General features: G+C 45.6%; 5 protein-coding genes and 1 pseudogene across 8 annotated transcripts; 3 read left to right on the forward strand and 3 right to left on the reverse strand.

The window, feature by feature from the left end:
- Positions 1–2,685: 2,685 nt before the first annotated feature.
- LOC136526397 (serine/threonine-protein phosphatase BSL2 homolog) lies at positions 2,686–3,379 on the reverse strand. Its single transcript, XM_066519071.1, has 2 exons — positions 2,974–3,379; positions 2,686–2,708 (listed from the first exon to the last, which is right to left on the reverse strand). The coding sequence occupies exons 1-2, from the start codon at positions 3,377–3,379 to the stop codon at positions 2,686–2,688; spliced, it is 429 nt and encodes a 142-aa protein (XP_066375168.1).
- A 765-nt stretch (positions 3,380–4,144) lies between these two features.
- On the forward strand, positions 4,145–4,747 carry LOC136529964 (BTB/POZ and MATH domain-containing protein 1-like; annotated as a pseudogene).
- A 770-nt stretch (positions 4,748–5,517) lies between these two features.
- Positions 5,518–8,249, reverse strand: LOC136529096 (uncharacterized). 3 transcript variants are annotated; one of them, XR_010777203.1, is made up of 3 exons: positions 7,209–8,067; positions 6,359–7,121; positions 5,518–6,246 (listed from the first exon to the last, which is right to left on the reverse strand). XR_010777203.1 is itself a non-coding variant. In XM_066522158.1 (3 exons), the coding sequence occupies exons 1-3, from the start codon at positions 7,861–7,863 to the stop codon at positions 6,840–6,842; spliced, it is 855 nt and encodes a 284-aa protein (XP_066378255.1). In that variant the 5' UTR covers positions 7,864–8,249; the 3' UTR covers positions 5,518–6,839. The 3 variants fall into 3 exon arrangements, 2 of the variants coding, with proteins under 2 accessions (XP_066378255.1, XP_066378254.1); XM_066522158.1 differs by having other exon boundaries at positions 5,518–7,121; positions 7,209–7,601; positions 7,684–8,249; XM_066522157.1 differs by having other exon boundaries at positions 5,518–7,121.
- A 7,648-nt stretch (positions 8,250–15,897) lies between these two features.
- On the reverse strand, positions 15,898–16,401 carry LOC136526398 (uncharacterized). Its single transcript, XM_066519072.1, has one exon. The coding sequence runs from the start codon at positions 16,399–16,401 to the stop codon at positions 15,898–15,900; it is 504 nt and encodes a 167-aa protein (XP_066375169.1).
- Positions 16,402–19,377: 2,976 nt separating this feature from the next.
- Positions 19,378–20,457, forward strand: LOC136526399 (BTB/POZ and MATH domain-containing protein 2-like). The gene has a single exon (XM_066519073.1). It carries the CDS (start codon positions 19,378–19,380, stop codon positions 20,455–20,457), a length of 1,080 nt encoding a protein of 359 aa, XP_066375170.1.
- A 6,434-nt stretch (positions 20,458–26,891) lies between these two features.
- On the forward strand, positions 26,892–30,071 carry LOC136527607 (uncharacterized). 2 transcript variants are annotated; one of them, XM_066520393.1, is made up of 4 exons: positions 26,892–28,679; positions 28,762–28,885; positions 28,968–29,761; positions 29,933–30,071. In XM_066520393.1, exons 1-3 carry the CDS (start codon positions 26,959–26,961, stop codon positions 29,754–29,756), a joined length of 2,634 nt encoding a protein of 877 aa, XP_066376490.1. In that variant the 5' UTR covers positions 26,892–26,958; the 3' UTR covers positions 29,757–29,761; positions 29,933–30,071. The 2 variants fall into 2 exon arrangements, with proteins under 2 accessions (XP_066376490.1, XP_066376492.1); XM_066520395.1 differs by lacking the exon at positions 28,968–29,761 and having other exon boundaries at positions 29,933–30,040.
- Positions 30,072–71,490: the final 41,419 nt, after the last annotated feature.

A 71,490-nucleotide genomic window follows, 5' to 3' on the forward strand; every position in this document is an offset into this window, starting at 1 on the left:
AAGACTTGGCATTTACAACTTAGCAAGTTACCACTCACCACTCAACATCCACGGTGCAAATAAACATATGATCGAAAATTCCTTTATAGTGAAAATTGACTTAAATTTCTTCAAGGACCCCCCAAAAAAAAATCATGCCTTGCTGCAGACAAAAATTGTTTCACAAACTGGTAATCTTCAAAATTTGATATCCAACATAATCTAAGTAGGCCACAGATTTGTATATCCCAATAAAAATTTCTAGAACACACTGAACTGTTGGCAATCCATTCTTTTGTGTGCGTCTTATAGGCCACTTCTTACATAGTGAATAGCACCAGTTGAAGGCAAAAATTCATGGCTACTCAACAAGCATGTGCCCTCGTAAAATCAATAAAATCAGTGTGTGCTTACTGCTGAATTGAGTCAGTGTGGGGGCGCTTGCCGACATCGTCGCTGTACACTGCCGCCACAGCGCCACTGCCTCCAGATCCAGCCACACCCCTTCTCCACCGCTGCCAGCTAATTAGTAATATATTAGATAGACGCGAAACCTCCAGAAATCCTTTATAAGTCACAAGTATATATTTTTAGTTTCAAAGTCACAAAGAAGAGCATCACACAAGATACTCCATCTTTTAAAAGAAAGAAAGAAAGAATCCGATCCACCTTCCAAGTTTTACATATATATAACACAACAGTTTGGCAAACAACAAGAAAATCCAAGTCTTACAACTGAGGACACTGACTGGTACATCCCAGTACTTCAGAGCTTGCCTATCTCATGCCATTCGAATCATTGAACTTTTACACACAGCTAACCTAATCTTTTCATATACAACTTTGCATAAATCTATACTGACAAATTACTCAAATGGAAAATATCACAATTGTTATTTTATCTGTCCCTTATAGAACGTTTTCCAAGTCTGAAACATGGGACCAATCAGACTGCCGAGATAGTAAAAACCATCTATGTTCTATGGGCAGCCAGCTTTTTGCACCATATTTGTACTATGATCCAAACATAAAATAAACAAAACAGAAATGTCACAAGTGAGTTCCGGATAAATTCTTCATGTCTGGCTCTCCTAAAAGCATAACCATACAAGCAATACAATTACAAAATGAGATAGTCATTTGACTTGATTCGTACTTGTCCAGTCTGCCAAACTAAACTCGTTCACTAAACACGCACGTCTTGCCCATTTGTCCCATAGATTGCCTAAAATTAATAGGTTAGTTCATCTCTGGGACACTTTGTCTCACAGATTGATAGATTCTGAATTATTGGATCGAATCATCAGAGACAAATAACACATGAACTGATGGATTTCTGATGGAAAAAACAAATCTCACCAAGGGACGATAGTACCTTCGTGCAATGCATGGTGGCATAAACTGAACCAGAGCCAAGATTCTCCTTTGGAACATTGACAAACATAACAGATTCCATATGTCCTAATAACTGAATGGTAGTTAACTTCATCTATCCCAAGTATCGATATCGTATAATCCATCTAACAAGTTTAGCTCCATTAATAAATCCCAAGAACTCCAAAAGATTCCATAAAATTTAATTGTATATAAAGAATCCACAAAGAAGTATTAACTAAATTTGGGCTTAATAATTAAAATCAAGACGACCCCACATGAAAAAGGGTGAAACCCACTCGGTACTGAATTCCTCTAATCATCTGACCTCAAGCAAAGGTTTGCAGCCAAATATATTTTTTGTTATTGCAGTAAGAAATAATTAAATTAAATTTGACTATGGATAGGGACATTTTCTTGTCATAAAACCATAGCATTCTCTAGCACGCCTACCTACATAGTTGCAATATAAATTCTGGCAGGAACTTTCGATCAAAGCAGGTAGAACTCTTCGAACTCTTGTTCTTCATCCTGATCAAACCCATAGTCGACCTCCTGATCATACCAATCGTCTTATGTGAGTGCATCGTCCTTGCACTGACATCCCTGGGCTTGCAGTGGGTACCCGAGGAACCAGCCGCCATCTGCTCGATGGAGGGAGGCGTTCCCCATGATGGTGGCGGCGCGGACTCTAGCCCGCACGCCATGTCGAGGCCGTAGTGCTCCCACAGCATGCGCCCATCGTGGGCGAAGCCCGATCCGACGAAGGTGACCCTGGGGTCAACGAGGAACCGGCGCAGCGCCTCTGGGATGGCGTCGGCGCAGGCGAGGTGGAACACGAGGCAGCAGTGCCTGACGGAGAGCTTGCAGTAGCTCATGTTGGTCGCCGGTCGTCTAGGTCTACGAAGCGGAGGCGGCGGCATGGGCGGGTGAGCGACGGAGCAGCGTAGGCATGGGAGTCTCGTGTTTGGTTCCTGAGTTGTTTCGGAGATTTGGTTCTGGAAATAGGAGGTACCGTGCTTCGAAATGGGGATCGTTGGCCTCAATGGTGCGGCCGTGCGGGCGGGGAGAGGCAGGCTGATAGGGTGCGTTGAAGCCTCTGGATGATCCAAACAATCCTGACCAATAGATCGTGTTGAAGCCTAATAGGAAGATACGTGAGCCATTGATTTTAATGCTGTTGTATTTTTTGGGACATATTTTGGAGTGTACGAAGGGAAAGTCATGACTATGGGGGATTGAAATTCCTTGTGAAGGCTTTAATTCATGCGCAGCTAGTCGAATTATAATCTAAAATGACATGACGGCTTATACTTCCCTAGTGAGTAAAAATCATACCATCATCAGTTTTCTAACTGCCACATTAGAAATTAGCATTCAGAATTATTGCACCCACATTATAACAAGGATTTTCTGTAGATAACCTTATATTAATCCCATAAATTCATCTGAATGCCAAACTGCTCCAAGTTATATCCAAAATTCAGCCCAGCCCAGCCCAGACCCTCATGAATGACAAGCATACCCAGAACCGCCTTAGGGAGAGACAAGGCCTACCAACATTCCAAAATCCCAAAATCAGAAAACACAAGCCATATATAAGATAGATAGAAAGCATACGGATCCCCGCGCTCCCGGCCGAAGAGGGCGGTGTGGCAGAGCTCCCTTCGAGCGCGGCGGCCCCACCAAACAGGATCAGCCGCAGTCCGATATACCCGGGCGTGCCCTCCTCCCCGACAGCCGGCACCGCCGTGAGCGTGTGCCCGCATCGGCACCCTGGCCCGTCCTCCTTCTTCTCGATCACCGTGTTCACCACCGTGTACCCGGGCGCTGGTCTCGGCCCCGCAGCGCCGGCCACCGCCAGATTCGGGGCCGCTGCGGGCATCCCTGGTGTCCTAGGCGTCGAGGGCGCGGACGACAACGAGGTCTCGCTCCCGGACCCCGAGCCTCCGGCGCTGCCCCCGTGGGCGACCGCGGCCGCCGCGTCGGAGTCGGACTCCGTCGTCATGCGCGAGTCCACGTCCATGTCTTAGTAGCTGCCGGCCTCTCTGGCGCTCCCTAGGGTTCGGAGGCCCCAAGATCACACGCGTCGGCGGCGAAGGCAGGGACCCCGTCCTACGACGCGGCCGGCATGGCCGGAACCCTAGATTCCCCGCACCGGGCAGCGCGATTCGCCCGCGGCACCGATCACGAGGGAGGAGCGAGCGCAAGGCAGGAAGCATCCCCCGCCTCGGGAATTGCGGTGGAGAGGACGAGGGTGCGCTCCACTCCGGGTGCCGCGGGAAGCGCGTTGCGTGGCGAGGGAAGCGGGGGGGGGGGATTCGGGGGACTCGCGGGGTGCGAGCTGCAAATCTAGGAGGGGTGGGGAGGGCGGGCCTCCGCGTTGGCCTGACTTGGTTGGAGTGGAGGAGGCGGGGGCCGCGATGGGAGGAAGGGGATGGAGCAGCGTAGGCATGGGAGTCTCGTGTTTGGTTTCTGAGTTGTTTCGGAGATTTGGTTCTGAAAATAGGAGGTACCGTGCTTCGAAACGGGGATCGTTGGCCTTAGTGGTGCGGCCGTGCGGGCGGGGAGAGGCAGGCTGATAGGGTGCGTTGAAGCCTCTGGATGATCCAAACAATCATGACCAATAGATCGTGTTGAAGTCTAATAGGAAGATACATCAGCCATTGATTTTAATGTTGTTGTATTTCTGGGGACATATTTTGAAGTGTACGAAGGGAAAGTCATGACTATGGGAGATTGAAATTATGGGTGGACCTAGTATAATTTCAATTGGTCCCTTATAGTATAGATGCCCCTGCCAGTGCCATCCTCCAACTTGAACCAGCACCTGGGTGAACTCCTGAAGAACCAGAAGGGATCCGACATCACCTTCATACTCGTCATCGGGCGATCGGTTCCCCGCGCACAAGAACATCCTGGCGGCAAGGTCTCCGGTGTTCATGACCGAGTTCTTCGGCCACATGAGCGAGAGGAGCTCCGAGTGTGTCCGGATCAAGGACATGGAGGCCGCCGTCTTCAGTGCCATGCTTCACTTCATCTACACCGACACGGCTCCGGAGCTTGACGACGACGAGTAGCAAGAGACGGCGGCAGCGGTGACCATGGCCCAGCATCTTCTTGTGGCCGCTGACAGGTACGGGCTTGACAGGCTCAAACTGATCTGCGAGGCCAGGCTCTGTGGTGGCATCGATGTCGGCACGGCGGCGACGACGCTGGCTCTCGCCGAGCAGCACGACTGCTGCTGCTCAAGGCCAGGTGCGTCGAGTTCATCACTGGATCCACTGAAAACCTCGATGCTGTCGTGGCAACGGAGGGGTACAGGCATCTGGCGACCAGCTGCCCCTTGGTGTTGGCTGAACTTTTGAAGGCTGCGCGTGGAAGGAAGAATTGATTGGTTCCTCAAACCGTCCAAAGATTTGGTGCACCATATCTATCTAGCTAGTAGAAGTAGAATTGCTTCTTTTTATATTATGATGATTTCACTGAATGAATTGTACCCGTTTATTAAGTTTTATTTATCATGGTTGCATTTCCTCTTTAATTTGAAGTTTTCTATGAAATTCCACCGGCCATGAAAATTCATTCCTTGGCTAGCGACGTGATCGGCGACCGGCATGGTGGCGCCGTTCGCCTGCCCCGTGGTGGACTGCACGTCTGTACGGGACGGGGAATCACGACCCTTCTCTGGAGGTGTCCGTGATCGGCTCTTCTGGCAGCGCCTAGGACAAGTGAAGGATTTCGGTGATGTCAAATGCCAAGACTGAAACTGGCATCTTCTGGCAGCGTCTAGATCAAAGATATAACTCCTTTTTCTTCTCGTATGAGTACAAAATACAGTATGCGATCACCGTCCTGTCCTGTGTTGTGCTCGACAAACCAAAAGAAGCGCTAGTGGGAAACTGTCAACCGGCCATTGTGGCGGAGCTTACAGGTGTCAGCAACCTATTTCTAGATGGCATAGGATCAGGTCTCTTCAGTTAGAGTCCATCGGTTGCATGTGTGCCTCCTATTAGCGGCTGCATGTGCGCTACTCATTCTTCTGCTGATCCCGGCTTCTAGACAACTTAGAATTGTTTGGCCAACAGTGATTCTGCATCAAGTATATGTACCGCACACTGTCAAATGAATGGGTATCTATCGCTTTCTAATCCACACCTTCTTCCGCTGCTCCTACTCTTGGTCATGGCGAGCCCTACTGACTTCACCTCTTCATTGGCGGCCACCAACCTGTTCGCCATGCCCAACGACCGCGCACCACCTCCCGCCTCTACCCTCATGCTGCTCAACATCCACACACTCTACCCTCGTGCTGCTCAACATCCACAGCCATGTTCCTGCATCCTCTCCAGGGGCGACGGCAACTTCAGGCAGTGGATCGAGATCCTTCTTCGAGCTCACCTTCAAGAAGTTTGGGCCTGGTCAGCCATGTCGACGGCTCGGTTGACGCCGCTGCCATGTTCAACGACCCGGAATGGCTCCAGGTCAACTCTTGCATCGTCTCCTCACAACTGCAGACGCCCTCTTTGCCGAGTGCTGGGGGCACTCGGCAAAGCCAGCCAAGCACTCGGCAAAGGCTTTGCCGAGTGCCGCACTCGGCAAAGGTCTCTCGGTAAAGATTTTATCGGCAAAAATTTCTTTGCCGAGTGCCAAAAATCGACACTCGGTAAAGTCTTTGCCGAGTGCCAAGCCCGCACTCGGCAAAAAAATAACTGCCATCAACATTTGACGCCGGCTTTGCCGAGTGCCTAGGGACTGGCACTCGGCAAAAATTTGAATTTTTGCCGAGAGGCAGGGCTCAGCACTCGGCAAAGAAACCATTTTTTTTAAAAAAAAATCTTTTTAAAAATAGTCTTTGCCGAGTGGTACCATCTGGCACTCGGCAAAATTGACCTCTTTGCCGAGTGCCAGGCTGTGGCACTCGGCAAAACTGGGGAAGTGGCTATTTTTGCAGCATTTTTTTTCAGCTTTGCCGAGTGCCACACCCCTGGCACTCGGCAAAGACTTCTTTGCCCAATGTTGGCACTCGGCAAAACTGGGAAATTTGTAATTTTTTTTGTTTGTTGCTTTCCTTCGAAAGCAAACACGCAAAACTCATATATAATACATGAGACAGCACACAGGCATTTAGCATCACACAAAACGCATACATAATCCATCACATACATCCATAATACATCACAAGCACATCCAACATCCATCACAAGCACATCCTCCTGCATAATCCATCACACGCACATCCAATGTGCAAATCCATGACAACATCTAAGAAGTCTTCATCCAACACAAGTCCTAAATCAAGAAAAGTCAATGAAACATGAAGGGACACTACCTACTGCCACTGATCCCAATGGGAGCCTAAAGGGGCACCTCCGTGCGGTGGTGGACCTGTCCAGCCGGGGTGTGTGTGCTGAGACGAAGGAGTCGGGTTCGAACCCGACGACTGTTGCACAAAGGAGAATTGAATTTATTAGTATCTACACAAGCTAAAGGACTTGATCAACCATATATATACTCACCGGAGTGCTTAGAGCCAGAGGAGTAGGAGGCACAACTGGAGCGAGCAGCGACTGGGGCACCACCACACCCGGGAGAGTGGTGCCGAGGCTCGACATGAATGAGAACATGTCCTGCATCCTCTGCGCCTCGGCCGCCCTCTGGGCCCTCAGGACCTCCCACTCGGCCCTCTCGGCCTCCCTCTGGGCCCTCTCCCTCTCCCTCTCGACCCTCTCGGCCTCCCTCTCGGCCTCCATCCTCTCCACAGTGGCCTGCAATATTCAATCACCAACGTTTAAACAATGCAAATGCAAGGTACATGTGTAAAAGTAATGAACGGCGAATGAAATAGAACTAACCTGGAGTGCCGCCATCTGCTGCAGTGTGCTCGCCTGCCGAGGTCGAATGGGGACGGAGGAGCTCGTGCTCTGTGCTCGGATCTGGGCGAGGTTGGGCACAGAGGTCGAGTCGACCATGTTGGAGGCCATCCAGTACCGGCCATGCTGCTTCCCTCCTCCGAGCCTCATCATGAGGTCGGCATCAAGGGGCTGGGTGGCGGGGTCGAAGTCCTCCCCATGCCGCTCGCGGGCCGACAAGGCATAGTCGGTGAGCTTGCTGTGGACACTCGTGTTGCTGTACGCCTCGGGCCCGTCCTCCGGGTTGTAGACGGTGTCCGGGGCTGTCGCCTTGCCCTTGTGTGCCATGGCGTACGCCATGAACTCGTTGCATTCCTGGCCATCATGCGACTGGGACTGCAAGGAAAACACAAAGACGATTAGAAGTAATGAGAATTGAGTGTTAGAACAAATAAATAAATAAGTGCGTAGCGTGTACCCAGGCCTGGGCGTACGAACTGAGGGGCCGGTTGCCTTGGTGGTGCGCCGGCCCACCCATCTGCAGGCGGCACTCCCGACGGAGGGCATGCCTCTCCCTCCACTCAACGGAGACCCACTTGTCCACGATGGCCGCCCAACAGTCTCTGTGGGTGGCGCACCAAGAAGGACACATCTGCATGCCATCAAGTATTGTATTAGAAATGTTAGAATATAAAATAAAGGCTACCTATTCTTCATGGAATGAGTCAGTAACAATGTTTTATAACTTATTGTGAGGTACTGCTCCCTGGTGAGTGTCATGGTCCTGGCCTCGCTCTTCCCCGGGTACCGACCAAGGACGTCGCACGAGTGGTTGATGTGGCACTGCAGCCTCGCCTCGTAGTACAGGTCCGTGACTCGGCCCCTGCATGCCCTGTCCTACACCTTCATCACCCAGGTGGGGTCATGCCCCTCCTCCAACGTGAAGAAGTCCTGCATACAGACATCATGTGTCCTTTCATTATTTCAAGAACGTCTAATGATTTCATAGTATTGAGCAATGTAGTGTGATGTAGACTCACCCAGAACTCACGCCTGATCCGCTCCTGTACGGTGCCATACACGGCGTCCACGGCGGAGTTGAAGTGGTCCCACGTCCAGGGAGGCAACTCAACCTGGGCGTGGGTGACCAAACCAGGGTAGTGCAGGCGGATCAGGCCGTCGAGGATCCCATTGCACTGCCGATGATCGCCCCCGGACACAAGTTCCCAGTTCCTACAGGAGTCAGTAAGAAGAATTGTTAGTCCGCAGTTCGGTTTTCAGCATATGAACAAGAAGAGATGCAAAATGAACGGATACTTACTTGTCGCCCTTGGGACGAATCACCGGCCTCCTCTGAAACGGGATCGGCCGCGTCAGGAGCTGCGAGGACCCGCGCAAGTACGGTGCCGATGAGGTGCTCGAAGTGGAACCCCCCGCCACCCCCCCAGAGGAAGTGTCACCCCCCGCCACCCCCCTAGAAGAAGTGTCACCCCCTCCTGTCTGGGGGGCCAGCTGCTGGTCCTCGTCGTCAGTGGTTGTCGTCCGGTCCTCCTCGGGCGGGGGAACGGCAGACGACTGCACCGCCCTCCTCGGACGGCCGCGGGGGCGGCGGGCCGGACGGCTCCTCGCCGACGCCTCCACCTCCTGAGTCGTCCTCGTGTAGAGCGAGTTGCAGGTCCGGGTCCGCCTTCCGCCCGGCATTTTGTCGAGTGCCTGCAAATACAAAGAGTAAACCAGTTAGCACAATATAGACAAATATAGAGATGCAAAATGAACGAAACATAACTAGAAAATAATAATAATATAGTATTACATGAATTAGAAATAATCTTCAGGATCGGCAACGGCCGGATCACAAGTGTTGTCATCACTAGCAATATTGTCTAACATTTCCGCCTCATCTCCATCGTTGTCATCAATGGCAACGCCAAACCGTAATCGCTCAAGCAGTGCTAAGCCTGTGGCATTTTGCACCTCTTCTCCATCGTCCTCATCTCCATCGTCCTCATCAATGTCATTGTCTACTTCCATGTCCATCAGCGAAAACATGTCTATGTGAAACATGCCATCTAGCCCCTCGGGTTGATAGAACTCCCATGTATATGTGTTTGGGTCAAAGTTGTAATCCTCATCGTTTGGGACAGGCACTTTGCCATGCGGTGATACCAACTGCGCAAGGTACCAACCCTCAAGAGTGGGATCTTTTTGGCATGCCCATGGAAGATAATAAACTTGCGTGGCCTGTTGAGCCACAATATAGACATCGTCTCCTTGATAGAGCGAATCTTGTCGAATTTCAACTTGTCCAATCTTAGGGGCTCTTCTCGTGACATTAGGATCGAACCAATGGCATTTGAATACGACTGGCTTATGACCTCCGTGAAGCTCAAAGTTGAGCTCATATATTTCTTCGACTATGCCGTAGTAGTCGCGGTCATTGGTGCCGAGCGTACGAACTCTAGTATTCGTGTTTTTCGATTGGGCCGACTGAGCTCGTGGCTTCTTGTGTGGAAGCGATAGCCATTCACATCATATACGGTGAATGACTTGACCCTATAGGGGAAGCCTTTGACAATCTATTTCAACTCTTCATCCATTTCCGCATCCGTGCGTGCCTGTAAGGTGAGGGCGGATAGATCATTACTCGCTCGTAGGAGCAAAGTGGGATGTCACAGATGGAACGATGTAAATTGGATGGTACCTTCTTTTCAAACCATGAAATGAAATCGGGCACACCATCTTTGAGAAGACTATCTTGTTCTTGAGGGGAAGGATCCCTATTTCCTGTCCAGTATGTATTCAGAAATTCCCTAAAAAAGCAAGAGACAAGGGGGTTGAATAGATAGACAATAGTGACGGTGTATGTAACAAGCTCATTGAGAACTTACTGCACATAAGGGTTCACTTCGTCAAGGTTCAACAACACATACAACATGATAGTGCGCCACTCATCATTCCATAAGGTCTTGGTGCTCGAAGCGCTTGCCCTGCCAAGTTGACCTTTGAAAAGGCTGAGATTTGATGACCTCTCATCGGTGTTGTAACGAGGGATTGGATTGTGCACGCTGGGAAGGCTATCCTTATAGTATGATGTTGTGAAGTTTGACACCTCCTCAAGAATGAATGCCTCTACCATGGATGCCTCAATTGTGGCTTTATTTCTACACTTTTTCCGAAGAACCTTTAGACATCTCTCGATTGGATAGCACCAACGGGCTTGCACGCCCCCCCCCCCCCCCATTCGTGCCTCATGAGGCAGGTGCAAAATCAGATGCTGCATTGAGAGGAAGAAGCCGGGTGGGAAGATCTTCTCCATCTTACAGAGCAACATAGGTGCCACTTTCTCTAAGTCATCAATCACGGCCCAAGATAGCTCATTGGCACAAAGCTGGCGGAAGAAATAGCTCAACTCTACTAGGACGCACCACACATGCTCGGGGATGAAACCTCTGGTCATCGCTGGAAGGAGCCGCTCAATCCATATGTGGAAGTCATGACTCTTCATCCCTAACACTCGGCAAGTGGACACGTTCACTCCCCTCCTTAGATTCGCCGCATACCCATCAGGGAACATTAACGACTGAACCCACTGACATACTTCCCTCCTTTGGTCCTTCTTCAAAACGAAATCGACCGAAGTCCTTTTCCATTTCTTGCCAGGCGCGGGAGTCTTCATCACTTGCTTTGGTCTATCGCATAGTGTTGCTAGGTCCACTCTTGCCTTAACATTGTCCTTTGACTTTTCTATGTCCATGAGTGTTCCCCAAAGCGCCTCGGCGATATTCTTCTCTGTGTGCATTAAATCAATGTTGTGTGGAAGAAGAAGATCGTTGAAATAGGGAAGCCTAGTCAAGCCTGGTTTATGACTCCACATGTGGTACTGACCATATCCATCAAAATGACCTTTCTCTTTATCAACTTTGAGAGCCTCTATCTCAGTGCGGATCTCGGCAGCGGTCATCATCTGAGGTGCAGGATCGGTGACTTCAACACCTTTCGTGAAGTTCTTGATGTCTCGTCTGAATGGATGGTTAAGGGGGAGGAACTGACGATGTTGGTCGAACAAAGAAAACTTGCCACCACTCTTCAGCCAAGTGAACCTCACACCTGCCTTGCATATTGGGCATGGGAACTTCCCGTGAACACACCACCTGTAGAATATGCCATACGCCAGGAAGTCATGCAGGGAGTAGTGGTACCACACATGCATTGTGAAGTTTCTCTTTGTAGCTCGGTCGTATGTCAGTACCCCCTTTTCCCAAGCATCGATCAAATCATCGAACACAGGCTCCATGAACATACCCATATTGTTCCCGGATGTCTAGGAATTATCAGCGACAAAAATACGTTCTTGGGTTGAAAGATGACACCGGGGGGGGGGGGAGATTCAGGGGTATCACAAACACGGGCCAACAAGTGTATGGGGCCGCAGACAATCCATACGGGTTGAACCCATCTGTTGCCAACGCTACACGTACATTGCGAGCCTCCTCAGCTTTAACACGATGTATGCCATTGAAATGGGTCTAGGCGTCGCCATCCGATGGGTGTACCATCTTGTCCGGATTGTACCTTTTGCCATTTTTGTGCCATGTCATCTGTTTCGCAGACTCCTCTGTCATGTACAGCCGTTGGATCCTCGGTATGAAAGGAAGGTACCGTAGGACCTTCGTAGGGATACTCAGCTGTTCCTTCTTGCCATCACTAGTGTCGACCTCTAGGTACCTAGAGGATTTGCACTTTGGATAGTGCGTTGCTCCCTCGTGATCTTTCCTAAAAAGGACGCATCCATTTGGACAAGCATGGATCTGCTCATACGACATCTTAAGTGCACAAAGAAGTTTCTGTGACTCATACAAGTTCTTCGGCAGGATGTGATCCTCCGGAAGCAGGGATCCAAAAACTGCCAACATACCATCGAAGTTGTCCTGACTCATGCTAAACTGCGACTTCAACCCCATGATGCATCCAATTGCATCCTGCTGCGATACCGTTGTCTTTTCGTGCAAGGGCTTCTGCGCTGAAGACAGCATATCATAGAATGCCTTTGCGCTTTCCTCTGGCTTCTCCTCCAATCCTTCACCGAACCGTGCCTGCTGAATGTCATCCATCTAGTTTGCTACCCTGCCATCTCCATCATAATCCTCGAGACGCTGTCTCACCACCTCCTCTCTAATATGATCGGCTTCACCATGGTGGATCTAGCGGGTATAGTTTGCCGTGAATCCATACTAGATCTTCCCCCACGAGCCTCTTAATTTTTCTTTTCTTGTTGCCACATCTGCTGCACGGACATGGCATCCGGGCTGACCCTTTAGCAGCCTCGCCAAATGCATGCTCTAAGAAAGCATTGGTCTTGGTCATCCATTCTGGGGTCATACTTGCGTGGCCCGTGTACATCCACTCACGGTTATCCATCCTCTGGCACATGCATATGTAAGCGAGTAATAAAAACTGTAGGTAAATCCACAAGGCGTTCCTACTATACATCTAATAGGCGAAGGATAGGTCCTAATCCCACCCGAGGATGCGTAGATGAGGTTGGCTTCCATGGTCCGCTCCTATCCAAGACAGAATTTTGGCAGCACCTCCCCGCTGTTCTCCCGATACACGTCCTGGAAGGGAGACTGTGTATCAAGCACTGTTCGCCTACACGGCCGTGTAGCCCGTGTACACGCCGTGTACACGCTACACGGTGGTGCGCCGTTTCCGTCCGTTTCCGTTTAATCGTCCGTTTACTCCGTTTAATTGACCATTTAGCCCGTTTAATTGACCGTTTAGCTCGAATAATAGCTAAACGGTAGGTGACCGACTGTTTACCGTTTAGCGTTTAGGAAAACACTGGTATCAAGAGAACAATGAGGAGGTGGTGCCGAAACTCTGTCTCGGATAGGAGTGGGCCACGGAAACCAACCCATCTACGCATCCACGGGCTGTCCAAAAAACGTAGACAATCCGAAACAGGTACTGAATTTGGTATGCAAAGATCTGCATACCAACGACCGTATCTCTTTCGGACGGGAGACGCCTAACTAGGGTTACACGAGATATAAGTATGGAAGATGGGTTATACCTAGGGTGTCGGTGAGGTCAGGCTAGTGGGGCGGTGGCGAGTCGCTGCAGTGGCGAGGCGACGCGGTGCAGGCAGAACCGCAACGCCGACAAAGACGATCGGGGTCGCCGAGTGCCTCCCAACGGTCCTCGTCCTGCAAAGAAAAGGCAAATGGTTAGACTCCATTGAAAATTTCGGCAGCACCTCCCCTGCACGGAGAGGTAACCAAAACCTGCAGAAAACATTGGCACGAAGGCCAACAACCACATGTATACCAAACATAGGCACGAAGGCCATCAACCACATACATACAACAATAACTACTACTAACACTAAAACTATGAACAACAACTACAACTACTACTGTCACTACGACTTACTAACTAATACTAACACTACTAATTAACTACTACTACTTACTAACTAATACTAACATTAGGGCATACCTTGCTAGCGAGAATGCGAAGACCGAGGGCCGGCGACGACAACGGGGACGACCGCTACGGCGTGAGGGTCGACGAACCGAGGTGGCACCTTTCTTCTCCTCTCTTCTCCTCTTCTCCCCTTCTTCTTCTCTCCTCCCTTCTCTTTCTTCTTCCTCCTCCTCCTCTTCTTCTCCTTCCTCCTTTCCTTCCTCCTCTTCCTCCTACCTCCTCCTCCTTCCTACTGCGGCCGTGCGAGCGCGGTGGGCCCGGGGCCGAGGCGCGTGGGCCGGGGAGCCGGCGGGGCAGGCGCGCGAGGAGCCGGCGGCTGCGGCGCGGCGGCTCCGGCGGCGGCGGCACAGCGGCTACGGCGCGGCGACAGGGCGGCTACGGTGCGCGTGTGTGTGCATGTGTGGTGTGTGCGTGGTGTGTGTGGGTGTGTCCGGTTTTTTTTTATATTTCAAACCTCTTTGCCGAGTGCCAGATCTGGGGCACTCGGCAAAGAAAGTATTTTGCCGAGTGCCCCCGATCTGGCACTCGGCGAAATAAAAAATTAAAAAAAATCCTGTCCTGGCTTTGCCGAGTGCCTAGGGCTAGCACTCGGCAAAATATTCACTTTGCCGAGTGCCAAACCTTGGCACTCGGCAAAACAAATTTTTTTTTTGTTTTTTGCCACCAACTTTTTTTCTTAGATTTGTATTTGTACCATGAACAACATGTTCAAATTTGGCATAATTTCATTGCTGTTTGCTATATTTCTTCACTTTTATTTCGTTTTCTTGCAATTTTCCGGAAAATGTAGGTTTAAACTGCAGGTGCATCGAATAATAGTTTTGATCTATTCCAAAAATGTTATTCTTGTTTGTTAGTGTCACTTTATGCTAAATCTAGGAACTGTCTCCAAATTTCGATCAACGTGCTCACGGGGCAACGTCGTGAACTTGCGTGCGAGTGGTTATTTAATTCTATAAAATTCAAACGAATCCCAAAAATCATAAAACTTGGCGAGATGTCGTGATATCACATGCATATGCGCTGGTAAAAATTTGAAAACGTTTGGAGGACGTCATCACATATGGTGTTCACAAACCAGTGATGTGATGATGTCCTGGTTTGTGAACACCATACATGATGACGTCCTCTAAACGTTTTCAAATTTTTACCACCGCATATGCATGTGATATCACGACATCTCGCCAAGTTTCATGATTTTTGGGATTCGTTTGAATTTTATAGAATTAAATAACCACTCACACGCAAGTTCGCGACGTTGCCCCGTGAGCACGTTGATCGAAATTTAGAGACAGTTCCTAGATTTAGCATAAAGTGACACTAACAAACAAGAATAACATTTTTTGGAATGGATCAAAACTATTATTCGATGCACCTGCAGTTCAAACCTACATTTTTCGGAAAATTGCAAGAAAACGAAATAAAGTGAAGAAATATAGCAAACAGCAATGAAATTGTGCCAAATTTGAACATGTTGTTCATGGTACAAATACAAATCTAAGAAAAAAAGTTGGTGGCAAAAAACAAAAAAAAATTATTTTGCCGAGTGCCAAGGTTTGGCACTCGGCAAAGTGAATATTTTGCCGAGTGCTAGCCCTAGGCACTCGGCAAAGCCAATATTTTACCGAGTGCCAAACAGAAGGCACTCGGCAAAGAGGACGGCGTTGGGTACCGTTATCCCCGGGCGCCTCTTTGCCGAGTGCCCAACTTTGCCGAGTGTCAGGCACTGGGCAAAGTTTGGCTTTGCCGAGTGCCTTATTTTGCCGAGTGCCAGACACTCGACAAAGCCCTATTTGCCGAGTGCCAAGTTTCGCTGAGTGCGGCACTCGGCAAAGGTGGCCTTTGCCGAGTGCCCGATATTTGGCACTCGGCAAAGATTTGAGCACTGGGCAAAATCCTGGTTTCCTGTAGTGCCTGGCTCTACTCCACTGTGTCTAAGGACATTTGGTGCGACGTCTACAACCCGAGCGCCTCAGCCTACACTGCATGAACGGCAATCACCGGCCAGTTCCTCGACCACAGCCTCCAACGCGCCATGTACGCCCAACAAAAGTTCCATAGCTTGTTCCAGGGCGACATGACTGTCGGCGAGTACTACGGCCGCCTCAAGCGCCTCGCCAACACCCTCTTCGACTGCGGCGCCGCCGTCTCGATCCGATCATGTGCTCATCATCAACACACTGCGTGGCCTGAACAACAAGTTTAGTCAGGCCATCGGCGTACTCTCCACCATGACGCCGCCACCTACCTTCCTCAAGCCACGTAGGGTGTTGATGATGAGAGTCGGGTCGGAGACGACGGTGCCACAGTCATAGAGGGTGTTGGCGAGGCGTTTGAGGCGGCCGCAGTACTCGCCGATGACCATGTCCCCCTGGAACAGGTTGTGGAACTCCTGTTGGGCGTAGATGGCACGCTGGAGGCTGTTGTCGAGGAATTGCCCGGTGATTGCCATCCATGCCGCGTAGGCAAAGGCGTTCGGCTTGTAGACGTCGCTCCAAATTTCCTTGGACACGGTGGAGTAGAGCCCAGAATATGCAGGAGTCAATCTGTGGAGCCACTCCGGATCGTTGAGCATGGCGGCGACGGCGACTGAGCCATCAACATGGCTGACGAGGTTGAACTTTTTGAAGGTGAGGTCGAAGAAGGACCGCCACTGCCGGGAGTTGTCGTCGTCCGTCGCAGCGAGGGTGACTGGGATCAAGGTTTTCATTTTCAGAAATTAAAATTTATCGAGGGTCACAGATAAAAAGGATAAGCAGGATATATCGAAAATATCGGACTAAATTCAAATAAATTTTAATTTAAATTTAAATAAATTTAAACAAAATTTGTACGAAAAAATAGATATTTTCTTATCGGCACCTACGGATAAAGAGGATATATCGGAAATATCAGAAGATTTCGGCCGATATCGGAAACCATGACTGGGATGTTCAGCAACACGAGGGTGGAGGCTGGGGGTGGAGCTGGTTCAGCAGACATGGCGAATGGGTTAGTGGCCGCAGAGGAAGTAGAGTCGGTAGGACTCGCCATGACAGGGAGCGGAAGCAAGAGAGTTGGATCGAAAATTTACCATATAAGAGAGTAGAACTGCTCAAGTTTTGTATTGACGGAGTGCCGGTACATATACAATTGCCGACGCATGCAGGCCATACAATTGCCGAAGCATGAAGGCCATACGCATGACCTGTATCTCTTCTCTTACAATAGGCAGTGGCGGAGCTTGAACACTTTTACGAGGGGGCCAAATTAAATGTGATCAACAACAACAGTGGCCATATTAACATTTTTCTTGTCAATTAAATGTGATCAACAACAACAGAGGCTGTAGTTTTGTTGAATATAAGCGTCACCATTTCCTGGATGTCTCCTAGTTGATGGCAACACAATAAGTGGGCGAGAACATGAATTAGGGATAAAGATCTTTAGAGATCATATCAACAAAGTTTCCTATAGTTACCAAAATGATACCTTGATTGCTACTAAATATGTTCAGAATTTGCACTCACAAATTACAGAACTTGATATTTCTAAATAAGATTTTATTATTACTTCAGTTTTGCTTGCCACAAGAAACTATTATATTACGTACATGTACATTGTGCTTTTGGTAGGCTACCATATCACCACATGGAGATTATATATGACACACACAACAATGCTAACTTAGAAGATGATGATGATGACCGTAGTTGGCTGAAAGCGTTGACGATGATCTTGGGCTCGGGCTACTGTGCAGAAAAACTGGCTAGGCCGGTTAGACAAACCGGCCAGGCCAGCTCATCCAGAAAAGAGACCAAGCCGGTTTCCACACCTGACCAAGCCAGTTTTCAAACCGGCCAGGCCGATTTTGCTACTGGAGTTTGCATTCTCGCTGCGTTATCTCTGTTTCAGCTGCGTTTCCCGATGTTCTTGCTTTCGTGCTGTGTCACTGCTGTCTTTAATCTTTGTCAATTCATCTGGTCACCAGTTGACCTATGTGATTTCAGTTTTAGGCTTTGAGAGCGCTTTCTGTATGTGTTGTATATGCAAATATAATTGTAGTTTCCATCTGATTATATATACAAATATGCTATTGAAAACTGCATGCTCTTGGTTGCATTAACTTGGCGGGGATGATAGCCAAGGAAAACAACAATTACCCTAAGGGCTATACCACCAAGGAAACAACATTTAACTTCGTGGGAATGGCAGCCAAAGAAAACATCAATTACCTTGAGTGTTACTACCATCTACCGTCAAGGAAACGACAATTAACTTGATGTTGCCGCTGCCAAGGAAAAGACCATTACCTTGAGTGTTATATAAAGTCAACGAAACAATAATTCACTTGACGGTGTTGTTGTCAAGGAAAAGACTATTACCTTGACGGTCCAAATCCACCAAGGAAATAAGTATTAACCCGGCAATCCTCGGCCCTCAAGAATATGAAATCCTTGGTGCTTGTACCATTTGAAATAATGTCCTTGTCCACATTACAAATTAGACCCCACCCTATTTTCCTTGAGGGCTTGCCTCCAAGTAGACCATCCTTGACTAGAACTGCCAACAAAACTAATTTCCCTTATCCTCTATCCTTAACGAGTTATGCTTGACAGTTGGCCACCACTAATCCTTTTCTTGGCAAATTAGCTATTTTCCTTAGTGGTTTCTGGCCCTCATGGTAATTCCTGATCCTAGTAGTAGTAATCGAACGAGGAAGGACGATAGCAGAGGTCATTGGATGGATGCCACTGGTGGGAATGGATCCAAGGCGGCGCCTACCACAAGCAATGTTGGCAGGAGAGGCGGGTCCAAAAAAAGAGAAGAAGTAATACATGGATTCTTCTTATTACTCTGTCGACCCCACACTAAAATTAAATTAATTTATAGAGTTGTCCTAAGTTAAATTGTTTTAAATTTGAACAGCTTTACAGAAAAAAAAGCATAAAAATTTATGACATCAAATTAATATTATTAGATATCTTATGAAATATATTTTCATAATATACTTATTTGGTGTTATTGATGTTATTAGCTTTTTCTATAATGTTAGGTAAACTTGAATAATTTTAGAAGTTAGTTTATTTTGGGACAGAGGTAGAGGTAGTATCATGATCTATCTATCGCTAACCGTTTGTTTTAATTTGTAGGTTCGATCCGGGTTAGCCCAACTGCTCGATGGGGCTCTTATGATGCTCCTAGCTTGCACGACCTATTGGGCCTCATAGGCTACTGGGCTACATTTTTCAAATCAGCCCAAGCATTTAACGGTCGCTGTCCTAGTAAAAGCTGTCCATATAAACGCAAAAGTTTGAGAACTGACATTTTGAAAGCCAAAGAAACAAACGCCGCGTTGAACCAGGAACGTGGATGGTCAAACGACAACACAGGCTTACTCCACGCAGTTGCTCAAACAAAAAAAAAGGTTTACTCCACGCAGAAGCCGAACAGTCACCGGTTTCAACTCTTTGAGTATTTAAGTTCAATAACCTGACCGTCGGCAGTCGGCACGCTTCTCGTCAGCCGAACAGTCACCGGTTTCAACTCATCTGAACCTCAACCGCCGGCCGAAAGGTACACCGTACACAGCCGAGCTATAAATCGCACTGTGCTAGTATTTCACCCTCTCCACACAGAAGCGAAAAGACTCGTGTGCCTCCACCGCATTCGCATTCGTTCCCACTTCCCAGCTCACTTCCAAACCATGGAAACTCTTACCGAGGTTGTTCGCTCGTCGAAGCAGATGAAGATCGAAGGATTTTCTTTGACATCTGCCATGCTCGACGGCGAGGTGCTCACAAAGAGGAGATGGAACGCCTGCGGCTATACGTGGGAGGTTCATGTGCTTCCAGTAAAGTATTCCGAGTTCAGTGGCAATTATTCCATTGCACTTAATCTCTACTTCCGCGATGAGGTGCCCAAGGGCGGTAATGTCAAGGCGACGTTTGGCTATCGGTTGATAGATCCGACCGCGAATCTGAAGCCATCTCATGGGTATTCTCCCGTGTCACAAAAGTTCAAGCAGCGTTCTGGAGATTGTCATTATGGAGGTGCCCTCGTGGCCAGAAGTGTTTTGCAAACATCAGGTTATCTCAAGGACGATGCATTCATCGTCGAGTGTACCCTCGCGGTGCTCAGAGAACTCGACAAGAATGCAACCACTCATCGCCCACGCCCAGCAGATGATCTAGTCCCGTCCTCCGGCCTGAACCACCACCTCGGCGAGCTGCTGGAGAAGGGCACGGGAGCCGACGTGACGCTCGTCGCGGCCGGACAATCCTTTGCGGCGCACAAGGCCATACTGGCCTCAAGGTCCCCCGTCTTCATGGCCGAGTTCTTCGGCCACATGAAGGAGCAGCGCTCGCCGCGCGTCGAGATCAAGGACATGGAGGCGGCGGTACTCGGAGCCATGCTCCACTTCATCTACACCGACTCGGTGCCGGACCTGGCGCTCGACCGGCCGGAGGACGGGGACGGCGGGGTGAGCGCCAGCGCCATGCACACGGCGCAGCACCTTCTTGCGGCGGCGGACAGGTACGGGATCGACAGGCTCAAGCTGACTTGCGAGGACAGGTTCCACGATGGCGTCAGCGTCGACACGGTGGCGACGACTCTGGCCTTGGCGGAGCAGCACGGCTGTTACCGTCTCAAGGCTAAGTGCGTCGAGCTCATCGCGGCAAACCTTGAGGCCGTCATGGCGACGGACGGCTACAAGCTTCTCACGGCGAGCTGCTCGTCGGTTATGGATGACCTCCTCATGGCTGTGCACGGAAGAAAGAACTGAAGCAGCTACTAATAAATAAAAGTAACTATATGCCTTTACATGTCGCTCCAGTTCATTTGTTTCTTTTTTTCGGTTCGCCGTGACTGCGTGTCTATATGTTGTGCGTGCATTTTCGCCTCAAATTACATAAGGGCCTAGTACAATATTATGCGTCGCGGAATATAATGGGACTTGTTTTGAGTTTTTTTTTCTTGTATTTTGATTCTTTAGTGTTTTATGTCTGTATCAATACCGTGGAAGCGTAAGCGTCAGCTCTCTCAAGCTGTCCAAATCCTGTTTTGAGTTTGAGACTTGAATTCAGGTGCACAACCATGCGACTGATAAGTTAGGGCGTGTTCTTTTATTTAGTACTAAGACTGAGACTAAAACATAAACTAAAATAGAAACTAAAATAGTGTTTATTTTCAGAGACTAAAAGGAACTAAAGGGGAGGAGAGAGACTATGAGGAGAGAGTAAGCGAGCGTTAGCTCCCGTGGTTCCGTCCCGGTCGTGGGAAGGCACCGGTCGGGAGTTCGACTCCTGGCTGCCGCGGGCATAGCTGTGGTAATGCGCAGTTTGTGTAGAAAAAAAAACCTCGCCTATCCCGTGTCCCAAAGCACAGGTAAAAACACTACCGGAGACTGTGTATTTACCGAGTGCTCCGCCAATTACCGAGTGTGAAAAGTCGGGGCACTCGGAACACATTATTTACCGAGTGCCAACACTCGGAAAACATAAACACCCGGTAATCAACCTCTTTACCGAGTCAGCACACTCGGTATATTTAGACACTCGGTAAAACCACAATTTTACCGACGGGGTGCACTCGGTAAAAATGGTCACTCGGTATTAACGTGCCACGTCACCTAGGACAGCAACCGTGACCAGACGGCGTCTAGGCATGACATGTTTACCGAGTGTTATGATCATACACTCGGCTAACATGAAAATTTTACCGAGTGTTGGGCCAATACACTCGGTAAACACTATATTTTACCGAGTGTATTGGCCCAACACTCGGTAAAATTCAACCAAATTTCTTGTTTTTCCCTTCATTCTTTTTCCTCTATCCACATATGGTATTTAGTACTCCATTCCAAAATATGGTGCTTATTTCAATTTATTTACTATATTTCACAAAAGTTTCATTCTTTATGAAAATTAGGAACATATCGTGTGAATTTAATTGTAATAATTAAAATCGAACTCGATAAATCACAAGATTGGAAGAATTAACATTGAAGCATACATCTATGTTATAGAAAAAATTTCATAACGTTTTGGAAGTATTTTTACATTCGTCGTTGCCGAACCGGTACATCTCCCAAAGAGACGCTAAACATTCACAATGACGAGTAGGATTTCTATTAAGAGTGAAATTCAACAATATGATTTGAACTTGGAATTTTTTAGATAGTAAATAGATGACATGAAATAGTTCGTGTGAAAGTTTGGTGAATTTTAGGATTAAATTGGCATTTTTTCTTTTTTGTTTTGCATGAAATAATGGATACAGTTACCGAGTGTGACCTGAAACACTCGGTAAAGGTTACCCACGGCCCACTTCTACCACGGTTGCTTCTGTTTACCGAGTGCCGTAGATCTGGGCACTCGGTAATGTACCAGGCTTATGTTTACCGAGTGCCGTAGATCTGGGCACTCGGTAAACATGTACCCCACATGTCATTGGGCTGCGGTACTTGAGTTTACCGAGTGCCGTACATCTAGGCACTCGGTAAACAGAAATATTCAACACAGCCGTTTCTCCCTCAAATCGTGCACAGACGCGCACAGACACACCGCACACGCCTCCCCACCGCCGCGGCCGCTGGCCTCCTCCCCTCCACCACCGCCGCCACCGGGCGGTCCCCCACAGCTGCCGCCACCGGAGAGACGGAGAGAGAGACAGCGGCACCGGCGCACCGGACGACGATCCCCTCCGCCGACGCCGCCCCGTGCTCCCTCCTTCGCTCCCGTTCCCGCGAGGTAGGGTGGGGTGGGCCCCAGCAGCAACGGCGACGGCGAGCACTCTCTCCCCTCCACCACCGCCGCCACCGGGGGAGGGCGGTCACCCGCCGCCACCGCGGGACTGCCGCCGCCGCGGCCGCCTCCTCCCCTCCAAGCTCCGGACCTGCTCATCTGCTGACTGAATTAGGTAACACACCACTGCTCCCATGCATCCGCTTGGCATTACAAAACTAGACAGCACAGCTTCATCACATCAAAGGGCTTATTCTCTTGATTTGGATTTATTTTACCACCCTTTTATTGTCGTCCCCATTATCTGGAAGCAACACAACCTAGTCCACTACTCCATCAGTTTATTCTAGTGCTGGCTAGCTGCTGGCTTAGGACATGGGTCATTGGGTCCTGCCTGCTGTGCCTTCAAAGAAATCTGAGTGCTCTCTGCACCGAGCTCCCAGGAAATCTCTGCCCACTGAAAATTGTTGAACTATCACAGTGAAAATAATCAGTTGAACAAAGTGAATCTCTTGGTAGAGCTGGAAATGGGCTAGACCGTACATGGTTGTATCAATAACTATTTAAGCACCAAGATCAAATTAAGTTTATTCATGTTCTGGCCTTTCTGGATGAATAGGAAGAACTCGAATAGGAGGAGCACTCACCTGTAGTATGAGTAGGTAGATGTCGGAGAGCCCAAGTATCTCCAGTTTGGCAGCTTTTTAGTAGTAAAATTACAGTACCAGGACTGTTGAAATAGAAGAGGGCTTAGTTACGCAAAAGTGAGTGGATAAACAGCACTATAGTCATATAGTGAAGAAACCAAAGTAACAATCCACCCACTCAGGAAATGGAAGCAATAGTAAGCTCAAAAATTGACATCTAACAAATTAGGAAAAATCGAAGATGCAACATATAGGTGCCCCATTGCGTCATTACATCATCTACATTGAATGTAACATAACAGAAAGAAAAAGAAGTAAAGATGGAAATACAAGTGACCACGGAAATACCTGAAACCTAGCAAATTGCCTTTATTGGGCAGTCATAGTCCTCATTGCGGTTTCAGCATATTTCCTCAGTGCCGGTTGCTTTGGCCAGAAGATCTCTCATTGCCGGTTGAGCATACATCCACATCTCTACTATAAATTCCATCCTTTCCACTAGAGAATAGTAGCTGAACCCTGTACTCCTAGCTGCCGTTCCATCCTTTCCACTAGAGAATAGTAGCTGAACCCTGTTCTCCTAGCTGCCGTGCAAGTATTTCTAAGGCTGCTATGTACACCACTTCAATTACAATCCTTCTTCAAATGTTGAGGGATCAGAGCACACGCTTTCCAAGGTTGCTTATGGTAGGACCTAGGAATCATAGAGGATTGAGTGGCGACCCCAAATTGGGAAAGGGAGAATGGTTAGCCCACCACTCAGGGTGTGACTCCGTGGTTGGTGGACGCAGAAGACAAATAGCCAGAACCTTTTTGCAAATCTAGTAACCAGGAAAAGGGTTGCCAGCCACAGTTTTGGGTGTGCCAACTTTCCCAGCGAACAGGATTTCACTGAGGTCCTGTCACGCAATAATAATTTTGACAGCAATACGTGAGGCAGAGATTGACAGAAGAAAGTGCCCGTGCTAGTATGTCTAGTGGCACAAGTGCTTCTACCATGAGGCTTTAATATGTTAAAAAAAAGTTAAAATGATTCAGGAAAGGAGCTTTTTTTTCTAGATCGTTGCCACTACCACAAACTGTGATGTGAAAGATACTAATTACAAAAGGGGGAAAAGAGAACTTTTTGGGCTGCCTAGCTATCCTAACGTGGGACTTCATGAAGATGCCATCCCCAGCTAATAATGGAAGATCCCTCTAATGATATCAGACTCAGTGGCAAGCATGTAAACCTGAAATGTTCCTTTCGTGGACAGACCCCCACCACAAGCAAATTCTACTGTGCGCAAACCTGATGTGGGGCACTGAATATTAGCGCACATTAGACTTTGATGTGGGCAAAACTCTAACAAGATGACCTGATAGGTACCCAAAATATCCTCCCAGTACTATTGTGAGTTTGACAACAATAAAGGACCACTTTGCCACTGAACTTTCATTTCCATTGTTCATAAGGATGCACTCATGAAAAGACCACATGAAAGTGTCCTAGATAGTGAGAAACAGCTCTATCTTAACAGTACAACTACAGTTAAGCTGTGCCAACAATCAGTACTGTAAAACCTGACAATTCTCAATGCACATGGTTAATTTCCTATAAATAATGCACAAGTAGCATCCATGTATCTTGAATTAGATAGTGGCCAGTATGACTTAAACTGTAACATTTTTAGGGTAACTAATACTAATGGCATTTCATATTAGCATCCATAGGAATAGGAGAGTAATAACTTATTTCACTAGCGGTTGACTTCGGTCCTCAGTTTGGCATTTGTTTGATTCAGGGGAATAGATACATGCCATGAAAACATAGAATGGTCAACTCAAATAATATAGAAGGTTAACTACACGTTTGGAAGACAGATAAATGGGATTTTCAACCTGAAAATACAAAGTTATGTCCTTGTAATTGTGATATTAATGTTACTTACCAGATAACTAAACAACCATTTCAATTATCAATATGGATAGATATCAAAGGAAAATCTTGAAAAGTTGCACTTGCCTTCAATTCACCTTATCACACCAGTTTGCTTCAGAAATGACTATTATCTGCACTCGGTTACAATTATGTTGGCCTTGAACAACTTGTACGAGACTAACGGACTGAGTGACCTTAGTGAAGATAACAGAAACAATAGGGTGAGTTAACTCCAAGAATAAAATAATGTATCTGCAAATGGCTCAAACATCTGATGTGGATAAACATTGCCTTGTATTTTTTTAACAATATTTTCCATAGTAATCTTGCTACCAGACTTCAGAACAAACCGGTTCAAATGAAAGAGAGTTATTGCATGTCACTACTGCAGAACGACAACAGAAACACTTTAGAAATACTGTAGTATAATATGAGAACCAAAGTATACTGAGAAATCACTGGCAACAGTTTCGATCCGATAGGCCTATTCCCATCAGTGGTGAACTCTGTTTGCCACTGAGAGAGCTTCAATCAGTTACAAAATCAAGCTTGTTGGGGGTAACATAATATGACATTACACGAAAGCATGAGATTTGAGTCTGAGAGGACAAAACGTTGATAGGAATGCAGTGTAGTGGCCTCAATAACATCACCAACTATATGTATATACACAAGAATTATCAACATGTTCACAAAGAAAAACAAGGAAATCTAGCAGGTCTACCAGTATGCCCCATCTCATCACTAAAGTTGGGCAATCTGAATTTTCTTTTTGCTAAGTTACCAACATGAGGTCCCAAGTTCTGTAAAAGGAACTGGTCACTAAGAGCACATAATTCAAGAACACTATAAGCCAGAAAATTAAGCTGCTGCCGGTTGCATTCCAAAAAAAAAAATTAAGCTGCTAGAACTTTACAGTATTTCATTTGTTAAGATAGGGAAGTATTGCTAGAACCTTTGATGCGTCTCAACTCTTTACAGAGGGTGATAAAATCTCCCCATTTCATATGACACCGTCTTATAAACCTTAGGTAAAATCTCATCATCCAATCTAGCAAACATCTTCTATGTGAATCGACCAAGAACATGAATGTCTCTTTATCATCTCATATGGTTTTTCTCTAGCACTACTACTCTATTGCTTTAAACTGCAATATCGTCTATATGTTAGGATGGATGACCGTCAGTGGATGTACACGGGCTATCAGAAGAGGGGTCAATACACAAATGAATGGATTGAGAAGGCCAATGATTTCATGACGAAGGCATTTGCAAACGGACGGCGACATGCCTGGTGTCCCTGTAGGAAGTGTAAGAACAAGGCAATGAAAACATATGAGGAGATGGGTAAAGATCTTGTCAACAATGGATTTGTAGAGAACTATACCCGGTGGACCATGCATGGTGAACGCCATCGTGCGAGAGAAGAGGTCGTGAGACAACGGATCGAGGAGTTTGATTCTGAAGCCGGGGTGGCAGAAATGTTAAATGACCATGACATGGCTTTCGATGAAGGAAGTGCAGAGCAGGAGCCAGAGCAAACTGCAAAGGCGTTTTACGCCATGTTGGATGCGGCACAACAACCCCTTCACGGGCGCACCAATGTTTCTAAACTGGATGCCATTGCACGTCTAATGGCTGTGAAGTCCCAGTTTAGCTGGAGTAGAGAATCCTTCGATCAACTGTTGATAGTAGTTGGCACCCTACTTCCGGATGATCACGTTCTGCCAAAGAACACGTATGAGTCAAATAAAATCCTTCGTGCACTCAAGATGTCGTACGAGCAGATACATGCTTGTCCGAACGGATGCATCTTATTCAGGGGAGAACATGCTGACGATAAGTACTGTTCGAAGTGTAAGGCATCTAGGTACATTGAGTTAGAATCTGGTGATGGTCGGAAGACGCAAACAAAAGTCGGCGCAAAGATCCTGAGGTACCTTCCTTTCATACCGAGGATCCAACGGCTTTTCATGAGCGAGGAATCCGCAAAACAGATGACGTGGCACAAAACTGGACGCCGATACACTGACAAGATGATACATCCGTCCGATGGTGAATCATGGAAAAGCTTCGATCGGAAGCATACCGACAAAGCTAATGAGGCTCGTAATGTACGCATTGCACTGGCAACTGATGGGTTCAATCCTTATGGAATGGGTTCTTCACCATACACATGTTGGCCCGTATTCGTCATCCCTCTCAACCTCCCACCTGGCGTCGCCTTTCAACGGCAAAATATTTTGTTGTCACTTATAATTCCAGGACACCCGGGGGCTAATATGAGTGTGTACATGGAGCCTTTGATAGACGATTTGGTCCGTGCATGGGACGAAGGGGTAGTGACATACGACCGATTCACAAAGACAAACTTCAGAATGCATATTTGGTACCATTATTCCATGCATGACTTCCTGGCTTATGGGTTATTTTGTGGCTGGTGTGTTCACACGAAGATGCCATGCCCGATATGCAAGTCAGCTGTGGAGTTCTTTCGGTTGGAGAAGGGGGGCAAGTTTTCTTCGTTTGACAAACATCGACAATTCCTCCCTCTTGACCACCCATTCAGGAGAGACAAGAAGAACTTTCGAAAAGGTGTCACAGTGGAAAACTCTGCACCGGAAATGATGACAGGTGCCCAGGTTCTTGAGATGTTAGATGGTCTTGTGGTCGACAATGAAAAGGGGGGCTTTGTGGGATATGGAAAAGAGCATGCCTGGACACACAAGTCGTGCTTGTGGAAGCTTCCTTACTTTAAGGACCTCCTTCTTCCACATAACATTGATGTAATGCACACTGAAAAGAATTTCGCCGAGGCGGTCCTTCACACAATCATGGACTGGGAAAAGTCAAAGGACAATGTCAAGGCTAGATTGGATCAAGCAACGCTGTGCGATAGACCAAAGCTAAACATGTTGCCTCCCTTACGCGGGAAGTCATGGAAGAAGCCTAAGGCCGACTTCGTCCTAACGAGGGCCCAAAAGAAAGAAGTTCTTCAATGGTTCCAATCGTTGATGTTTCCTGACGGGTATGCAGCGAATTGGAGGAGGGGTGTGAACTTAAGTACCATGCGAATCACAGGGCTGAAGAGTCATGATTACCACATATGGATTGAGCGCCTTCTTCCGGTGATGGTTCGTGGCTATTTCCCTGATCACATCTGGCGAGTGATGGCAGAGTTGAGCATGTTCTTCCGCAAGCTATGTGCTAAGGAGATATCTCGGACCGAGATTGAAGAAATGGAAAGAATGGCCCCGGTGTTGCTCTGCAAGTTGGAGAAGATCTTTCCCCCCGGCTTCTTCAATCCGATGCAACATTTGCTCTTGCACCTACCATATGAGGCAAAAATGGGGGGCCCTGTGCATGCCCGTTGGTGCTATCCAATTGAGCGATGCCTAAAGGTTCTTAGAACAAAATGCAAAAATAAATGCAAAATTGAAGCTTCCTGTGCAGAGGCATCCATTGTGGAGGAGGTGTCATACTTCACAACAAGATACTATGCCGACAACCTTCCTAACGTGCATAATCCACCCCCTCGTTACAATGCTGCCGACAATCAGTCGACCCTCAGCCTTTTCCGAGGGCAACTCGGAAGTGCAAGTGAACCTACCTTGAAGATGTTGAGCCTAGAAGAGTGGCGCTCTATCCAGCTGTATGTGTTGCGGAACCTTGAAGAGGTTGGCCCGTACATTGCGTAAGTTTTACACAAACTTGTTTCTTTTCTTGTCAGTATTTCGCATGCACCCATCCAACCCTCTTGTTAACGGCCGTTACAGCAAATTTGTTCTCCTCTACCATCGTCCATCACGGAGGGAACCCACCGAAGCGGAAGTTGAAACCCTTCTAAGACATGGCGCGGGAGAACGAAATCCCACTTTTATTTGTTGGTTCAAGGAGGAGGTACTATTCAATTTCATTTGTTGTTTGTACTTAACTCTCAACTTGACAAATATATAATGAATCATCCTACTTGAACTAGCAGGCCAAAACTGACATGTCTATGAGTGCCGAGTTGAGGCAAGTTGCCAATGGATTTGAATTTAGGGTCAAGTCATTCTCTGTGTACGATGTCAATGGATATCGCTTTCACACAACTCGGCATGAGCAGAGTCGGCCGAATCGAAGAACCACAAATACCGGTGTTTTCACGCCAGGCACAGATGGGTTGGACTACTATGGAATAATTGAAGAAATATACAAACTCAAGTTTCCTGGTTGTGTACCTCTTCATCCTGTCATATTCAAATGCCATTGGTTTGATCCCAAAGAAGTGATAAAGACCCCTGAGCTTGGGTTAGTCGAAGTTCTAAAGTCATCCGTCTTGTTAGGAGACGACGTGTACATTGTGGCCCAACAGGCCACGCAAGTTTATTATCTCTCATACCCGTGCCAAACCAAAGACCATCTTAAGGCGTATGATGTTGTGTACAAGGTATCGCCGCATGGTAAAGTACCCGCCCCAAACGATGATGATTATAACATCGATGCAAACACATATGACGGAGAGTTCTTTCAAGAAGAAGGATTAGAAGGGAGTTTTGAGATTGTCTTAGATGTAGATCTCGCAATGGAAGTAGACAATGATACGATCATTGTTGACGGGGATGATGGAGAGGAGGTTCACAACGCGAAGGACTTGTTATTACTTGAGCAACACCATTCAGGCAGTGTCGCTAGTGATGAGACTTTGAGAGACGATCATAATTACGTCGACAATAGCGATGATGAGATTTTTGGCCCACCTATCGATGATCTTGATGATTATTTCTAGTACATGTAAGATTTGTAGTACTTATGGCAATTTTATTTACTTATTTACTTATTTTGCTTATTTTGCATCTCTTTTATAAATGTATGATACATTTACTTATTTTGCATCTCTTTTATACATGTATGATACATTTACTTTTGTATATGCGTACTGATAGTTTATTCCTTTTGTTGCAGGTGATTGATGGTGGGCGGTGGAATCAGGAAGCTTAGGTCGGTTATGACCTTACTGGCTGGTGGCGAGGGGTCCAGCCAGGGTGGAGGAGGAGGGCGTGCACAGACTGAGGGTGGAGGGCGTGCCCAGGGAGGAGGAGGAGGACGACGACAAGGGCGTGCCCAGGGAGGTGGAGCCCAGGATGGAGGAGGAGCCCAGGGTGGAGGAGGACGGCGACGACGAGGGCGTCGAGAGCCGACACCTCCTCCACAGGATGACGACCACGAGTTCGTAGCAGCCACGGAGGAGGATGAGGAGGAGGAGGAGACCAGGGAGGAGATAGCGGAGGCGGTGGAGGAGGCACGGAGGGAGGATGCTTCCGAGCGGGTTGAGCGCGAGGAGGATGCCGACTTGGTGGCAGAGGAAAATGGGGTGCCTACGGTTTGGCTGCGAGGGTCGTCGCGCCTCCCAGACTTACCCATACAGAGATGGCCAGTGATTCGACCATCCGGAACTAAGTAAGTAATTTTTGCATGTTAACACTAATTCACAGGTTTTTAAGTTATAACAGAAACTAATATTCAATCTCAATAACTTTGTGCAGGGATTGGGAAATGGTGATCCCAGGGAGTCACTCTCGCCGAGTAAACGGGATCCTGGGTCTTCTGTGCAGGGCAAACTACCCCGGGATGGTGAGGATCGATGGTGTTGTGCAGCCCGCCATGAAGTGGTCCCACTGGCACGCCGCCAGCGATCAGACTGATCGAGCTGGCAGGTGTTATAACAGCAAGGCTGACCGGGTGATGAAAGAGCTGTGGGTACGTGTTCATCGCACTATGCTGATAACAACATCACATTAATTGTATATTACTGACTGTATTTGCTTGTAGGATTACTACACCTTGGCGGAGGGAGTACGTAGGGAGGACGCGGATGACGTGGTGAACAGAGTCTGTGTTCACCGAGTGCAGGACCTCTTCTACGAGACAAAGCTTATGTGCAGAAGAATTTACTATGCCCGCAGAGGAAACAGAGTCACCAGAGCGCAGGCAGTGCACCTGCCCCTAACTAAGGAGCAATACTTGACGGTAAACATGAGATTACATCGTCTGTGATTAATTGCACCAAAATTGATTTATGATTTGTCATGTGCTCGTGTACATGCAGGTGCCTCCTGCTTGGTGTGCGGGGATGGACAACTGCTGGGAGGCCATTGTGGACACATGGTTGAGTGAGGAGTACGAGCAATATCACGCCGTACGCTCACGTTGCCGTGCGATGATGCAGGGTTCCTCGCACAAACAAGGGCCCACTACCCTCAAGGAATATGCAGCCAGATATGTACGCGGATTTCATTTTGTTGTTGCTACGCTAACTTCTGAATGCATAATATCTTATTGTTGTGCTTCTTCCTGCAGACGCGGTTCCACCCCGGCCAGGAGTGCGCCTCGTTCAAGGCATATGCCTTGGCACACAAGGGCAAGGCAAAGGACCCCGACCTCGTCTACAACCCGGAGGACCCGCCCGAGGCATACAGTAACCTAAGCGTGCACAGTCGCCTCAGCGAGTACACGGCGATGGCGAGAGAGATCCATGGGCCAGAATTTGATCCGAGCACCGCTGACCTCGAGGGTGACATCGTCATGAGGTTGGGACCAGGTAAGCCACACGGGAGGTACTATATGGGCAACAGCACCATAGACACGGCCAACACTCAGACACTCGCCCAGATTAGAGCCCGGAGCACGAGTTCGAGCCCGGCCATACGCCCACGCTCACAGCCCCAGGTGGTAGCACTCCAGGTTAGTTCTGTTGCATTCGTTGTCCATTCATTTTCTACCCGTTCTTTATTTGCATTCTAACTATGTGATAAATAATTGTAGGCCCAGATTGAAGCCCTGCAGGAGTCACAGCAGGCCTCACAGAGCCAGTTTCAGGCCCTCCAGCTATCGCACCAGGCCGAGTTGGCACAGGAGAGGGCGCGAGTGCAGGCCCAGCTTGAGGCCTTCCAGCAGTCGCAGAAGGCCTGGTACGAGTACATGGCCAGCTTTTCTCAGAGCATGGGCCAGCCTCCACCGCCTCCGCCGCCGCCGATGATACCATTGGTGCCTCCACCTCCGCGCGACGGCACTCCTGTGAGTCACTCTTCATCTTGAAAGGCTTTTTCAGTTCAGATTGTGCTACAGTCAACACTATCATGTTAGAACCTAGAAGAGAGTAGGATACATACATGTATAAGTTAGATTATTAGTAATATTGTTCAGACCTTGAAAGGCGTCATGTTAGGTTCTACATGAGTACATAGGTGTTTGCCCAATTCATGTTCAGTCTACTCGACCATGTGTGACGATATCTTGCACATAGAGGAGAACTAAACAGCAACTAACTTGATATGTGTTATCTATTATATGCCTATATATTGATGTCACTGTTAACTGGTCTTTCGAAGGAATATTTGAATTTGGCATACTACCTTATGATTAATTGACAAATATGTTTATTTTCTTTTGCTCCCTCATTCCAGGGACCTTCTACAGCTGGATCGAACAACGATCAAGACTTGGACTTGTCTCCGTTTCTCGGTAGGGCTCCGACCATGTGACAGGACCATGTTTCACTTGTTTGTATGTTGAACTTAGAAGTGGGTTGAACTTTGTGGACTTTGGACATGTTGATGGTGTTTATGGACTTTGCATTGTGCTTGTGACATTTGTTGTAGCTATATGTTGGTTATAATGAGTGGATGTGACATTTGTGGACATATATGTGATATATATTGTCTATCTGTTGGTAACTGTGATATTCTGTTATAATTGTTGTTAATTGTGGCTGGATATGCACTGAAACAAACAAAAAAAAATACTGTGGACAAGTTTTACCGAGTGTAACACTCGGTAATTGTCATGTTTACCGAGTGTTACACTCGGTAAAACAGAGAACAGAACCAAATTGGTTCTGATTCTGTTAATTTTGCCGAGTGTGCCATTTTTTTCCGAGTGCCACTATCCCACTCGGATATATGTGCCATTTTTTACCGAGTGCCATGACGCCACTCGGATATAGGTGCCATTTTTTACCGAGTGGAACACTCGGTAAACTATATTAGGAAAAAATATTTGCGGAATTGTTTTAATCATGAAAATGGTTATCTGTTTACCGAGTGTTACTGGCACACTCGGTAAACTATATTAGGAAAAAAATATTTGCGGAATTGTTTTAATGATGAGAATGGTTATCTGTTTACCGAGTGCTATGTCTAACACTCGGTAAACGACGCCGTTAACGGCAAGCTTGGGGACTGACGACCGTCACGTCGTAGTTGTTTACCGAGTGCCGGCTTAGCACTCGGTAAGATTTATTCTCCGAGTGCCCCGTTAGTTGACACTCGGTAAACTAACTTTACCGAGTCGTTGTTTACCGAGTCATGTTTACCGAGTGTGGCACTCGGTAAACAATTTACCGAGTGTTTCTCCATATTTGCCGAGTGTTTATCACACTCGGTAATTAATCAGTATCCCGTAGTGAAAGGTTCCGGCCCACTCACAGGGTTACGGGCCCCTGTGTTAGATCGGGGCATGGGGTTTGGGGGTTTTCTCGGCCTGCGTGAGAGGTCTTCTTCCTAGCGCAAAAACTGCGGGGGCTGTCTGCCCACCGCAGGCCGAGTTTTTTACGAGGCAGGAGAGAGCGATAGATGGATATGGGCTGTAAAGGGTCCATTAGTCCCAATTAGCAGCCCCCAAAGGACTACTACATTTTAGTCCTTAGTCCATGTGTTTAGTCCCTGGTGTTTGGTTTAAATGAACTAATTAAGACTAAAATTTAGTCTTTAGTCCCTTTTCCCATAGAAAAGAACACGCCCTTAGGCTTCCGTAGTCCCGTACACTAAAACAACCCGGTGTTATGTTGGTCATAGAAACATTTGGTGCACTGGTATGTCTTCAAAAAGGTGAAGGCTGATGAATGGGTCTGTGGTCCAGTGGTAGGTCTGTCCAATGATACGCTATCCACCTGGGTTCAAACCCTAGTGATCGTACCTTTTCCTAGAATTTTTCCAAAAATTTTAGGGTACACACGCGTACGCGTTCGGTGCTACTGTGCGTTTTCCGCCCACTGAAGGCGGCGATGCCTCTCAATCTCTTCTTTGCATGTGTACGGACACACACACGTATGTGTGCATGTGGTGTGAGTATAGAATACGTGGGTTATATACATTCGAGTTATACCCGATCAAAAAAAAAGGTGAAGGCTGCCTCCACGGTTTCATTTCCTCTACAACCTTTTCAAAATCTATTATATATTAATATAACAGTAACAAAAAGAGCTCTGCGTCCATGGAAAGAGTAGAAATTATAAGATTAATGAGAAAAGGAGAAGAATATCCATCGAGATGAACTAACAGCTGAGAATAAATTGAGTGTAAAAAAAAGAAAAGAGTATGAACCGTTAGATTTTATGATGATCTAACAGCCAAAAATAAAATAGAGGATCCATGCCAAATATAAGACACAAAAATTACGATATTAATCAAAATAAATAAAAGATCATGCACCATTGGATCCATGCCAAGAATAAACAGAATGTCAGTGTCAAATACAATGTCTACAAATTACTAGATTAATTAGAGAAGAAAAAATACAAGTGTTGGATTCATGATGATCTAACGGTCAAGAATAAATTGAGTATCTATATCAAATACAATTAATAAATAACTCGATTCACTTCACATCTAATATGGCAAGAAAATGCTATTATAATCTAATCTAGATATAAATGAAGACAATATACTTAGACACGAATCAAAGCTTTCGTAGGTGGACCCAATTGTATGTTAATTAGATGATGATGCCAAAGAATAAATTTTGGCAATATTGATTCGAGTGAAAATTAAAAGGAAGAAGAAAGTTACTAAAAATAGTGTTTTTTTTAAACTTCATATGCTCCTTGATAATATCGTCGAAGATATTAAAAATCAAGTGGTGGCACTAAAGACCGACGAGCATGGATCTCAAGGAACAGAATTTCGGTTGCATCTTTAGGCAGCAACATTGGGTGAACAATAAAAATTGGACGGACAAAAATATGCTTGGGACAATTGGAGACTAATATGTTTTAATCTTCTATAGGTTCATTACTATTAGATGATGATGTCAAGTATATCAAACACTTGCAAAGACCAATGAAGCAACAAGAACAAGATTCTGGCCAGCATCAGTCTAGTGACCAAAATCAGTCAAAGCCATGGACGATGAGAAACCACTTTTGAACAACTCAAGATGCTCCCACTGCGACTTAGCTAAGGGCAAGTATATTTCTACACTTGTAGGTAGTCTAATGAAAAAACATGTAGAAATTTTGATGGTGCTGAGAGATAGCCAGGTGAGAGAAAGATATCATTGTTTCACGAAGCAACCACCTAATAAGCTAAAATTTAGGACTATGTGACAAATCTCACAATGTTGTATGAGTTAAATACAACTCACAATATTCCTTTTCCTCTATGCATAAATTAAAGAATTGTGAGTTACGAAGTTGTTCATCAAGCAGGCTCATGAGTCATGATTGCGTGGATACAGTGGTGTTAGGCTCCTAGAGGATGGCTCCAAGACATGAAAAGCACTATTGTGATAAATCAAACGAAACTTTATGAAAAAGGAAGCTATAGGTCCATAACAGAATATGCAAGGCCATCTCGGATTTAAATATATAAGACAACCAAGAATTAGATAAAGACTTAGAAAGTGGTTTTTATCGGTAACAGAATAGTTCAGGCTATCATTCAATGAAATTTATCGGACCCTAGCGGTAGAAACGGATTTCGCGAATTTCAGCGATTTTTGGAAAATTTCGGTCTAAAAAATAGTCAAACCTATTTGAATTTCCCTCCGAGATTAGACGAAATCAACCCAAATTTTGACCAAAAAATCCGATAATCTTTCATCTCCAACAGAAGATGCACTGTTGTATTGCAAAGTTGTATTGCTGCTCTGTTGCTTCAGCCGGGGATCCACAGTTCATGCACTGGAACACGGGAGCAGAGAGGTTGCAGGCTGATTGGCGGCGGACCGAGAGCAGCGTCGCCGCCGCAAGCGCACGCAAACGCCTCAGGGCTCAGGCGGCTCCCTTCCTACCAACGCCACGGGCACTCGCTCCCCCTCGCACTTTGCCGGTCCAACCGCAGAGGACTGGATGTCGGCTCCCTAGGCATGCGAGCAGCAGGAGATCGAGAGCAATGGAGGGAGGAGGCGGCTGAGGGGTGAGGAGGAGAGAGAAATAAAATTCTGCTCGCTTAGAGCACCCGCAGTGTGGAGGACCGGGGTCGGTCCTATACTGGGTCCCACCAATGACGTGACTTGTCCTGGTATCCGGCTCGTAACGTATCAAACCGGGAGCGTCAACAGCACGGTAGGAGAGAGAGAGAGGGAGCGAAGACAATTTCTTTTTTCCGTAGGAGCGGGTTCGATACGACGGACCCGGAGCTCCATCGAATCGGCCTCGCAATGTATCGACCCAGGTTCGATCGGTGCATTTATCGTATCGATCCACCTTCGAACCGTACGCTGATGCTCTTAGGGCTTCAACCAGCATGTTATATAATAGGGCATAGATATATGGGCCATATAGGCTTGGTTGGGCCGAAAATAAATTCAAACTGGGCCAAAATTGAAAGGCCGGTATGGGCTTTTACTCGACCCTGGCGATAGAAACGATTTTCGGTGAAAATCTGCCGATATTCTGAACTACAGAGCTCACCGAAATGATACCAAGACTTTTTAATTTGGCCTCAGCTAACGGTCACATGATAGTAATCTGTTATATAACTTAAAAACACTTACAGCTTTCGTCCAAAACTTTTGGTGTGCGTGCCTCCGTCTGCCTCCGTAAAATTGCCTTAAAATTGCCTACGTCAAATTGGCCATATTCGCGCGCCGCGCGCTAGCTTTCGCCGAACGCTGGGTGCCCAGAAACCGAGTACGAGGCTACCGAAAGCGCTTGCCGGAGGCTAGCTTTCCTTCTTGCGCCGAACGCCGGGTGCCCAGAAATCGAGTAAGAAACTGGTCCGCTCGTCCCAAAAATAAAACCGAGTCAGATACGACGGCTGCGATTACAAAACTCCAACGTGCAACCGTCAAACGTGCCGCGCGAGCGTCACAGGCTTCCTGCCGAAAACTGCGACAGATAATCGAGCAGGCACATCGTGCGCGTTTGACGGCACGAAACGATGACTAGCGGAGCACGCCGACTGCCCACTCAGGTACTCAGGCCACATGCGCTACGTGCCTTGCTATAATACTTCTAAGTTTTTATTGGGAAAAATCGATATTTCTGAACTCATATTTGCTACTTGATGCAATTCCATACGCTACGTGCATTGCTACAATACTTCTCATTTTTTATTGTGAAAATCAATATTTCTGAGGGAAAATTGGTTTCATAGTACCGAAAGAACGCGAGATTCGGAAAATACCATCGAAAGTTCATCGTATCGTAAAATACCATTGAAAGTGAGTATCCGTTCCACAATCTAGCACTCTGTTACTTTTGCTGTCAACGATGTCTGTTGGCCTCCATCCAAGGACTCCACTTGACTAAAAACGCCATGGGAGGACGTGGAGAACAACTTGTACGTCGCATTAACCTGGGTAGGCCGCCTGTAGTGGTAGAGCCTCATCCCAAGGAGCTCGGAGCTCAAGCCCGGCGCCTATCCTTGACTCCGATGAGGCCGCCAAGCACTATAGCGCCGACGTGCTACGCCACCGGAGCCGCGCTCGCCCTGGTTCGCCGAATGCCATCCAACCTGTTCGTTTGGCTGTGGCTTGTCGTAAACGATCGTAAATTTCCAGCTGGAACAGTATTTTTCTCTCACACAAACCAGCCAGCAGTACTTCTTCACGAACCAGTAACGATACGAACCAGCCAACCGAACAGGCTGATCGTCGTCGGAGCAGGAGCTGCGCTGCACCAGCCAGCGACTCCGCCCGCAGCAACCAGACGCCGGAGCTCGGCGCCACGGGCACCAGGGCCTACCCACCGCCACCCTGTTGCCCGGAGCTCCCCGCACGGAGCCGAGTGTGGTCAGCACGGAGCACCCACGCGTGTCAAAGCCGACGCCACGCTGGAGGCCGGAGCTGAGCGCCACCAGCACCAAGGCAGTCGCCGCTGCCGCTCGGGAAGGGGCAGAAAGCCCATGAATGGGAGAAGTCGTCTAGGCACCGGCAGCCATCTCCATCCTCTCCTATCCCGTGAGCTCGGCAATTGGCGAGCAGCGCCGCTGCTACTGGCAAGCAGGCCATGCGTGCAGCGCACGAGCACAAGTCGCCATAGTGCCAAGCACTGCGAGTGCCGAAGACCGCCTTCGCCGTCGCTCGCGAGGAAGCCGCCGAATTGGGAATCGTCGGAGTCGCCCTTGCCTTGACATGTCGTGATCCGCCCTGTCAGCCACCACCGTCTACGATCCAGCAATGGACCGGATCACCGGAGCCTGGTGCGTGGAGGCGAGAGTCCGAGGGACCTCGAGAGATGACAGGCCTTTGAGTAGATTCTCTTTTTTTGGCCTTCGATGAGCGGAGGTTGGAGTGGTTTTTTTTTTGCCTTTATTAGATGAACGGAGATCCACCGTGCTAACGCCGTTACCTCAATACATGACGGAATGCTATTTTTAGGTAACAGTTCTATCTTTCGATGGTATTTTACATAACATAGTTTTTTTCGGTGGTATTTTCCGATTTTCGCGATCTTTCAACCAATTTTCCCTATTTCTGAACTCATATTCTAATGAGTCTCTTTATGTGTTTTTAGAGATTTTCTCCTACATGGAACCTATTCAAAAACAGGGACAGGATTGTTCGAGACCATTCAAAGATTTAACAAACCCAATCAATGAAGGTAAAAAATAAAGATTATATGTACGTGTCAATAATAGAAACGATGCTAATTAGATGCTAAATAATTATGTCTTTCTTTCTGTTTAAAAATTAGGCAGCCAAAGTGAATCTAAGTTAATGGAAGTCGTCGATCCTAAGGAACGTAAAAGGCAAAGAGAAAGAGCACGACGTGCAGCTATTACTGAAGAGCAATGGAATGAAATTAAAACAAATAGTAGGAAGCGACGTACAGCAATGACCGAAGACCAACAGGATGAAGTTAATAGGAAGCATCGTGGAGCGTATCATCGAAGAAAAGCTGAATCTATTCTCCCTGAAGTATCCAAAGGTAACATTACATACACTACTAAATTGTGATACCTGCAATGCCCTTCCTTATAATAATATTTAGTAATTTGTCCATACAACTACACATTCTTAATAATTAGTGCAACTTATAGGGGGAATGCAACCACTATGTACAACAAATAGCGTGGACACCGTGCACAACCTTGCTTTTACTAGCCCTACTTCTATTCCTGCTGAAAAACGTGGCGAATAAAAAGAGTAAAAAAGCCAGTACTTTAGAGAACGATATATGAATAACAAAAACTAAGTTATAAAACCCCAGGAAGAGAGTCCATCATAGCGGGTCAGAGAAGACGAAAGGGAGTGCAGAAGCACACTCTAAACCCTGAGTCCATCACTATGGAGAACCCAATGTATATTCCCGAGGTTGTGTGGCCAACTACGAAAGCAGCTAGGCATCATGGATCTACAGTAAACCACAACGATTGGGGTATCCCAGAGTCTAGTGCATCACCTCTTTACATCCCATCAGATTTAGAGGATAAGGATGAAGACAAATGCGGTGGTATACTGCCCAGCCATATGACATATAGGCGCAGTGTTCCATCTGGAGCAAGGCATGCGTTGTTAACCCGTCGAAACACGTTGTTTGAGTGTCACATTGGTGGGAAAACAAGAGCGATACCTAATGATAGTGAATGCATGGATGAAGACCACACGGATGATAACACACTGAAAGTGCATCTAGCCCTTTAGTGGGTTTTGGATGATTGAATGACAACGTGATTAAAGGACTAACCCGTTTGCTAAGTGTGAACAGGTAATAGGTTATCTCACAGGCACTTAATGAAAGCCAAAATGATGTGTTGTTGTATAAACAATCTAGTTCAAGCACAAGACAACAATGCAAATGGAATTCATGTGAAGGCTTATTTTTTGTGGGATTTCCATGTACTATGTGAAAGCAAGCTCGTGATTATTAGTTAATGAGACATGAGGGATTGCATATGGAATGGTCTCATATTTGAAGCTTGCTAAATAAAAATGAAAAAGATAACAATACATATGAATGGATGATTCAACAACAAGATGTGACTTGATGGCTTGAGATGGTGAAGATAGCAAGGAAAGGCTTCGAGGTACTAAGCAAGGGTGAAGGGCAAGCGACGGCTTGGCGGCCGAAGAACCTAGCTAGGGTGAAGAAGAAAGTACTTGCATTTAGTTGAGGTACTAATCAAGCTAAGATGGTCATATTGATGTGAAGAATCAAATCTATAATGAAGTATTTGATGGAAGTGACTTGATACATTTGGGATTATTCAAACTTGATGAATGGAATCAAGTCACATGCTCAAGATGGCTATGCTCAAGTGAAAAGATCAACATCAACATGTTAGCACCCTTACTTGATGAAGATTGGAAGGGACGGCATCAATTCAAAAAGAACAACTCAAGTGGTACAAATTCATATTCCTGTTTATCTTGAGTTTAATAGGTATGCCGTACTATTAAGAGGGATGCATCATGTTGATAGATAATGTTTCATAAGTGCTCAAGCCAACCCATGTGAGTTTTGAGAATTTGAGCGACAAAAGAGCTAACTGATTCGTTGCTGGTCTGGCAATACCGGACGTGTCCGGTATTCATACCGGACGTGTCCGGTATTTGTCCAGCAGCTGTAAAATTGTTGTTCTCGGGTTGGTTAGTCGGGAGTTCCGACGTAGGTCGGGAGTTCCGACGGTCAGGAGTCCCGGCATGGGTCGGGAGTTCCGACGTGTCGCACTTCAACTGACTTGGAGGGTTCACTGTCCTGGTCATGGATGACCAGAAGCCAACGGCTAGTTTTCAAAAGCCATGAGGGTCGGGAGTTCCGACGGTCGGGAGTTCCGACATATGTCGGGAGTTCCGACACCTCACTAACTTTAACTCAGTTACATGTTTTTCAAAATTACTGAGGGACGGGGGTTCCGACTTGAGTCAGGAGTTCCGACGGTCGGAAGTCCTGGCATTCTTCGGGAGTTCCGATGCCTCACATCATCACTGTAACTTAGTTACCGTTGGCGCAGTATGAGTCATACCGGACGTGTCCGGTATTGCAACGGCTATAAAACGGCTAGTTTTTCAAGGGGGCTATAAATACCCCCAAGCCTCCACCTTTGGAGGCTGCTGATTCTGCTGAGATAGACACACGTTTTTGAGCCTTGCCAACTCTCCTAAACCCTCTCTTAGTGAGTGTGTGATCCAAATTGCAAAATCAATTTGTGGGTTAAGAGAGGATTTGAAAAAGAGAGCAAGCCACCACTTGAGCACTTGTGCATATTGTCAATCTCGTGATTCGCATTTGTTACTCTTGGACTCTTCGGTCCTAGACGGCTAGGCGTCGCCGGAGAGCAACCGAGAGATTGTGGTTGCTTCGGAAAGTTTGTAACGGTCGATTCCGCCGCCTCGGAATCAAATTAGTGGAAGGAGGAAAAGGAGTTGGAAAAGACTCCGGCTAGAGTGACCTTCGTGGTACCCTCTAGGGCTGACCTTCGCTGGGTCGCCCGCAGCCCCCTCAACGGAGAGTAGGACTCGAACGAGTCCGAACTTCGGTAAAACAAATATCGTGTCTAAATTCGCAATTCATTTGATATTTGTGTTGCTCTAGCTATTCTGCAGGTTCTCTGTGTATTTTGTCATCTCCATTAGGTGCCTGCAGTTTGGTTTGAAGATAGAAATCGAAAGGAGCAAGTTCGGGGCCGATTTGCAGAAATCGTGTATACCGGACACGTCCGGTATTTCCTGACTGCACTGAAATTATTTATTCTCTGTTCTAACTTGGTGTTGCAGGGTTGTAGCTTCTAGATATATTCTTTATACCTTGTTTACTTTGTGGCTAACTTGTGAGGGGTGGTAGTACTCTTAATTTGGAGTTTCCATTTTGGAAACTCCCCTTTCTAATTGTTTCCGCTTTTAAAGGTGTTAATTTTCAGAAACGCCTATTCACCCCCCTCTAGGTGGCATCCTAGGTCCTTTCAATTGGTATCAGAGCAAGGTTCTCACCTAAAGCTTCACCGCCGTGAGAAAAGGATGTCGACGCCTATCGAGTTGGAGCCGTTGCTTCTCCAAAATGATGGTTCAAACTTTCTACCTTGGTCAATTCATGTACTCAATGCTTTTAGACATATTAGTCCTATTGTTGAGCATATTGTGTTTGCAAGCATACCTCTTCCTATAGTTGATTGGAGCAACTATAAGAATTTATCAAAAGAGGAAGAGATATGCGTGCAACTCAATGCTCAAGCTATTAATATCATTTTGAGTACATTGAGTGCAGAGGTTCAAGATGAGGCAATATTCAATGGACAACCACCTCCGGAGAGTGCTCATCTCATTTGGACCAAACTCGTTGAGTTATATGGAGAATCCAAATGCGATGATGCACTTGAGGTCGAGTCAATGGAAAGTATGTCCATTGTGTCTTCATGCAGCAAAGAAGCCTCACAAGATCTCACGAGCACCAAGCCGGAGCAAGAAGTGCAAGCAGCACATGACGTGCTGTCTGCCTGCACATACCGGACGTGTCCGGTATGCCTACCGGACGTGTCCGGTATGGCGGAGGCAGCAGACCAGCAAGCAGCTGTTTGCAGCGATGCTCAAGCCCGATGGCGACCAAGTGATGAGTCAACCTCAGTATCTCATGATACTCATCACTTGTGTCTCATGGCCAAGAAAAGCAAGAAGAAGAATAACAAGAAAGATCAAGAAAAGGAGAAAGCACAAGTAGATGATCAAGATAAGAGTGATGTTGAAGTTGAAGACAACTACAACCTTGATCATCTCAACCATAAAGACAAGTTCATCATCATGAAGATAGTTGAAAAGAATGATGAGCTTGAAGAAGAGATTGAGAAGCAAGAGCAATCGCTTCAAAATCAAGAAAAGTTTCTCATCTCCAAATTGCAAGAGCTAAAGGCAATAAATGAGAGGTATGAAAAATTGTCAATTGAGCATGCTTTAGTTACTAACTCCTCTTCTAGTGTTTCACAACTAGAGAAGGAAAACTTCGAACTCAAGGCAAGGCTAGATGAACTATCAAGCAAGTATAATGAGCTACAAGCAAATTATGTTCATCTAAAGTGCTCTCACAAGGAAGTAGTAGAATCAAGCATCATGCTTGAGGTGGCTCATGAGGTTGTGATTACATCGGTAAAATTCTCTCAACCTCTCATACATCCGCTCACTAGTACACCATCTCAATTAAATATTTCTTGTACTAATGAATGTGCTACTCAAGCAAGCCAATCTTCGATTGAGCTAAATCTTATAGAAAACATAGAGCTCAAAGAAGAAGTGCAAAGATTAAAGAAAGATGTGATTCGGTTGAAGGGTAAGGAGAAAGCACAACCTTCTCAAGATAACCGTGATAACATGGTGAAGAAGCTTGAGAAGGGTTCAAACCTTGCTTCCTCTAAAGCCCAACAAAAGAATCACATCTCAAGCAAGGCCAACACAACCAAGAGCAAGAAACATGGAAAAAGGATGTGCTATGGTTGTGGATTGTATGGACATGAGTGGGCTATGTGTCCACACAAGAGTTGGGCCGACAAGGTTGAAGCCGCCAATCAAAAGGCTTCTACCAAGGAGGCCAAGCAAGTGAAGAGTCATGGACAAAGTGCTTGTCTCATGAGCAAGAAATTGGGGCACTCTACCAAGAAATGCCCAATGTACAAAGAAGCAAGAAAAGAAGCCCAAGTTGCAACTAGAAGATGCTATGGGTGCAATGAGATGGGCCACAAGGTTGATAGATGTCCATACAAGCAAAGCAAGCATAGAGCACACAAAGACCGCATATGCTATGCTTGTAGAAGAAAGGGGCATCTAAGCTATGAATGCCCAAACGGTAAAACTCCTAAGCCAAACAAATTTGTTTATAATGATATGCTTAGGAAGACCACAAATAGAGTTAGCACTAGTAAGGTGATGTGTTCACCACTAACTAATGCTAAAGCCATTTGGGTGCCTAAGCACTTGTTGACTAACTCAAAAGGACCCAACAAGAGTTGGGTACCAAAGTGTGCTTAGGTTAATGATGTAGGTACTTGGTGATGGGATGAAGGCTTCGGGGCGGTTGAGCAAGAAATTTGACTATATTCACTCAATCTATCAACCAATTCTTATCATAATCTCTTATATGGTTGACCCGAAGATAATTCAATGAACATCTCATATATTTCATCCTCATCATTGGTAACAAGTACCTAAACCTTGTAGGATAGCCACTTCGTTCGTTTCGTGTTCTATAGTTCACAAATAGGTACATTTGTGAAATAATGAAAGTGGCTAATAAGATTAAATTAAAAGGAATTCTACTTTGCCATATGATGCTTTTAACGGCTCTCTAGTAAAGCAATTCATTTGTTAAGATGCAAGTTTACAATAAATACTAGAGCTAAAATTACAAGCTGTAAATTAATTGGTTCTGTCCTGAACCTATCGGACGTGTCCGGTATTACTATCGGACGTGTCTAGTATGGCCAGAGACAGAAAGTCAGTGCTTCTATTCTGTGTATTCTGGACGTGTTCGGTATGCCTACCGGACGTGTTCGGTATTACAAGAACCAGAACACTAATTGGATTCCAACTGTTTTTTTTCATATACGTTCATATATCACAAATTCACAAAGAAGCTTGTGATTTATTAAATCTAAGTGGATTGTGAGCATCTCCCGAACTTAATTTTAAATATGGCAATTTTTATTTAGTTTATGGTCAAAATAGAAAATTGACTCCCAAATTCTTAAAAGAATAAAAGTGCTTGTTGAAAGTCATTCAAAATACTTGAAGCACTTATTTAGGGGGAGCTAAATTTCTATTTTGCACCATTGTGGACTAACAAATTTATCTAGCACTCTTTGTAGTCCTTTGGATGAAAAATTGAATTTATATCAAGCATGATTACTTGGCAATCAAGGTCAACATAAAGATTGTCATGCCATGTATCTTCTTAGTGGTATTCTTGTGGGCTCAAGGCAAAGGTATGTTTTTACATACATGTATTGTAAGTGCATCTAAGGCCCTTTACATGTTAGAATGTGCATTTGTGTGACATAGGAGAGATGTTTTTCAAAACCCATAACTAGCATGTGTAGGTGGTGTGAATTTGAAAAACTATTTGAATCTTGGTCTTTGCGACCTAGCCCTGTCATGTGGTGATTATAGCTCTCCTTGATTGTTTGATCGGCTAATCACACATGACATGGTTTTCTTAAGTCCACAATCTACTTTATCTCACTTTATCTCTCTCAAGCAAGCAAATTATTGTTTATGCCATATATTTGGAAGAGAGAAAATAAATTGATGGCATTCGATAAGAAAAGTGATAGTACTCGGTTTGGATCAAGATCATACACCTTTTTGGACTGAGCAACAACAGAGAAAGGGATTGGAAGAGATAAAACACATTTTGGAATAATTTGGGCCAGCCCGTGAATACCGGACGTGTCCGGTATGCTACCGGACGTGTCCGGTATGAGCGGGACTATAAAAACAGAGCATACCCCTTCGGCCCAAATAGACTTGCCTCCTCCAAACCAACCAGACGACGCCCTTCTTCTCACCTAGGGCGACCAAGGATTTCACCAAGGAAAAGAGCGAGAGGGAGATTGCATTGGAGAAGGCTTGGATCAAGGATTGAAGGCCCGTGGATTTGGATTTCACATCGCTCTCTCTTCTCTCCTCTCAAGGTACCCTAATCACGGACCTCGTCCGATCTACATGGTCAATGCATGATTTGAAAATTCCTTCGGTCAATATGCTGCATTGGTGATGGAGAAGCAATGCCCAAAGTTTGGTATTAATCCGTGTTGGTTTGAATCAAGGAACCCTGGTTAGGGTTGCTGGTCGCCCATACCGGATGTGTCCGGTATGCTACCGGACATGTCCGGTATGACCCAACAGAGCAGGCTGTCTGCTTCCTTTGATTCAATGCCATCCTAGAATTGTATATTAGGCACAGTTTCTTCTGTATCTATGTTTTGCAAACCTTGTAACAATGGTGTGTCGAGGTGATTGTAAAACCTTGGATAAAAGAATCTATGTCTAAATTACAATTCAAGAATAAACTATGGGCATGTATCTAAAATTATTTGGAAATCTTTGGATACAGGACAGCTGCCATGAGTGGACGACAGGAGCCGAGGTCCAAGCACAGGCATGATCCAGCACTTGAGAAGTACAAGAAGGCGAGACAGGATATGCATCCTAGATTTCAGCCAACCAGCAGGAAGTCCACTAGGGCTGCCTCTAGTGCAGTAGCTCAGTATGCAGAGGGGTCCGGGAGCTCTTCTTCTAACACAGACACTGATGAGTTCAGAGTAGAGTCTAGAGATGAAAGAAAGAGAAAGAGCACTGACAGAGGATCAGATGGTGACAGCTCAGATGAGGAGCAGGAGATTGAGGAGGAGGAGTCAGTTCCTCCAGTTTAGCACCAGCCTGGTCAGGGGATGCATTATGGTCTTCTTGAGACACGTCTGCCCAATGTGCCCTCCTATGTTCCCAGAGTTGACTATAGGGGAAAGGGTATGACCAGGAAGGCTAGAGATGAGCGAAGGGTTGATCCGAGGAGCTTACCTAAGGTTCAGTAGGATCACCGCTTCCAGACAGCCTTTCACTTGGACTTCTACTCCAGTGTGATTCTTACCAGGAACCCAGTAATTGCCAGGTCTCAGTGGATTGACTGGCAATATATTAGAGAGTTGCAGAAGGCCTCAGTTGATCATGCTGTTGCCATCTGCCAGAGCACAGGAGTTTATGAGATCATGGAGTTCCAGCATGACTAGAACACAGAGGTAGTAGCTCAGTTCTATGCTACTCTGTTCGTTGAGGAGGATGAGAGGCGGATGCACTGGATGCTTGAGGGCTAGTGGTACAGTGTTGACTATGATGTATTTGCCGCCCACCTTGGCTTCTCTGAGGATGATCTCCAGAGGGACAGGATCCACACCGAGCAGGTGTTACCCCCTGAGCAGCTCGCATATATGTATCCTCTTGGTGGTGAGAGAGGAGCTGTGGGGAAGGTTCTAGGTCTTCACCCTACCTACAGGTACCTGGACAGGATGTTCAGGAAGACTATTGACTGCAAGGGTGGAGACAAGGGCACCATTGCTGATTACTCTAGGAACCTACTCCACAGGATGGAACCTGATGCTCAGCCCTTCAACATGTTTGACTTTGTTTGGTCCGAGATTAGGAGTGTTGGAGAGAGGCCCCTCAAGGGCTGTGGTTTTGTTCCTTATATCATGCATATGATTGAGCAGGTGACAGGACACACATTTGAGTATGATAAGATTCACAAGGCCCTGAAGATTGTTGCAGATTTGCCTGAGATAGGGTTACCTCCAGCAGGACCAGGGGGAGCAGCAGCAGCACCAGAGGCAGATGCACCTAGGAGTGGTGCACCAGCAGGAGCTTCACCTTCACCACGTGCACCTTCACGTTCTACTTCACGCCGTGGCAGTCCTCCTTCACCTATCCGCAGGCTTTTCAGCTCCATATTTGGGATGTGCCGTGACATCCAGACTAGGCAGCATAAGGAGAGGGAGGCTAGGAGGAAGGACACTCGGACTTTGAAGCAAATTGCTTCTAATCTTGAGCTTGATCCTCCTAGGTCTCCTCTATCAGATGAGGCAGCTAGTGAGCCTAAGACTGAGGAGCAGCAGCAGGCTAGATATGATAGAGAGTATGTTGAGTTCATACAGCGATAGCAGCAGCAGCAGGCACCTGAGCACCCTGACACTCTACCACTTCAGGCTCGTGTGCCTACTCACTCTCAGTCACGTCCCAGCACTGCCGATGACTATGCTACAGATTGGTGGAGTGACTTGACAGGTGGTGGCGGCTACTACGGCTCTGGTGGCTACGACCCATCTGGTGTCGGTGGTTCTCGTCTGGCTGGTGTTACCCGCTCTGATGACGAAGATGCTAGGAAAGATGATGATGATGATGAGTGATGCCAGAGATTTGTGACAGCTTGTAGCCCCTTTGTCCTTTGTATGTCATTGTTGGACCTTTGTGGTGATAGATGACAAAGGGGGAGAGAGACTGATTAAAGCTTCAGGATAGTTTCATTTGCTTATCTTTGTACCTGAAGATATGTACTGCAGGCTGTAGTTTGTTTTTGAGCTTCATTGATGTATCTTGGATTTGAGATAGATTATATCATGTGAGAGATGAGACTTACTTATGCTTTATCTATGTATCTCTTGAGACATGATCTTTATCTATATATATCAGTGGTTTCTGGACTTGAGAAAATTTGTAATGAGTGCTATGTGTGAATTACATGTGTCATATTTATTTTCATAAGGACTATGCATGCTAGAATGAAAATATTTGATGTGATGCCTTTATATTTATTCTTGTGTGATATATCTTGTCATATGCATCACGGTTTCACTTTGTCACACACACATGCACCCCATGGATGCATTGATTTAGGGGGAGTCTCCTATATGTTTTAGTATGTGCAACTGACATTTGAGGTCATTTTGTGAATTCTAATCATAAGCACATATTAAGGGGGAGCCTCTCATAAATCATTGAACCCAAAAGTTTAAATGTTTATATCATTTTGTAAGCTTTAATCAAGTTGTCATCAATCACCAAAAAGGGGGAGATTGAAAGTGCATCTAGCCCTTTAGTGGGTTTTGGATGATTGAATGACAACGTGATTAAAGGACTAACCCGTTTGCTAAGTGTGAACAGGTAATAGGTTATCTCATAGGCACTTAATGAAAGCCAAAATAATGTGTTGTTGTATAAACAATCTAGTTCAAGCACAAGACAACAATGCAAATGGAATTCATGTGAAGGCTTATTTCTTGTGGGATTTCCATGTACTATGTGAAAGCAAGCTCGTGATTATTAGTTAATGAGACATGAGGGATTGCATATGGAATGGTCTCATATTTGAAGCTTGCTAAATAAAAATGAAAAAGATAACAATACATATGAATGGATGATTCAACAACAAGATGTGACTTGATGGCTTGAGATGGTGAAGATAGCAAGGAAAGGCTTCGAGGTACTAAGCAAGGGTGAAGGGCAAGCGACGGCTTGGCGGCCGAAGAACCTAGCTAGGGTGAAGAAGAAAGTACTTGCATTTAGTTGAGGTACTAATCAAGCTAAGATGGTCATATTGATGTGAAGAATCAAATCTATAATGAAGTATTTGATGGAAGTGACTTGATACATTTGGGATTATTCAAACTTGATGAATGGAATCAAGTCACATGCTCAAGATGGCTATGCTCAAGTGAAAAGATCAACATCAACATGTTAGCACCCTTACTTGATGAAGATTGGAAGGGACGGCATCAATTCAAAAAGAACAACTCAAGTGGTACAAATTCATATTCCTGTTTATCTTGAGTTTAATAGGTATGCCGTACTATTAAGAGGGATGCATCATGTTGATAGATAATGTTTCATAAGTGCTCAAGCCAACCCATGTGAGTTTTGAGAATTTGAGCGACAAAAGAGCTAACTGATTCGTTGCTGGTCTGGCAATACCGGACGTGTCCGGTATTCATACCGGACGTGTCCGGTATTTGTCCAGCAGCTGTAAAATTGTTGTTCTCGGGTTGGTTAGTCGGGAGTTCCGACGTAGGTCGGGAGTTCCGACGGTCGGGAGTCCCGGCATGGGTCGGGAGTTCCGACGTGTCGCACTTCAACTGACTTGGAGGGTTCACTGTCCTGGTCATGGATGACCAGAAGCCAACGGCTAGTTTTCAAAAGCCGTGAGGGTCGGGAGTTCCGACGGTCGGGAGTTCCGACATATGTCGGGAGTTCCGACACCTCACTAACTTTAACTCAGTTACATGTTTTTCAAAATTACTGAGGGACGGGGGTTCCGACTTGAGTCAGGAGTTCCGACGGTCGGAAGTCCCGGCATTCTTCGGGAGTTCCGATGCCTCACATCATCACTGTAACTTAGTTACCGTTGGCGCAGTATGAGTCATACCGGACGTGTCCGGTATTGCAACGGCTATAAAACGGCTAGTTTTTCAAGGGGGCTATAAATACCCCCAAGCCTCCACCTTTGGAGGCTGCTGATTCTGCTGAGATAGACACACGTTTTTGAGCCTTGCCAACTCTCCTAAACCCTCTCTTAGTGAGTGTGTGATCCAAATTGCAAAATCAATTTGTGGGTTAAGAGAGGATTTGAAAAAGAGAGCAAGCCACCACTTGAGCACTTGTGCATATTGTCAATCTCGTGATTCGCATTTGTTACTCTTGGACTCTTCGGTCCTAGACGGCTAGGCGTCGCCGGAGAGCAACCGAGAGATTGTGGTTGCTTCGGAAAGTTTGTAACGGTCGATTCCGCCGCCTCGGAATCAAATTAGTGGAAGGAGGAAAAGGAGTTGGAAAAGACTCCGGCTAGAGTGACCTTCGTGGTACCCTCTAGGGCTGACCTTCGCTGGGTCGCCCGCAGCCCCCTCAACGGAGAGTAGGACTCGAACGAGTCCGAACTTCGGTAAAACAAATATCGTGTCTAAATTCGCATTTCATTTGATATTTGTGTTGCTCTAGCTATTCTGCAGGTTCTCTGTGTATTTTGTCATCTCCATTAGGTGCCTGCAGTTTGGTTTGAAGATAGAAATCGAAAGGAGCAAGTTCAGGGCCGATTTGCAGAAATCGTGTATACCGGACACGTCCGGTATTCATACCGGACACGTCCGGTATTTCCTGACTGCACTGAAATTATTTATTCTCTGTTCTAACTTGGTGTTGCAGGGTTGTAGCTTCTAGATATATTCTTTATACCTTGTTTACTTTGTGGCTAACTTGTGAGGGGTGGTAGTACTCTTAATTTGGAGTTTCCATTTTGGAAACTCCCCTTTCTAATTGTTTCCGCTTTTAAAGGTGTTAATTTTCAGAAACGCCTATTCACCCCCCTCTAGGCGGCATCCTAGGTCCTTTCACACACCCTTGCCTCAGTCAGCCGTGACCAACAATGGTAAATAATGAGGCATTACTACCCTATTTCATTCACCTAATACAATGTTATTCACATCTCAACTATGTCCATTACAGGAAGCATTGGACCAAGCATTGAGCTTGCATCATCGATACCAACACAACCAGTATTGGATGACACTGGTAATTAAAACTATTTTAAGCACTCTCTAAACTATTTAATCCCCTTTATTTACTGTTACCCATAGTTGTACTAACGCACGTATTTGTGATGGTCATAGATGATGAAGAGGGAGATATATTTGAAGATGACGAGAAAGAGGATGAGGGTTACCTTTTCGCTGGGCATGGTATTTATTACAAAAAAATCCAACCCTTACAAATATTTCACGTGTTTATCTTAATCTAAACTGTTGTGAATTAAACATCCTTTCAGACGAGGAAGATGATGACAATGTCCAAAATGATGATCATGAGGAAGATATGGCTTCTATCCCTAAAGTAACTGACCCATACGAAAAGGTGTATAGTAACATACCTACAGAGACACATATGCTAAAAACCGTCGTGAATTGCAAGCACTGCAGTGCGAAGAAGTTTGAGCATGAAACACCTGGGTTTTGTTGCCACGGTGGAAAGGTTGAACTCAGTGCACCAGACATATCTGATGAGCTTACGAGGCTTTGGTCGAGTGCCGACACAGATGCTAGGCACTTTCGTAACAACATCAGGTTTTTCAATGGCCATTTCTTATTCACTTCTTTATACTGTCACCTTGATAGCGCTACTGCAAGCATGAGAAATAGTGGCATATACACCTTCCATGCACACGGACAAATCTATCACAATATCTTTGGGAGAGAAGATGGTAAGGAGCCAAGACATCTTGAGCTTTACTTCTCTGATGATGATCCAAGTCTTGATCATCGTTATCGAAGGTGTTGTGAAGAGCAGTGCTAAAAAGACAAAGAACTTATTGAGGGGCTGGTGACCATCCTTCGTGACAACCCATACTCAAAGCATCTTAGGAGTATGGGCTAGGTTGAACACCTTGAGGACTATCATATCACATTGAACCTTGACCAAAGGCTGGATCAAAGAACATACAATGTGCCATTAGCTTTAGAGGTGGCTGCTGTCTAGATCGAGGGAAATAAACTCCTTGGTCAGTTCCAAAATAGTGTTGTCCTTCATGGTAAAGATAGAAGCAGACAAGGCATTCGCTCGTATCATGGATGCTATGATGCTCTTTTATACCCTCTATTATTTCCTAGGGGTGAGCTCGGCTGGCATATGGATATTCCAAAAAAAGGAGTTAGTATGGAGGAAGTAATCAAGTATTGTGCCCTTCGGAAGGCCCATAGTGGTTCAGAAGAACAAACAGGTTCGATATTCTTCTTATTTAATAATACTTCACAAAGTATATACCTTAATGGTTATTCTCCAAACATTGCTAATTCATGGTTATTTTTTGTGTAGAAGACTCCCCTGGTAGAGTATGTGTGTCTGTGCGTGACTACTACTGCTATAAATTTTAGATGCGCCCAGGAATATTTAATCCCATACTTTACGACAAATGCCTTTTCCAGCAGTTTAAGGTTGACACGTACATCAAGATTGAGAGTTCACGATTGGATTATATATGCAACCATCAAGATGATATTACGGCTGACCTCTACCAAGGATTGGTTGATAGCCTGCAAGCCGGTGAGGGTAGAGCAGAAGCTATTGGAAAGCGGACGGTCATGCCTTCATCATTTATCGGAGGCCCACGTGACATGAGGCATCGGTACATGGACGCCATGGCTCTAGTACACAGGTTTGGTAAACCAGACATCTTCCTAACAATAACATGTAATCTGAACTGGGATGAGATTAGGCATGACCTTTACCCTGGCCAGGAACCACAAGATCGTCCAGATCTAATTGTTCATGTCTTTAAAGCAAAACTAGAAGAGCTAAAGGATAGGTTGCTAAAAAGATATCCTTGGAAAGGTCCGGACACATGTGTATGTTGTGAAGTTTTAGAAGAGGGGTCTACCACACGCACATTTTTTGCTAATCATGAAGAGGAAGTACAAGATCACATCCCCAGAGCAGCATGATGTTCTCATCTCAGCTGAGCTCCCAAACAAGAAGTACCCAGAATTGTACAAGATGGTTACAAAGCATAAGATGCATGGCCCTTGTGGAGCGCTTAATCGCAATTGCCCATGCACAAATGGACGTGGTTCCTGCAAGAACCGTTACCCACGACCTTTTTGTGACGCCGCAGTACAGTGCAAGGATTCATACCCAGTTTATAGACGACGTGAAGACGGGTAAAAAGAAAAGGTTCATGGACATAAGCTTGACAATAGATGGGTCGTGCCTTACAACCCATATCTACTATGTCTGTTCAACTGTCATATTAGTGTTGAGACATGTGGGAGCATCAAGGCAGTTAAATACCTATTCAAATACATTTATAAGGGTCATGACCGGGCATCTGTGGCTGTGAGAGAGGCTAACAAGGAGGATAGTGAAGGAAATGTCGATGAGATCAAGCAGTACAGAGATGCTAGATGGGTAACCCCGCCAAAAGCCTTGTGGAGGATATATGGTTTTGATTTGAGTGAAAAGTCCCCTTCTATTTTGTCCTTATAGCTCCATCTTCCAGACATGCATATGGTTTCATTTCACCGATGTGAGGGGGTTCAACGAGTGCTTAACCGCCTAGTAGTTGAAAAGTCAATACTTACAGCGTACTTTGAGATGATAGGACAGACGAAAGAGCCCGGGGTATCTTGTACAAGGACTTTCTTGAGTTCTATACATGGCACGCACAGGGCAAAAAATGGCAGAGGAAGGTAAAAGAAAAAACTCTACGACAAATCAAAGGGATCGTCTCTGCCAATCCCACCGAGGAGGAGTGTTACTATCTTAGGATTCTTCTAAACAACGTGCCCGGTGCAACCTCCTTCGATGATCTTAAGACCGTTAATGGCGTAATGCTACCGACCTTCCATGAAGCTGTAGAAAAGAAGGGGCCTGATCGAAGCGGACAACATGCTGGAAGAGAGCTTGGCTGAGGCTACTGAGTGGATGATGCCATATGCGTTAAGAAGGCTATTTGTAATGATATTGGTGTTCTATGAGCCAAGTGATGTGTTTGGACTCTGGGAGAAACACAAATAGGCAATGTCGGAGGACTATAGGCGCAACAATCAATCCAACTTCATGGTGGAGCAGATGGTCCTCATAGATATTCGAAAAATGCTTCAATCAATGCAGAAGGATATAAAGATGTACCCACTTCCTGATATCGATGACTCATATGACGCCTCCAGCGATATTCCTAGGGAGATTTTTGAGGAGGCTAGCATTGAGGTTGATGTTGATGATGTGGCTCTATCAGACACCCTTAATGAGGAGCAACGAGCTGCCTATGATGAGATTATGTCTGCTGTTGATACAAAAAATGGTGGTCTATTCTTTGTGGATGGACCTAGTGGCACTGGGAAGAGTTAATTGTACAAGGCCCTGCTCGCTACTGTACGTAGTCAAAATAAGATTGTCGTGGCAATAGCTACATCTGGTGTTGCAGCCTCGATAATGCCTGGTGGCAGAACTGCCCACTCGCGCTTCAATATTCCACTCAACATCGACAATGGGTCCTTTTGCAGCTTCATAAAATAGAGTGGTACTGCCAAGCTCCTTCAAACTGCATCCCTAATTATTTGGGATGAGGCTACCATAATAAAGAGACAGGGTATCGAGGCACTAGACAATAGCCTCTGTGATATAATGGACCGATGTTGTTCGAGGGGAAGACTATCATGTTCGGTGGAGATTTTAGACATGTTCTTCCTGTTGTTCGAAAAGGATCGAGGGCTCAGACAGTCGGTGCCTCACTGCGGATGTCCTACCGTTGGGATTCCATGCGACATCTAAAACTGGTGCGCAATATAAGGGCAAAGAGCGACCCATGGTTTGCAGAATACTTGCTCTGCATTGGCGGAGGCTCTGAGGAGGCCCATGATGATGAGGTCCGTCTTTCTCGTGATATATGCGTACCATACATGGGAAAGATGGCGATCTTGATACGCTGATTGATTGCATATTCCCTAGGCTCAATGAAAATATGCCAAACAAAGACTACACTACCCCTCGAGCGATATTGTCTACGAAGAACGAATGGGTCGACATGATTAACATGAAGATGATAGACCATTTTCAAGGGGATCAGATGGTGTACCATAGCTTCGATTGTGCGATGGATGATCGACACAATTACTACCCTCAGGAATTTCTTAACACTTTGACACCAAATGGTCTACTACCATATGTGCTAAAGCTGAAGATTGGATGCCCGGTCATATTGCTTAGGAACATTGACCTTGCGAATGGACTTTGCAATGGTACCAGGTTTATCATACGAGGATTCTAAAAGAATACTATAGACGCAGAAATTGTGTTGGGGCAGCATGCTGGAAAACGAGTTTTTCTGCCTCGCATACCCTTATGCCCGTCTGACGACGAGATGTTCCCTTTCTAATTTAAGCGTAAGCAGTTTCCCATTCGGCTTAGCTTCGCCATGACAGTTAACAAGACACAGGGGTAGACTATCCCTAATGTCGGGGAGTACTTACCAGAACTAGTGTTCTCGCATGGGCAGTTATACGTAGCGTTGTCAAGAGCCACGACAAGATCGAATATTAGGATTTTGGTCGTGCCAGCTATTGAGAAGGACGTCAAAAAGGGGAAGGGAAAGAAGAAGTCGAAAAACCATATATTCACGAAGAATATCGTTTATAAAGAGGTTCTAACTACTGGACTACCGGTGCTTGCCGAATCAGTACCTAAGGATGTTGTTAAGAAGATGCGAAACTTAGGTGCGTTGGAGGATACAATTAGAACATAACTGCTTTCATAATATTGATGTTCCAACTTCACATTTGAAAAAAAAACTTTTTGTTACACGCTCATACTACCATTATCAAGATATTGTATTTTTTCTGTGCAACGCACGGGCATTTATCTAGTAGAGAAAAAAAAGAGGAGACAAAAAAAGATAACAAATAGCTCTAAATCAGAGTTAATCATGCCAATAGATAGAGTAAAGGCATATTAAGAGGAAACAATTATAGTCACATAAATAATAAAAATAGATAAAAATGATATTTGATTAAAAAATCAAATACTAGAAGCAAGCTAGCTAACTGCGCTATTTGCGTCGACCAACCTGCTAGTCGTAAACAAGTTTAGCTTTCTCTTAGATTCAAATTTTTTTAGGCCTCGTTTAGTTGGCGAAATTTTTTGGAAAATGGTATTTTAGCACTTTCGTTGTTATTTGGCAATTAGTATCCAATCATAGTCTAATTAGGCTTAAAAGATTCGTCTCGTAAATTTCGTCTAAACTATGTAATTAATTTTATTTTTTATTTATATTTAATGCTTCATGCATGCGTCCAAAGATTCGATGTGACGAGGAATCTTGAAAAATTTTGCAAAATTTTGGGAACTAAACACTACCTTAGTTTTAGTCAAATTTATAAAAAAAAATATACAAACATTTATAATACCTGTATTAAACACCAGTACACCACGATATATATTGTTGGAAATACGGACTACTACTAGACATTGTAATGGCTGGGACCCATGCGCGAACATAAAAAAAACACTCTTCTTTGAGACTTTTTCTTGTGTGCCATTATAAAAGATCGCAATCTTCTGTGTATCTTTGGAAAAATTCAGCGGTCTTCAGCGCCACTACTTCAACTTTTTTGTATCCTCCATACCACTTCCGTCAGTTTGGGCTCTAACACCATCAAACTGCAGGTGTGAAAAGACGAAAATACCCTTAAGTCTAAATATGTTATTAATTTTTTTTAGCATCTTAACGACTTCAAATGAAAAAACTCAAAACTAGAAAGTTGTAGATCTCGTCGAGATCTATAATTTTCATATAAAATTTATTTTCATTTAATTTCGTAAAAAATATGATTTGATATGATTAATATATCTTAAAAAATCATCATTGTCGGGCTACCTGAGCTACCTGAGCCTGACACAGCAAAGACTAATGTCGTCCTGCCCCGACTTCGGCCATTGTCGGGCTTGCATTCCTTGCACCAGAGTGGAGACGGCAGCGACGACTCTGGCGCTGGCAGAGCAGCACGGTTGCCCGAAGCTCAAGGCCAGGTGTGTTGAGTTCATCGCTGCAAACCTTGATGACGTCATGGCGACAGAAGGTTACAAGCATCTCATGACAAGCTCCCCATTGGTTCTGAATGACCTCCTGAGAGCTGTGCGTGGAAGAAAGAACTGAAGCACGTTGGCGATGGCTGATGAATAGTCTCTGTAGTATGTAATTTAGAGTAGTTGTATTGTATCTGCTCTCTCTCTGTCTTTGTCCTTTGAGAGCTTGGCTTGATATCTAAAGAGTTGTCCCAGCAAATGGTTTTTGTGGGTAGTTTCTAGAGGAAAGAGGTAAGACCTAACTATCCTAATGCTACTGAGAAGAGAACTAATGACTATTTGCAAGTTGTAATAGACATAGCATGATCAGCTGTGGTAATTTGGTGTGGCCAAATGGTGGCTAACGCACAACAATGACACTTTTACAGATGTCATGTGCGGGCGCACGTACGCCAGGTGCAGGCGAGCCCGCGACGTGCGCCGGGAGGCCGAGCGCGCAGCCAGGACGCAGGAAGGGCAGGCGAGTGGCTAGGAGGAAAGTTAGCCACCTGATTAGTTGTTTCCTTTGTTAATTATTTCTTTGTTAAGATTAGTCCTACAATTAAGGAGAGCCTTCTCCTTCTGTTTGGCCGAGAGCCATATATGCTTGTACGGGAAACCAATTGAGGGCAAGCAAGAAGTTATCTCTAATCTACCTCTCTTCTCTGTAAGCCGACGGCTGAGGGGCATAACCTCGCCGGCGTGATGGACGGCGGCTACGAGCTACGTAGCCGAGGTCCGGCCAGTCAGGGGTTCGAGGCCCTTGACAACCTGGTATCACGGTCTCGTCGATCCTCGCCCACCCGCTCCACCCACTCTTCCACCGTAGCCCACCAGCCGCCATCGCCGCCAACCCCTACCGCAGCCATGGCCGACCCCACCCTTGCCGACGTGCTCGCCGAACTGAGGTCCCTCAGCACGGAGGTGTCGTCTCTGAAGTCCGATATGGCGGCCATGAAGGACAAGTCCTCGTCGTCCTCGGACAACGGAGGGGGCCGTCGCCCCGACGGGCAGCGGGACCAAGATCCGTTCATCAAGCACAAAAAGTGGGACTTCCCCCGCTTTGATGGCACCGTCGATCCGATGCTGTTCATCAACAAATGCGAGTCGTACTTCCGTCACCACCGCACCATGGGAGAGGAACGTGTTCGGATGGCATCTTACCATCTGGACGACGTCGCGCAGCTGTGGTACAACCAGCTCGAAGAAGATGATGGCGCCCCGTCCTGGGGCCGATTCAAAGACCTCCTGAACGAGAGGTTCGGGCCTCCTCTCCGTTCCGCCCCGATGTTCGAGCTTTCCGAGTGTCGGCGCACCGGAACAGTGGGGGAGTACTCCAACCGCTTCCAGGCACTCCTGCCCCGCGCCGGTCGGCTTGACGAGGCTCAGCGGGTGCAACTCTTCACCGGCGGCCTCCTTCCGCCTCTGAGTCACGCGGTGCGCATCCACAATCCTGACACGCTCGCTGCCGCGATGAGCCTGGCGCGTAAAGTGGAGCTCATGGAGATCGACAGGCCACCTCAGGCCCCGGTCCGGCCTGGCGCGCGCGGTCTGCTGCCGCCGCCGCCACCTCACCAAGCTCTTCCCGCATCGCCCCAGCAGCTGGCACTTCCCGCGCCGCCGGCGGGTGCCGACCAGGGACGCGGCGAGGGCAACCAGCGGCGCCTCTCCACGGCGAAGCAGGCGGAACGTCGCCGCCTTGGCCTCTGTTTTAACTGTGATGAAAAGTACTCTCGTGGCCATAATAGGTTTTGCAAGCGGATTTTCTTCGTGGACGGTGTGGAGATTGATGACACCGAAGACGCCGCTGACGCCGGGGACAAGGACGCCCCCTGCTTCTCGCTATAGGCGGTGGCCGGTGTGTCCATGACGGACACCATGCAGCTCGCGGTGACACTGGGGGCCACCTCGCTCGTCGCCCTCCTCGACTCCGGCAGCACCCACAATTTCATCTCCGAGGAGGCCGCGCGGCGCTCGGAACTACACCTCAGTTCACCTGTGTTTGCAACCAATCAAGGCATAAATGTATCATCCATCATTCCATCATCCATACTAGCAGTGAGAACATTACAATATACATAATGTCAAGTTAATCCAATCAAATTCAGAGTTAATCAAATCTAGAGTTAGTTTTTTTTACTAACTGTAAGCATTGCATCGAATTCGTGAAAGGGTTCATAGTGGTTTTGCTATGCATTATCAACCTAGAATCCAGAAATCTCTAAATCTTTTCCCCAACTTGATCTTCTCAAAAGCAAGACCACCTCATTAGAATGCTAACTAGTAACTCTTTATTAATCCTTCTACATTTCAACAAAGTTATCCAATCACCAACCCATGCTACTAGCTAGTATAGTAGTGCACGCCAATACCCTCCTCCCCCCCCCCCCCCCCCCCGTCTTCCTAAATTCTACATGGTACATGGTATTGTTTACACCAAAATTTGGGAGAAGAATGTGGGAACTCGCTGGCTTCCGAAATTATGCCAATCAAGGAATCGATTGCACGAGGATCGCATTAGCTGATTCAGATACGACTCTGGAATTGGATCTCTTGGGATGACGTTAGCAGATAGCGATGATGAGCTATGGTTGGCGAAAGAAAACTACATATCGAACTCTACAAAAAGAGAAGGATTAGGGTCCAAGTTATCTTAAATTATGAATGTTTTCTTTTATGCCGAAAATTGTAACGAATCGTGCTCGAGTATAATTCATGTTTAGACTCCGGGTATAAATACCAAACCCCGGCTATTATAAGAGGATACACAATCAATCCAATATACAAGTCATTTACTTTTTTCGGCTCCGGCCACCCCTTAGGAGTAGAAGTAGAGTAGATCTCGGCGAGTTCTTCAGCAAGTATGGCTGTATCGATCCGGTCAACCTCACTGCTTGTTATAAGTACTGTCAAGACTTATACCTCTATTCGTACGGCTACATCGATCCGGTCGACCTCCACTGCGACTCTGGTATAAGTTAGTTACGATTCTTGTCTAGTTCAAGTATGGCTGCATCGATCCGGTCGACTCCCACTGCATGACCTAGATCAAGGTCAAGTTATTGGCTCTACCTTAGAATGACAGTCTTTGGTAGATTCATTAAGTTACCGATATTGCTTATTGTTTTTATTATTTATTTAATTACAGCAATATCACTTTGCCCGATTGGGATTGATCTAGATCGGCCTTATATCTTGTTTAGCCTATCGTTTGTTAATCTAAATTGATCTAATCTGCACTTTAAACGATGAGTTACGTTTTATCGGCTGTTTTATATCAATCTTGATCGTGCATAGCGTGCGGTTAAGGTATGTTGCGTCTTGAGTACATTTATTGGCTAGCGAAAACCGTTCCATGGCCCGTTATCACAGCATGTGTGATTCTGCCTCACACCCCACTATTAGCACCGTGGAGTGGGGATCGTTATTTGGTAGATCTATTCCTGATAAGGCATGACTTTAACTGTGTGTTATGCCTGAATCGGCTGTTTTAGCCGATATCAAGTGCTCTCACGAACAATTCGCATCACGAGACCGTTGAAGTAAAGATAGGTTGAAAGATGTGTTAGCCCCATGATCTTATTATTGTATTACGGCCTGCATGATTCTGCCTCATGCCCCACTGATATTAGTAATGAGTTAGGGTCATCGAGTCTATTGTTGTTTCTACGGCCTGCATGATTCTGCCTCATGCCCCACTGGTCATAGCGATAGATGAGATATAACATGTTCATTAGATTTATCTTTATTAAATGGTTAAATGGTGTTGAATTGTTTCTTTATATAAAAAGGGGTTTGGTTAATTGTAATCATTGGCTTAGCATAAACTAATCATTGTTGACATCTTATTGTCATTGATTAATATTTGTTCAAATAATGATATTTATCCTGAATGATAACCGATTCTTCTTATACAACTCCATGAGCTTTAACCGATTTGTTCTCATGAATATGCTGAAATCAACTATTTAGTCGATCTCCTTTCATATCGGCTCTCAGAGCCGCACATTCGAGACTGTCTAGCAACACCGGCACGTTCCACCCTTAATTACTGATAAACTTTCTCTCCTTATCAATTACAGGGTCAAATTGATTGGCATGTCTCGGGAGGAGTGCGCAAGACCGACCGAAGCTAGGCGGATCTCCAGCTCCATCGAGCGGACCCTTCCAGCTTGCTACATGTGTCCTCGGCACGGAACGAAAATTCTATGTCGACACACGTTTCTGGCATGCTCGGTGGAACACCACAATCGTCATGGTGGTTCACAACAACAACGTCATCCTTATGCTACATTATGAAGATCTACCTGATGGGGATAAGGGTATCATCAGCAAAGCTACAGAAGAGTTTCAGAACAAGTGTTTGTTGTCCTACACCAAAACACGTGACAACACAATTATTCAGAAATTTTCACTACCAAGAGTTCTGTTACATGGGCAGACGGATACAACTGAAGATGAAGACAGGCATTTCTTTAAGGAAGTTGTAGACAAATCTGTTCATGATGGCATATCAAGCCATAATGAAGCTTTTGTGGACATATTCCACAACGCCATGAGAGAGGCGATTCATGGATTTCCAATTGGTCAAGGTAGGCTGACTTATTACAACATTCCAGATCCGTTGACCCAAGGGACTAATCAAGTCGGTACCAGCCATCAAGAAGCAGCACCAGCTGGTAATGGTGATGTCTAGACAGTTCAGGGTTCATCTGAACAGGCTCAAGAAACTACTACGAATCTCCTAGACCATCAGTACAGCATGTGCAATAGCCAGCAGGCCAAAGTCAGAACCAGGTGATCAATTTTGGCACATCAGGCCACATACCGTCGTCAGCTCAAAAAATAGCACCATCAATGCAAAGGATCCATAGAGATATAAATCCTTATGTCTATAATCAGAGACTTCAAGCAGTAAGCCAGCAAAGGACCCAGTAGATCATGATTCCACAAGGGTATAACTATGGCATAGATTATAACACCCTTCACATGATGCTAAATCCAGGATATCAAGGCACACGAGATTTCAATCCACAGATGGGTCAGCAAGTACAGAGAAATCCAAATTCAAATGCTGATGAGTTGCTGCTGAGGGTGACCGAGATAATGAAAAATCAGTTCGGTCTGAAGCCAAAAGGGTTGACCTTTTCATACAAATGCCCATATCCAGAATGGTATGATTTGGTCACTCTTCCCACAAATTATAGACTCCTAGAATTCGCTAAGTTCACTGGTCAAGACAGTACAAGCACGATAGAACATGTCAGTCGGTATCTTACACAATTGGGCGAAGCATGAGTTGAGGATGCCCATCGAGTTTGTTTCTTCTCCTTGTTCTTATCAGGGCCAGCCTTCACTTGGTTTTTATCATTGCCAGTCAATTCCATTGCCAATTGGGCTAACCTAGAGAAGAAGTTTCATACATATTTTTACACTAGGACTAGAGAAAAGAAGATTACCGATCTAACAACTATAAGACAGAAGACTAATGAATCGGGCACTAAATTTCTTCATATGTTCCGAGAAACCAGGAACTTGTGCTTCTCCTTAAACTTGGCTGATGATCAACTAGCTGCTTTAGTTGTTCAAGGAATGCTACCGATGTGGAAAGAAAAGCTGCTGGGACAAGAATTCGACAAGTTGGGTCAATTGGCTCAACGAGTAGCAGCGCTTAATAGCCAATTCCAGAGTATGCACAGAGATACCCGATTCCATAAGAGTACCACAGTAGCCGAAGCTTATGATCCATACTCAATTGATGATGGCTATGAAGATGAAGAAGAAGAGGTTGCTGTGGCTGAATGGAATTGGGGCAAAAAGACAGTAATGGTGCCAAATCCATGGGGAAGAGGAGTCGATGAGAGCTATGACTTTAATGTCACCAAATTAGACAAGCTCTTCGATTTCTTGCTTGAAAAGGGGCAGATCAAGTTGCCCGATGGTCATGTTATGTTGCCCCCTGATCAGTTAAAGAATAAGAAGTTCTACATGTTCCATAATGCTACTTCTCATTCCACTAATGAGTGCAAAATTTTCCGGCAGCATATACAGAGGGCTATTCAGCAAGGAAGGCTCAAATTTGATATGCCTTGAAAAATGAAAGTTGATGATAATCCTTTCCTAGGAGATCAAAATATGGTTGATGTTGGGCTGCTCAAAGGAAAGACTAATGTCCTAACATCGGCCAAATCAAGAGAAGCTAGAACAGTCGATCCCAAGATACAAATATTGGCTAACGAGTACAGAGAGATTAGTAGACATCGTGCCGAGCAAAAGAGCCAATACGAGCAGGGAGAGACATCAAAAGCAGGGACGACAAAGCCGCGAGTTACATCTCGGATTTTGTTGAATAAGTGGCAGCGGCAGAAGGAAAAGGATTATCAGTGTTGGTTAAAGGATTAAGCATACCAGCATCAACTGAAGGAAGAAAGGTATGAAAGGGAACAAGCCAAATTACATTGAATTGTCCTTTCTTCAGACATTGCAGGAATGAAGGTTTGAAGTTGCCTACCAGACACGACTGTCCAGAATGCAGCAATTAATATTGGGAGTTTAGGCAATCTCAAACTAACCATCGGTCTATCCATGCTCAAAATACATATCATCATAATAACATGGATCGGCGCTTAAAAATGGAAGTATTCATAATTAGCTGGGAAAAAGAGTTGTTGACCAAGACTAGGCTGATTATGAAGAAGAAGACAATGAAAGAAAATGTATTTGGCAGGAAGGCCAATGGTGTCCAGGAGGTTTAACAAGAAGCTAGAAGAGAAGGGTGCAACGCCTAAGGAATAAAGAGATGGAACAGGCTCAGGCATCCGGTAAACCTCAAGTATGGCGTACCAAGCAAACAGCCGATAGAAAGCAACCATCGGCTAATATCCAAATGGCTTTTCTGTTGCCATCAGAATTCAGAGCTCCGACAAACCAAGAAGTTTATTCGGATTTCAATGAATCGGAGTATAAGGAGATAGTTGCCAAGTTAATGGTTGTACAGCAAGCAATATTTGACAAGCCAGTCAAACATCGGCACTTAAAAGCGTTATATATGAAAGGTCTTGTTGATGGGAAGCCGATGAACAAGATGTTGGTGGACGGAGGTGCTTCTGTCAATCTTATACCTTACACTACTTTTCATAAACTTGGCAAAGGACTAGGAGATCTGATGGAGACTGACATGATGCTTAAAGATTTTGGAGGTAATATGTCTAAGACCCGGGGGGCAATAAATGTCGAACTAACAATCAGGAGCAAGACTCTGCTCACCACATTCTTCGTCATTGATGGAAAGGGGTCGTACAGTTTGCTCCTCAATCGTGATTGGATTCATGCGAACTGTTGCATACCATCGACCATGCATCAGTGTTTGATTCAATGGCATGGAGATGATGTCGAGCTGGTTCACGTTCATGAGTCTATGAGCATCGCAACAGCCGATCCAGTCTTCTAGGAACTAGGAGACTTCGAATGTTTCTCTGGCAAGTTATGGGAAGGAGGCTTCATTAAGATCAGCAATGAAAGCCAATAGCCGATGCAAGCGATCAGCTCTGAGAGTTTGTTTTAGTATAAAAGTCACGACTTCACGTTGGCCATTAGATTAAGGAAAAATAAGCATTAGTTCTGAGTATGGGTTTAGGCCAACGTATGAATGCTAAATAGAATCCTAAGTGCGGATCAGAATCGATGGATTTCTTAAATGAATTTTTTATTGCACTTAACGAAATTGCTTGCTCCAGATTGATCAATCATCTAACCTTTGGTATGAAAAGTTCTACGGCAAAATTTTTAAAGGGACTGTATCATAACATTTGATCAACATTTGATAGCCGATTCGCTCTTGGCTCTATTAGCCGGTACCAGGAGGGTATCGCCTCTAGTTCAAAAGATGAAAATCTTCAAAGACAATAAAAGCCGATACGATATGTATCACCTATAGAGCAAAAACAAAAAGCAAAAAGGCATTGCACTGAGACACATTCATGAAAAGAATAGGAGTCTTTGTTCATCGGATTACCCTAGATACAATCTAATCAAAGACCTTGTTCACCACATCCTGGGCGGATGTGATGTCTACTATGGCATCCACTGCCATAACAAATTCTTTGAGCAGGTCCTCATGATCCTCAGGGCCATCGCCCATTGGAAAACCAGTCTCCATGGCGTAGAGCTCGTATCCAGTTTGGACTTGACCCGCGGTCAGCGCCACCGCCGCATCGTGACGAACGTCGTGGAGGGCAATCTCCTGAACATGGGCCGATATGTCTTGGAGACGAGCGGCGATGGGGGAACCGTAGGCATTGACGGTGTCCGCGGCCACATTCGCCACCAGTTGGAGAGACTCCAACTGCACTGTCAGGGTGAAAGGATCAAGATGCCCAAGAGGGGGGTGAATTGGGTTAATTCTAAATTTCTTTGCAACAATTAAATCCTACGGTTAGCCCAATTAACCCTTTGTGCCTAAAAAGTGTTTCTAAGTGTTCTACCGCACAAAAGACTTGCAACCTAACTTCCAATCCTACTCTAGCATGGCAATTCTATGAATGTAAAGACAAGTATTGAATTGCTCAAAGTAGATGCTCAAAGTAAATGCACAAAGTAAAGAGAGGAGAGGAGACACGGTGATGTTTTGCTGAGGTATCGGAGAGTCGCCACTCCCCACTAGTCCTCGTTGGAGCACCCACGCAAGGGTGTAGCTCCCCCTTGATTTACGCAAGGATCAAGTGCTCTCTATGGGTTGATTCTTTGACACTCCATCGCGGTGAATCATCCACAACCGCTCACAACGTGAGTTGAGTCATCCACAAGCTCTCCGGATGATCACCAAGCTCCCAATCACCACCAAGTCATCTAGGTGATGGCGATCACCAAGAGTAACAAGCACGAACTCTCACTTGACCACGACAAGCCTAATGAAAAGGTGGATGCACACTTTGCTACTCTTGATCTTCACTAATGAGGGCTCTCTTTGGGATTCTCAAATCTCAATTACCTCACTAGGACCTTGCTCTTCTTGGCACTCTCTAAGGTGTTTCTCAGCTGATGGAATGAGCAAAAGTACCCCCACACACGAGTGGAGGCTCTATTTATAACATGGGCTGAAAAATGAACCATTCTGTGCCTCTGCGGGGTGACCAGATGCTCCGGTCATGTTGACCGGACGCTCCGGTTAGTACACCCTGAACTCCAAAGTTTACAGTGTGACCGGACGCTACCAGCGTCTGGTCATGATTTTCTCTCTCTGAAACCTTACTGGAAACAACCGGACGCTGGCTCTCAGCGTCCGATCACTTGACCTCTCAGCGTCCGGTCAAACCAGACGCAATCACCTTGGTCAAATGAACTGACTGGACCCTAAGCCAGCGTCCAGTCAAACCGGAGCCAGCGTCCGGTCAGTATTTGACCCTCCATTCACTTCCAACTCTCGATCATATGTGAATGAAGTTTGCTCCATTGGATCTAAGGGCTATCTTGGAGCTACCTAGTGCTAGTTTTAACAAGTGTGCACCACACCTAACTCACTAGACTCACCTAGGTCAAGCTACCCATCCATACCCCCCTTAATAGTACGGCCAAAGAAAAAACAAAGTCCTAAACTACTCTAAGTGTCTCTCCAACTTCAATCGACACTTAGAACTAGTCCATCCTTAACCTTGTCGTCCATCCTTTGAAAACCGAAATGATTTCCATCATAGGGGCATGACCACCTCGATTGCCCAATCGATCTCCATTACCATGACCTAACTTAATTGCCTCTACAAAACACATGTTAGTCATAGTAATCTTGTATTGTCATTAATCACCGAAACCCAACTAGGGGCCTAGATGCTTTCAATCTCCCCCTTTTTGGTGATTGATGACAATACCACCTCGAGTATGTGAAAGAGTTGAAGTTTTTAACATGCTTGGATCATATAAGCTCTTGTCAATAAGAACAAAAGAGTTAGGCAAGCTTATATGAACTAAGCCAACATGATGTACTCAAGAGATATGAATTAAGCATGAGTACAAGCAATAAAGTTCATTTGCATCGGAGTAAAACGTGGAAGCAAAGGCAAATGAGCATTGCACAAGTGATATGACATATAAATAATTCAAAGTAGAGAGCACACATGTCATATATCACAATCACGTAGATATCACTATCACATATATATAGTTCAATGCATGAAAGTAAACACACGATGAATGCATAATAGTGTATCACACATAAAAACTCCAAATGTAATATATAAGCTAATATAATAACTAAGCTCCCCCTAAATAGTTGCTCCCCCTAAGACTATCATACTCAAGCCCTCTCCCTCTTTGGCGTCAAACACCAAAACCTAAGGGTTGTTCGACAGGGCTACAGCAGATGAGCCAAGCGCTGAGGTACGAGGAGCGAGCTGGAACTGGTCACCATCATCGTCTGATCCTGAACTCTGAGCTGTCTGACCCTCTGTAGCTAGAAGTGATGCTATAGCAGTCTGGGTCGGATTAGGAACTAGAGCTATTATAGACTGAGCTGGTATGACTATAGTAGGCTCTGGTGATGCCATTAAGGAAGGGAGCATCTCTGTAGTCCTAGTAACAGGTGCAACTGTAGAAGGACCTAGGACATGTAGATATGGAGGAGTGGGCATCCCTATCAACTCACTGAATGAGGCACCAAGGCTCCTAGACACGGTGGTCTCTGGCACAAGCAGTGAAGATGTCCTAGCTGGTGTGAAGCCCGTCTGAAAAGGTGTGAACTGTGGGGCTAGTGCTAGCGAAGCAAAGTACTAGGACACATGCTCTGTAGGAGAAACAAATGGCGCTAGGGGCTATCCCTAACTCTGAAGCTGTAACACCCGGTTTCAAGGACAAAGCCGAATGCACACCATATGTGAGCCCTGGAAATCAAATCTCACATATAGCTACAAATAAATGGGCAGTATCAATTCATAATGCTTAGTATATAGCGAACTTAGCAAAAGAGATAACCTTAGAAAGCAATCAGCGGATAGACAACTCTGATCTCCGGGTGCAGACTTCACTCCACTGGATCCAACTGACTGGTTGATCACAAGCCTAAAACTTCTCCTGAAGTGTGGGGGTTATAGCAAGAGTGAGTCCACGTCGAACTCCGCAAATATAGCAACAAGGTATTGTAATCCATAACCACATGATCAAGTGTAATTGAATAATGAATTGCACATAAACAATTTAAATGAACATACAACAATTCCCTCAGTTTTCTGGGCCGCCCGTATCCGTGGGCACGGCTAGTATACCAGTTTATTAAACTCTGCGCAGAGGTGTACACTTTCACTGTGAGTCGTGATTTGCCCTTTCGCCCGAGGTGATCAGCCTCTTAACCCACTACCAAGGAAGGCCGGCAGGGTTCACTATGAAGCCTTTCAAAGGTTTCGTCTAACCGGGAAGGGCCGCAGGGTCATCGGATATAGGAACCCCCCTTCCAAAAAAAATAAAAGGCCGCTTCCATAGCTAGGCTCAACAGGACAGAGGCTGTCCTATACCCAACTCGCAGTATCCTCTAAGCCGGCTAGAAAAAGACCTCATACTGAGCTAAAGCCAGAGCCATATAGCCCTCACAGTTGTACTGTAAATCCCAGCTTTTGCCAAAGGATAACATTCATCATTTATGTTTATATCACATTTCATTAAACAAGCCCAAGATCATGGTCATAGAAAGAAAACCCAAGCTATACTTGCCTCAAACACTTGCTCAAACTTCCTCTTACTTTGCTTCTGGTCATCACCACCTTTTGATCTTCAGCGCTCACAAACGGTTCTTGTTCTACTCATAGCAAGCACCACACGTAGGCAAACATACAGGCAACAAATAAAAGCAACTAAGAACAGCACACCACTCAAAGTAAAATAGCGTACTAAAAGAGAGCTAATTCTACGGTCACAAGATCACAAGAAATGCCGATGAACTATCGTTAAAAAGAAACGACTATTGAGAGTTTTATATTATAGAAGTAAAGAAAAGCCTACATGCTTGATTTGTTTTAATTTAGCAAAACCATATGAAATATGTTAATTCAGATTAGACAAAACATATTTTAATTCTAAAATCTAGGTTAGACTAATCATATTTTATTTATAAATATTATTATGTAGTTTAGGCAAATTAAAGTTAACTGTGTAACAAGAAAGTTTCATGTGAGAGCATCTAATTTAGTTTTAACATATGAAACGTGTTTGAACTAAGCAACTTATAATTTAGAAACATATTTTTGTTAGAAATTAATCATGAAAGATCCATATTGTCCTATGTTCTTTTTACATTAAAAAAAACTAATTTGCATTAACATTAAACAATTCAATATTTAAATTATTTACAACCGTTATAAACACATGACATGATGAACGTCGATTCTTACACGTAGGTCGTGTCCGCACAAAGCTAACCCAAAAGAAAAGAATTAAAATGGATATTACACTATGAAACGGTGGTATAAGATTTAACTACTTAAACCGTAGACTAGATATGATATATACTTATACTGATATGGTGACTTCATAAGTTGATAGCACGGGAGGAAGTAAAGCTAACAGATGCATGTCAGATTGTAAGCTCCAAAAGACACGAAGAACAATGAATGGGTTACAAAGAAAGAGGGACCTAAAATGCAAAGTGATAGAAACTCACATGCAACGGTGATTTTGGTTGGAGTTCTGTGCGGATCAGACGTGGCACCTGTGGATTTGATCGATCTTACAAGCATGAAGAAGAAAAGAACGCAGAGTCTTTGCTGGCTGAACTTCATGGCCGATCGACACTGGTGCTGGAACAGGGGGTTGGACGGCAGCTCGCGGTTCTGGAGTTTTGGGAGCAGGCCAGCAGCTCAGCAGCTCGGTCAGGCAAAGATGCAGCTAGTTGTTCCTTCATAGGATGCTCGGTGGCTCGTAGATTCACGGCAATGAAGATCGAGCATTGGCAAAGGGTGCACGGAAGACCTGGCAGCTTGCTTCCGCTGATGGAGGCGTCCTGGTGCTAGTAGACATCGAGATGCGGCTTGCATGCCTCTGCTCGGCACAGGCAACAGCTGATGGTAGATCGGCAGGCCAGACATAGCAACGTACCGAAACGATGTATGGTCTGCATGCACTGCCAGAGATGAAGTTGATGGCAACGGATGGATCTCCCCATGATGGCGGCGCTCCAAAAGCTTGAGAGGATGGCACGTAGCCACTGCCGGCGGCGGTCGACGACGGCGACGAGAGAAGGAGGAGAAAAATATAATTTACTACACAAAGAATTTCCCAAACTAGGGGCTCCCCTTACGGTAGTTTTGGTGTGCATTGCCCAAGGGGTTGGTAGATATATATAGGAAGAAAAACTCCCCACAAATACATCAACTAGCAATATGGTACTAATTGATGTTGCACCCTCCACCTTTACTAATAGGCCTAATTAATTATTAAAGCCCATTAGTAAATAAAGACATGGGCCTTTGGGCATGAGGAAATCTGAGATATTTCATTATTTTCGGAATTAATTAATTTCATGGATAAAATAATTCTAGAAAAGCCCAGAATTGAATTTTAAGCCACGAAAAATACTCCGAAGGCTCCTAAAATTCAAGGAAAATTCTCAGAGATAATTTAGAACAAGACGAACCCAAATAAAGTATTTGGAGCTCATGAAAAGATATTTTGGAGCATTTAAAAATTAGACTATGCTCACAAACAAGTGAGAACAAGTTCCGAAAAAAGCCAAAGAAATTCCCTAGGTATCGATGGAGATAGGTTGATGAATAGTGAGCAGGAAAGAGTGATTTGGATTTCATGGAAAAGATTTTAGGATACTTCTCAAGCAAATATTAAGTTGTAAAACAAGGAATTTGATCGGTGAGAAAGACTAAGAATTGCTGGAGAAAGAAGATCGACTTACTAAACGCATTTTTAAAATATTTTCTCACAACATGAAATAAATCAACAACCAAGCATCACATCAAGCAATAGCTCGTCAAATTAATTTGGAAAAGCTTGAAAATTCACATTTTTCCTATAACTAAGTTCACGCTAGTTCAAACTAAGATTGGTAAATTTTATCCAAATATCAAAACATTTATTTTAATTAGTGTTTTCTATGCACAACCCAAAATTAGAAATTTTGGGGTGTGACAGAAGCCCACTAGGCTGTAACGCTGGAGTCATCGAAGTAGTGGCTGCCTGACCAACCTAGGGCGAAGGTTGTGTCGGTGGAGCCCCAATGGCTGTCACTACATGCTACATAA

This window comes from Miscanthus floridulus, chromosome 19 (assembly GCF_019320115.1).
Source record: "Miscanthus floridulus cultivar M001 chromosome 19, ASM1932011v1, whole genome shotgun sequence".
Classification (NCBI taxonomy): domain Eukaryota; kingdom Viridiplantae; phylum Streptophyta; class Magnoliopsida; order Poales; family Poaceae; genus Miscanthus; species Miscanthus floridulus.

Bases quoted from the DNA above. Each gene is read 5' to 3' on its own strand.
- LOC136526397 (XM_066519071.1), bottom strand. From the start codon at position 3,379: ATGGACGTGGACTCGCGCATGACGACGGAGTCCGACTCCGACGCGGCG. The intron at 2,709-2,973 runs GTATGCTTTCTA...CTAATGTGGCAG, and splicing joins GGCCGGGAGCGCGGGGATCC to TTAGAAAACTGATGATGGTA.
- LOC136529096 (XM_066522157.1), bottom strand. From the start codon at position 7,868: ATGGCATGCAGATGTGTCCTTCTTGGTGCGCCACCCACAGAGACTGTT. The intron at 7,122-7,208 runs GTTAGTTCTATT...TGAATATTGCAG, and splicing joins AGCAGATGGCGGCACTCCAG to GCCACTGTGGAGAGGATGGA.
- LOC136526398 (XM_066519072.1), bottom strand. From the start codon at position 16,401: ATGAAAACCTTGATCCCAGTCACCCTCGCTGCGACGGACGACGACAAC.
- LOC136526399 (XM_066519073.1), top strand. From the start codon at position 19,378: ATGGAAACTCTTACCGAGGTTGTTCGCTCGTCGAAGCAGATGAAGATC.
- LOC136527607 (XM_066520393.1), top strand. From the start codon at position 26,959: ATGAGCGAGGAATCCGCAAAACAGATGACGTGGCACAAAACTGGACGC. The intron at 28,680-28,761 runs GTAAGTTTTACA...CGGCCGTTACAG, and splicing joins GAGGTTGGCCCGTACATTGC to CAAATTTGTTCTCCTCTACC. The intron at 28,886-28,967 runs GTACTATTCAAT...TTGAACTAGCAG, and splicing joins TTTGTTGGTTCAAGGAGGAG to GCCAAAACTGACATGTCTAT.